The 59770-nt window shown below is 40.4% G+C and overlaps 2 long non-coding RNA genes across 2 annotated transcripts; one reads left to right on the top strand and one right to left on the bottom strand.

Annotated features, from left to right (window-relative positions):
- The first annotated feature begins 23785 nt into the window (after window positions 1–23785).
- LOC137502674 (uncharacterized) lies at window positions 23786–36835 on the top strand. The gene is made up of 3 exons (XR_011018823.1): window positions 23786–23887; window positions 25847–25953; window positions 36569–36835. It is a non-coding gene; the product is annotated as an uncharacterized lncRNA (long non-coding RNA).
- Window positions 36836–43334: 6499 nt separating this feature from the next.
- Window positions 43335–56729, bottom strand: LOC136882414 (uncharacterized). The gene is made up of 3 exons (XR_010861173.2): window positions 56609–56729; window positions 54635–54741; window positions 43335–43600 (listed from the first exon to the last, which is right to left on the bottom strand). It is a non-coding gene; the product is annotated as an uncharacterized lncRNA (long non-coding RNA).
- Window positions 56730–59770: the final 3041 nt, after the last annotated feature.

The raw sequence follows: 59770 nt of genomic DNA, 5'->3' as shown, positions 1-59770 counted from the left end.
GAGCCGTCCGCCAGCTGACTGATCTGAACAGAAACAAGAAAAATGTTTCCAAAACTTAAGTAATCTCCTTGCCTGTTAGAACGTCTGATTCCCTTCACTGGTTAACATACTAAACTCGTATCATAAACATTGCAGTTATTAAGTAACTTAAAATCTTATGTCGGTAATATATAAATTTGATTTTATAGAGTATGTTTATCCATTATTTAGTTCGCTTATACTATTACAAAGCACTTTCATATGCAACTGGCGTTTCTAAGACTCAACTTCGCATGAATATATTAGCACATACACTTAGTTCACTGCGAAGATTCACAAGTACGGAGCAGTGCCCGACACGCGTCTTAGCACGACGACTCTCTCGAAGATGACTGAAGGTTGAAGATAGGGGCTTTGAGGTGGTAGAATCACTTCTCGGCGGAAGAACACATGCTTTTGACACACAAAAATCCCCGGCGGAGCGCGTTTCTTAGTAAAGTGTTGAAGGAATGTAATGCACTTATTCTAACTATTCCATAAAATGCATGTCAATGTGTTGGTGTAGCGTGATTGCAAAATTGTTCGCAACCTTTTGTATTATACTGATAGCGTAGGTTGGACTACTTCTTCTTACGCGCTGTCAAATCAACTTCATGATGACGGGGATTACACATCTTTGTTGCTACCCAGAGATTCAGAGCGCAATTATTATTTCCCATTTCCATTAATACATTAGTTTGATCCAAAAATTACCTGCTCATTACTAATATCCTGCTGTTGTAATATCCATATTAATTATTAGCCTTGATTACAGATGAATTTAATGTTCTATCCCGATAACTTTGAAATTATTTTAATAGAGCAACCTGATTGGATCCCATATTTTCGCTGTTCACTTTTATGGACGATTCCATTCCCAATTAAGGGGATTCTGGTAGTAATGTTCGTCATTTTCTATCTCACTCTCCAATGGGATTTTCCACTATTACTGCGTAGTTACAGCTCTGACTCAACAGACCGTGTGTGGATTGTTTATCTTACAGAGATAGCGTTTTCTTCCAGAAGAGAAAAGAAGCGTGGGCTCATGCTGATTCTTTATTCATATATACTGGCCTCCTGAGAATGCCATAATTTTATAAATTTAATAATATACATGACTATTTCCATCCAATATTAAATATAATTAATTGACTTCCCCAATCAGGCTCATACGATGGGTGCAGTACAGATATACAGTTATGTATCGTTATGTGTATATACTTTGTTAATAACCGAGCTCGATAGCTGCAGTCGCTTACGTGTGGTCAGTATCCAGTAATCGGGAGATAGTGGGTTCGAGCCCCACTGTCGGGAGACCTGAAGATGATTTTCCGTGGTTTAATAGTTTCACAAAAGGCAAATGCTTTAATTGAGGCCACGCCGCTTCCTTCCACTTCGTAGGCATTTCCTATCCCATCGTCGACATATCTCTGTCGGTGCGACGTAAAGCAAAGAGCAAAATAAAACAACTTTGTTAATATTAACTGAAATTTGGTTTTACACCGGATAGGAGGAAGCGGACGTTATTACTACTCCTCGTTATGACACCATAGAAGAGCTACGGGGTTTAACAGTGGAAATGTGGTCTATGAAGGAAGAAAAGCTGGAACGATCTAGGTAACTAAATGTATGTCACGCAAATCTAGATGGTAATACTGGTTTTTTGGCTAGGCAAAAAAATGAACAGCTTAATCAAGGAAAAGTAAAATTAATCAAAAGTATGGGCTCTGAAAACAGGGGCTATTGAATCGAAGGAGTATTCCTGGAGTATGTCTATGTCATCCGTTCAGTCGAATCCGACCATCGGCGATTCTATGAATTGATCTCCAAGTTGTCTTATTCCACACTGCCTCCTTTAGTTGGTGGTGTGTGTTTTAATGGTGTTTAAACGAGTCCTCTGGCGACTTGGTCTTCTTGTATCACTGATTATTCCTAGAATGATTGCTTTTTCCAACGAATCTGATCGCATAACGTGGCCAATGTATGCTAATCTCAGCTTCATAATCATACGAAGAAATGACATAAGTGGCTTGATGCGCTCTAAACCTGCCTTATTGGTGACTTTGCACTGCCTGGTATACGTAAGAGTCTTTGCCAACACCAGAGCTCAAAAACGTCGATCATCTCCTTGTCTGCCCGTTTCAGCGTCCATACATAAACAGTAGGAATATAATCACATTGACTTATCTGTACTTGGTAGCCAAACTGATACCTCTGCTCGTCCTGATCGGAGACATAATCATCATAGCGATTCGTCCAGGCGAATTCCGTCTTTTAATTTCAGGAGAGCAATGTCCACTTTGACTGATTTTTACTCCCAAGAGGAGGATATCCTTCACCTCAATTGTAGTCATAACTTTGGTCTTTTTAAGATTGAGATAGAGGCCCTTTTTATACTTAAACATTGAGGCGGAAAATTGAAAGCATTAGCTCTTCTGTTTCATTCAGCAGGGTTGTATCATCAGCATATGTCGCATTGTTTATATTTCTTCCTCCAATCTACACACCGATGTACACTGGAGTATACTGTAGTGGAGAAATTCACAACTTTTCGGATGTAACGCAATTGTGCAACATAAAATTATTTTGGCATAGTATATTAGCATCGGCGCTGTTTGAAAAACAAGATGATTCCAAGGCAAAGGCGAGAATATGTCACCAATTCTCCCAACAAGGTTGAAGAGGCCAAGATTCTGCGTAAAACAAAACAGTAGCGAGCAGAGTGATAGGAAGCAACACTGGGGAGGGGGTGGAGGGAAGGAGAGGTTTCCGTGATAGGTACCGGAAATTAAAAAAGGACCATCAGCCGACAATTCGGATAATGGAATATATCAGACAATTACTATGTAATTACATACACAGATTATCATGGGATTTGAAAAAAGTCCAAGAGATAACATAGATGAAGTCCAGTAATACGCATTCCCACTTTCATTAAAGACCACAGAGTTCGAACAACCAAAACAAAGTAAGAAACTGCTACCCAAAATCTTCTCACAAACCTTAGAACGATTTACACATACCATAGACTCATAACATTCCTTTTTGGGATAACAAGGATAAACTTTTCAAAAAGCTACATTTTAGCATGACAACCATAATTATTATTGGCCACGATTTAAAAAAAAAATAACACTTCCAGGGTGTTACACAAAACTCTAATAACGCAAGCAAAGGAGGGACGTGAGGTAAAGGAGGAAGATAAAAAATAACAAGTATGAAAGAAAAACACTAATCCGACTGCGCAATACTTAGAGTTCTTTCACCGGCTACTGTGCTATTTAAAAGGTCCAAATTTTAAATTTTCATCTTCATTTTATATCGTGAAAATTTTAAGTCCATAGAACTTCGAAACAGATTAGACACAAAATAAGGCCTTCAATAAGCAGAATGAATAAATAGACAAGTGGCTGAAAGGGCGAATTTAGTTCTTGCAAAATTAGAAGTGAAGTGTTTGCTCACCCAGTGTCCCGAAGATACGATGTTTCCAGGTGGACGGAAAAGACTTGCGCTTGAATACAGCAAGCCGCACAAAGACAGTGGCCCCCTCCACACACACTCACTGTATATAATTCGATGCCAGGCTGTTGAGACGAACACGGCAGTGCATTATAAATACGCCAAGAACGGAAGCCCAGTAACTTCGGGAAGTTTTGGGTGACGTAGCAGATGACGTAGACCGTAGATTGTAAACACAGAATGGCAGTGAGTATGTAGTGAGACACGGGAAGGAAGAGATGGGTGAGCACCAAATATGATTAAACCATTAATTCATTGATAATAATAACAGTAGAAAGCATATAGTCCAGTAGAAATGTAGATATTGCAGAGTATATGGAGACGTAGGTGCGACGATGTTTCGAGAAGCTTGTAGAACGTAGATCGAAGGGTTATGGCAGGAGTACGTTACACGGATTTCATTCATGATTTCCGTAAAGCAGGTAGGAGAGGCACCAGATGTAAACATAGTTAGTGACTTGCTAGACGCTTGCCACCGTTTACCAAACTGCTAAATCAAAATTGTAGCGGTATCGTCGTTGCATTTGTGCAACGTTCTGATAAAGCTCAATTTATTTAACATCGTCTTGCGAAACGAAACGTTTCCTTGCGACGTAAAATGGTCTTGGCAGGGGAGACACTGAGTAGCCTACATCAATAAACGTTTGGTGTCGGCCCGATGAGGACTTTTAGCGCAAGCTAGGCACCAAAGGAGAAAATGATGAATTCTCGTGGGTGAGAAAGGGAACGATACGAATGAGGAGAACAAATTTTCTGAGTTCTATAACAATTAGTGTTGCCTAAGATGAGATCTAGAAAGGTAATGAACCGGTAGCTGACTATGTGACTTTTATAATTTGCTTTACGTCTCACCGACACTGATAGATCTTGTGGCTACAATGGGATAGTGAAGGGCTAAGCGTTGGTAGGAAGCGGTCGTGGCCTGAGTTAAGGTAGAGTCCCAATATCTTCCTGGTGTGAAAATGGGAAACCGTCATCGTTGTTACCGAGAGAGGTGTTCGAACCCACTCTCTCCCGAACGCAAAGCTCACAGCTGCACGACCCCAACCTCACGTCCAACTCAGTCCGTGTCTAGCTAACTGTAATGTCAGTGTTTCTTACGCTTAAACTAGATTTAATCAAAGAAAATACATACAGGGCAGTAGACGTAATTTTGAGCCGTAAATCTCTTACTACAAGACAGCAAAGTCACCTCCGTACAGGCTATGAAGGCCCTTGGAGGAGTGGAAGGTAAAGGATCCACCATTGTTAACCTCGGCACGTGACGGGATAGAGTGATTAGCTCTACGCCCGGCCGCCTTTGCCCCCAGGAATTAACCTGGTACTCATTTCTGGTGTAGGATGAGTGAACCTCAGTGTCATGTGCACCTCCGAAAGTGGAAATCTCGTTGTTTAAATTTTACGACTTCCTGACGGGGATTATTACAAGAAATAATATGTTAATATTGATTATCTCAATATTTAAAACACAATCCGCAAACAACTTCCACTGGATCGAATTTTTATGAAATATGATGTAAATGAAAGCAACGTACATGTGTATGTGCCAGAACTATGTTTTTATTCTTTATTTTAACTATTATTAGTACTTTTTTTTTCCTTGTGGCTTTACGTCGCACCGACACAGATAGGTCTTATGGCGACGATGGGATAGGAAAGTTCTAAGAGTTGGAAGGAAGCGTCCGTGGCCTTAATTAAGGTACAGCCCCTGCATTTGCCGGGTGTGAAAATAGGAAACCACGGAAAACAATCTTCAGGTATTCGAACCCACTATCTCCCGGATGCAAGCTCACAGCCGCACGGTATTATGAGTACCACTACTACTGAAGAGGGAGGTGGGCCTCCTATACTTTGAAGCCGTCTTCCAGGCCAGGAGATTCGTATCGGAGAAGGAGATGTGTGGGAAAGGTGAGAGGGTTGGTGGCCGTGGCCTATACTGGGATGTAGTGTTGGCTACTGAATGTATGGTTCGAAGCAGTGTACCAATTCATTCAAGTGTCCGAGTGAATCGATCCACAGGAACGGCGAGCTCACGGCACACGATTCAGCTTACTCCCAGTAGACAGTGCTGAGTGGTGCACTCACTGGACGTTGACGGGTAGCCGAGCTTCCGCTGCAGCGAGACAGTGAATCATGGCACTTCGAAAGAATCGTGAACGAGCGCGGCTCAGTGAGACACATGATACACACGTCTTCTTATCGGCCGGGGAGCCGAGCTTCTGCTGCAGCGAGACAGTGAATCATGGCACATCGAAAGAATCGTGAACGAGCGCGGCTCAGTGAGACACATGATACACATGGCTCCTTATCGGCTCACTGGACACGCGGAGAGCCGAGCTTCCGCTGCAGCGAGGCATACAGTGAGCCATGGTACACCGAAAGAATCGTGAACGAGCCGGTTCAGTGAGACACAAGATACACACGGCTCCTTATCGGCTCACTGCAGCGAGACATACAGTGAGCCATGCTACACTGAAAGAATCGTATGCTATAATGGACTCTCGAGCTCAGCTCATTTGAAAATAATACCCATTTGCATTCACTGTCCTCTTCTTACAGGGAGTTTTAAATAATAGATGGATTTATTTGCAGTGTTAAAGAGGTAGTCACAACATAATTCTGAAGTAGCTAGTCAGTAGGTAGGCTATTAGGTTATACTATTTATTAGTTTAATGAATCTTAGTATTATAACTTAGTGGACATTTGACAATTAAACTGGACTCTAGCCTGCCCTATGACTATGAGTCATGCTCATGACCACTCAAAAGTACCTGGTTTATATTGGGAAGAACGGCTCAGTATTCTCTCAGTTCATATGTCACATCGTTGCACAAGACTTCAATCATATGTGGACAAACGCAATACGTAGTAACAGTATGTTGAATCAGAAAACCAGCGGGCTACTGTACATCTCGGGTAGCCTATACAAAATATGACTATTTAAAAAAATCCTCAGCTGATAGAAAAATACATATTTTCAAAAATGACTGAGCGAGTTGTCGTGCGGTTAATATCGCGTGGCTATGCGCTTGCATTTGGGGGATGGTGGGTTTTCCGTAGTTTCCCATTTTCACACCGGATAATGCTGGGACTACCTTAATTCAGGCCATGGCTGCCACCTTCCTAATCCTAACATTTCCCACCCTGCATCGCCGGAAACCTTCGATGTATTAGAGTAACTAGCTTTTTTCTAAGAAAGGAGTTCATAGTGTGAAGACCAGATGGCAGCTGCGAGCACTGAATGCTGTTGCTGCTGTCTTACCAGCACATACTACACAGACGCAGTAGGAGCGGTGACCAATGAGCCGTGAATCGGATCACTGTATCGGTTCAGTAACGTGAACGGAATCAAATAAATCGATTCAGTAAAATGAATCGAATGTCCCATCACTACTGGGAAGTGTCCTGGCATTCGCCTTAGTGCAGGAGAAATGAAAACAACAGAAAGCCATTCTCAGGACAGCCGACGGGGGAGTAGAAACCTTCCTTTGCTCGATTGGTCGGAGTGCAGAGCTGTCGGAGCAGCCAAGGCCGAGACCCACTCCTCATTCATCGACTTATTATTAGTACTACTACTACTACTAGTAGTACGAGAGTAGTATAATTGGACAGTTCTGCCGCACCTCCGCCGCCGCACGCCTCCGCCCGCCTCCTCCTCCGCCGCCGCCGCCCGCGGGAAATTTGAATTTTGGCGGGAAATTTGAATTTTGGCGCGAGATTTGAATTTGTAAACAAAGCCACGTGCTTTTTGACAGCTGTCATCGACAACAACGCATCGCTAACCTCACTGCTGCCATCTTGACGGGCCTAAACCTCACTAGTGCCAACTTAACCTAATTAGCGTGAGGTAAACAAAGCCACGTGTTTTTTGACAGCCACGTGCTTTTTGACAGACAACAACGCATCGCTAACCTCAGTACTGCCATCTTGACGGGCCTAAACCTCAGTAGTGCCAACTTAACCTAACTAGCGCGAGGTAAACAAAGCCACGTGCTTTTTGACAGCCAGGTGCTTTTTGACAGATTTGTAAACAAAGCCACGTGCTTTTTGACAGACAACAACGCATCGCTAACCTCAGTACTGCCATCTTGACGGGCCTAAACCTCAGTAGTACCAACTTAACCTAACTAGCGTGTGGTAAACAAAGCCACGTGCTTTTTGACAGCCACGTGCTTTTTTGACAGCTGTCATCCGCCATCTTTAAACTACAGAGCACCGTGCTGCCCTCTTTCATCACCTGTCATCGGCAGTGCTGCCATCTTGACAGACCTAAACCTTAGTGCTACCAACTTAACCTCACTAGCTCGAGATAAACAAATCCACGTGCTTTTTGACAGCCACGTGCTTTTTTGATAGCTGTCATCCGCCATCTTTAATCTATAGAGCACAGTGCTGCCCTCTTTAGCTACTTACCTTTGAAATGTGGTGGCGGATAATTTGAAAAATGCTTTTCGACAAGCAGCCATCTTTAATCCAGAGAGAACAGTGCTGCCCTCTATGTGGTGGCGGCAAATTGAAAAATTCCACGTGCTCTTGTTTGGAAACAAACTCACGTGCTTTTTCGACAGCTACCATCCGCCATCTTTAATCTATAGAGCACAGTGCTGCCCTCTTTAGCTACTTACCTTTGAAATGTGGTGGCGACAAATTCCACGTGCTCTTGTTTAGTAAACAAACTCACGTGCTTTTTTGTCAGCTGTCATCCGCCATCTTTAATCTATAGAGCACAGTGCTGCCCTCTTTATCGTAGTAGATGTAAATTCGTCACAGCTGTCATCCGCAGTGCTGCCATCTTAACGGGCTTAAACCTTAGTGCTACAAACTTAACCTTACTAGCGCGAGATAAACAAATCTACGTGCTTTTTGACAGCTGTCATCCACCATCTTTAATCTATAGAGCACAGTGGTGCCCTCTTTAGCTACTTACCTTTGAAATGTGGTGGCGGATAATTTGAAAAATGCTTTTTGATAGCAGCCATCTTTGAGCACCGTGCTACCCTCTTTTGTGGTGGCAGGCAATTCCACGTGACAGCAGCCATCTTTAATCATGAGAGCACCGTGCTGCCCTCTATGTGGTGGCGGCAAATTCTACATGCTCTTGTTTGGAAACAAACTCACGTGCTTTTTTCTGACAGCTGTCATCCGCCATCTTGCATCACAAACCTCAGTGCTGCGCTCTTTAGCTAGATACCTTTGAAATGTGGTGGCGGCAATTTGAAAAAAAAATCTATGTGCTCTTGTTTAGTAAACAAAGCCACGTGCTTTTTATGACAGCTATCATCCACCATCTTTAATCAATAGAGCACGGTGCTGCTATCATGCAGGCAATTTCATCACCTGTCATCCGCCATCTTTTAATGAACAGAGCACCGTGCTGCTCTCTGTAGTAGCGGGCAATTTGAAAAGTTCTGTTAGCTGTCATCCGCCGTCTTTAATCAAGAGAGCACCGTGCTGCCATCTATGTGGTGGCGGCAAATTCTACGCGCTACGCGCAGCTGTCATCCACCATCTTACATCGCAAACCTCAGTGCTACACTCTATGTGGTGGCGGATAATTTAAAAAGAAAAATTCTACATCAGTCCTCTCTCGACGCTAATTGCACAAGATGGTGACTATACATGACTCCTTAAAGGTGCTTATGCAAGATGATCGCTATACATAGACGCCCTTGGGATGCTTGCGCAAGATGGCGGTTATACAAGGCTCCTTATGAGGGATGCTTGCGCGAGATGGTGGTTGCTCTTATGAGGCGGCTTAAGGATCCATGACTAGAGACGCCCTAAGGATGCTTGCGCAAGATGGCGGATGCAAGATGGCGGCTATACATAGCTCCTTATGAGACAGCCAGTACTCGATACAACATGTGATCAGAACATTGATTGATGTGTTCAGAACACTGTACTCGATACAACATGTGATTAAAACATTGTGTGGTGTGTTCAGAACACTACATAAGTAGAATCGAATGCTGTATTAGGGGATACCTTTGTTTAGATTGAAACATAACAAGACTAGAATTGAACACTGCACATTGATTGATTGATGTGTTCAGAACACAAAATAAGTAGAATCGAACACTGTACTCGATGTCGTTAACTTCAACATGTGATTAAAACATTGTCTGGTGTGTTCAGAACACTACATAAGTAGAATCGAACGCTGTACAACATGTTAGGGGATACCTTTGTTCTAAGAAGATCAGATTGAAACATAACAAGACTAGAATTGAACACTGCACTCGATGTCGTTACATGCGATCAGAACAATGATTGATGTGTTCAGATCACGAAACAAGTAGAACCGAACACTGTACAACATGTTAGGGGATACCTTTGTTCTAAGAAGATCAGCTTGAAACATAACAAGACTAGAATTGAACACTGCACTCGATACAACATGTAATCAGAACATTGATTGATGTGTTCAGATCACGAAACAAGTAGAACCGAACACTGTACAACATGTTAGGGGATACCTTTGTTTAGATTGAAACTAACAAGACTAACACTTCAAATGATTTGCTTAGTACGAAAATAAAAAAATATATACCGCGTAGCTAACTCGTTCATCACACTGCTAAGACGCTTAGTAATTGTGAATACACTCATACGAAAATCAAGAAAGCACACTGCGTAGCCAACTCGCTCGGCTCACTCGCTTAGTAATTGCAACACACACGGATAAGAATGTTCCGAGATACTTACATGTTTTTTAAGGGAGGGTGAAAGATCATAAATTATATGTACACATGTTGTCTCCTCCAAGTTGTAAGATGAAATAGACGCAGTACTGCGAGTTTCCGCTCTAGCTGGCGAACGGAAGTAGCATGATATCTCAGCAAAAAATAAAAATACGCGTGAGCTTGCAAGTCAGACACAATGATGGATACCGCGATTCAAATCCTGGTAACTTATGCCGTCGGGAAGGGTATCCGGCGAGCATCTAGCTGTAAATCCCCGATTCTCGATAGATTCTTAATCCCAGTTCTTTGACGTCAGGAAGGGCAACCGGTTGAAAACAATTATCGAACACGCATCGCGAAGGCAAGAGTGTGCAGCGATATGCTTGTTTAGACTTGCAGATTACGAAAGAAACATAACAAGACTTGAGTCTTAAAACAAATTCTTGCAATTTAAAATCTTAGTCAGGAAGGGCATCCAGCAGTAAAACAATAGTTCGTGATACTGCGATTTAAAATCTAGCTGTATATCCCCCGATTCTCGACAGATTCTTAATAAGAGTTCTTTGACGTCAGGAAGGGCAACCGGTCGAAAACAATTATCGAACACGCATCGTGAAGGCAAGAGTGTGCAGCGATATGCTTGTTTAGACTTGCAGATTACGAAAGAAACATAACAAGACTTGAGTCTTAAAACAAATTCTTGCGATTTAAAATGTTAGTCAGGAAGGGCATCCAGCAGTAAAACAATAGTTCGTGATACTGCGATTTAAAATCTAGCAGTAAAACCCCCGATTCTCGACAGATTCTTAATCCGAGTTCTTTGACGTCAGGAAGGGCAACCGGTTGAAAACAATTATCGAACACGCATCGCGAAGGCAAGAGTGTGCAGCGATATGCTTGTTTAGACTTGCAGATTACGAAAGAAACATAACAAGACTTGAGTCTTAAAACAAAATTCTTGCGATTTAAAATCTTAGTCAGGAAGGGCATCCGGCAGTAAAACAATAGTTCGTGATTTAAAATCTAGCTGTAAAACCCCCGATTCTCGACAGATTCTTAATCCGAGTTCTTTGACGTCAGGAAGGGCGACCGGTTGAAAACAATTATCGAACACGCATCGCGAAGGCAAGAGTGTGCAGCGATATGCTTGTTTAGACTTGCAGATTACGAAAGAAACATAACAAGACTTGAGTCTTAAAACAAATTCTTGCGATTTAAAATCTTAGTCAGGAAGGGCATCCGGTAGTAAAACAATAGTTCGTGATACTGCGATTTAAAATCTAGCAGTAAAACCCCCGATTCTCGACAGATTCTTAATCCGAGTTCTTTGACGTCAGGAAGGGCAACCGGTTGAAAACAATTATCGAACACGCATCGCGAAGGCAAGAGTGTACAGCGATATGCTTGTTTAGACTTGCAGATTACGAAAGAAACATAACAAGACTTGAGTCTTAAAACAAATTCTTGCGATTTAAAATCTTAGTCAGGAAGGGCATCCGGTAGTAAAACAATAGTTCGTGATACTGCGATTTAAAATCTAGCAGTAAAACCCCCGATTCTCGACAGATTCTTAATCCGAGTTCTTTGACGTCAGGAAGGGCAACCGGTTGAAAACAATTATCGAACACGCATCGCGAAGGCAAGAGTGTACAGCGATATGCTTGTTTAGACTTGCAGATTACGAAAGAAACATAACAAGACTTGAGTCTTAAAAAAAAATTCTTGCGATTTAAAATCTTAGTCAGGAAGGGCATCCAGCAGTAAAACAATAGTTCGTGATACTGCGATTTAAAATCTAGCTGTAAAACCCCCGATTCTCGACAGATTCTTAATCCGAGTTCTTTGACGTCAGGAAGGGCAACCGGTTGAAAACAATTATCGAACACGCATCGCGAAGGCAAGAGTTTGCAGCGATATGCTTGTTTAGACTTGCAGATTACGAAAGAAACATAACAAGACATGAGTCTTAAAACAAATTCTTGCGATTTAAAATCTTAGTCAGGAAGGGCATCCGGTAGTAAAACAATAGTTCGTGATACTGCGATTTAAAATCTAGCAGTAAAACCCCCCATTCGCGACAGATTCTTAATCCGAGTTCTTTGACGTCAGGAAGGGCAACCGGTTGAAAACAATTATCGAACACGCATCGTGAAGGCAAGAGTGTACAGCGATATGCTTGTTTAGACTTGCAGATTACGAAAGAAACATAACAAGACTTGAGTCTTAAAACAAATTCTTGCGATTTAAAATCTTAGTCAGGAAGGGCATCCAGCAGTAAAACAATAGTTCGTGATACTGCGATTTAAAATCTAGCTGTATATCCCCCGATTCTCGACAGATTCTTAATCCGAGTTCTTTGACGTCAGGAAGGGCAACCGGTTGAAAACAATTATCGAACACGCATCGCGAAGGCAAGAGTGTGCAGCGATATGCTTGTTTAGACTTGCAGATTACGAAAGAAACATAACAAGACTTGAGTCTTAAAACAAATTCTTGCGATTTAAAATCTTAGTCAGGAAGGGCATTCAGCAGTAAAACAATAGTTCGTGATTTAAAATCTAAGAAGTGCATCTAGCTGTATATCCCCCGATTCTCGACAGATTCTTAATCCGAGTTCCTTGACGTCAGGAAGGGCAACTAGTTGAAAACAATTATCGAACACGCATCGTGAAGGCAAGAGTGTGCAGCGATATGCTTGTTTAGACTTGCAGATTACGAAAGAAACATAACAAGACTTGAGTCTTAAAACAAATTCTTGCGATTTAAAATCTTAGTCAGGAAGGACATCCAGCAGTAAAACAATAGTTCGTGATACTGCGATTTAAAATCTAGCTGTAAACCCCCGATTCTCGACAGATTCTTAATCCGAGTTCTTTGACGTCAGGAAGGGCAACCGGTTGAAAACAATTATCGAATACGCATCGTGAAGGCAAGAGTGTACAGCGATATGCTTGTTTAGACTTGCAGATTACGAAAGAAACATAACAAGACTTGAGTCTTAAAACAAATTCTTGCGATTTAAAATCTTAGTCAGGAAGGGCATCCGGCAGTAAAACAATAGTTCGTGATACTGCGATTTAAAATCTAGCTGTAAAACCCCCGATTCTCGACAGATTCTTAATCCGAGTTCTTTGACGTCAGGAAGGGCAACCGGTTGAAAACAATTATCGAACACGCATCGCGAAGGCAAGAGTGTGCAGCGATATGCTTGTTTAGACTTGCAGATTACGAAAGAAACATAACAAGACTTGAGTCTTAAAACAAATTCTTGCGATTTAAAATCTTAGTCAGGAAGGGCATCCGGTAGTAAAACAATAGTTCGTGATACTGCGATTTAAAATCTAGCAGTAAAACCCCCGATTCTCGACAGATTCTTAATCCGAGTTCTTTGACGTCAGGAAGGGCAACCGGTTGAAAACAATTATCGAACACGCATCGCGAAGGCAAGAGTGTGCAGCGATATGCTTGTTTAGACTTGCAGATTACGAAAGAAACATAACAAGACTTGAGTCTTAAAACAAATTCTTGCGATTTCAAATCTTAGTCAGGAAGGGCATCCGGTAGTAAAACAATAGTTCGTGATACTGCGATTTAAAATCTAGCAGTAAAACCCCCGATTCTCGACAGATTCTTAATCCGAGTTCTTTGACGTCAGGAAGGGCAACCGGTTGAAAACAATTATCGAACACGCATCGTGAAGGCAAGAGTGTACAGCGATATGCTTGTTTAGACTTGCAGATTACGAAAGAAACATAACAAGACTTGAGTCTTAAAACAAATTCTTGCGATTTAAAATCTTAGTCAGGAAGGGCATCCAGCAGTAAAACAATAGTTCGTGATACTGCGATTTAAAATCTAGCAGTAAAACCCCCGATTCTCGACAGATTCTTAATCCGAGTTCTTTGACGTCAGGAAGGGCAACCGGTTGAAAACAATTATCGAACACGCATCGCGAAGGCAAGAGTGTGCAGCGATATGCTTGTTTAGACTTGCAGATTACGAAAGAAACATAACAAGACTTGAGTCTTAAAACAAATTCTTGCGATTTAAAATCTTAGTCAGGAAGGGCATACAGCAGTAAAACAATAGTTCGTGATTTAAAATCTAAGAAGTGCATCTAGCTGTATATCCCCCGATTCTCGACAGATTCTTAATCCGAGTTCTTTGACGTCAGGAAGGGCAACTAGTTGAAAACAATTATCGAACACGCATCGTGAAGGCAAGAGTGTGCAGCGATATGCTTGTTTAGACTTGCAGATTACGAAAGAAACATAACAAGACTTGAGTCTTAAAACAAATTCTTGCGATTTAAAATCTTAGTCAGGAAGGGCATCCAGCAGTAAAACAATAGTTCGTGATACTGCGATTTAAAATCTAGCTGTAAAACCCCCGATTCTCGACAGATTCTAAATCCGAGTTGTCAGGAAGGGCAACCGGTCGAAAACAATAGCGTATGATGTAAGAGCTTAGATACTGCCAATTTTGCATCAGGAAGGACAACTAGTCTTAAAACAAAACAGATTCTTAATCCGAGTTGTCAGGAAGGGCAACCGGTTGAAAACTATAGTGTATGAGGTTAGATACTGCTAGTTTTGTGTCAGGAATGACAACTCAACAAATTCTTGCGATTTAAACACATTTTTATTCCCAAGAGAATCGAACCCGAGACTACTGGGTGAGAGGCATGCATACTGTAGGCTATAGGTTTGTTCTACTGTCCATGAAGTCGTATCAGCGCAGAGCGAGCAGCGGAATGCGTGTGTTAGCTGAAATTGTACACGTATCTTCCGGCTCGGCCTTGAACGAGGACACTGCATGCTGATGAGCGGCTTGTAACTCGCGAACGTCTTCTTAGCTGAGTAGCATGTAAGCTCTTAAAACACAGTACCAATTAAGGTTGTAAAATATTCTGAAATAGTCCTCCTCTGCAGTGCAGTAGTTAGTGTGATTAGCTGCTACCCTCGGAGGTCCGAGTTCGATTCCCGGCTCTGCCACGGAATGTGTAGCATTTAGCCTATGTAAGTTCCTAACGTAAAATATCATGATTGTACGGAGAGGTTAAAACACACACAGTGCCTACTCCTATCGAAAGAACCTGCACGGTACCGGCATGTAGGCTTCTCCTGGTGAAGGAGCATGCACATGGTTTAACGCCTCCTATCAACAGCCCTTACTTAATGCTGGCTTTTTTGCACACCCCGCCTCACACCATAGTTTTACGACCGGCTGCCCTTCCTGACTAGGATTTTAAATCGCAAGAATTTGTTGAGTTGCCCTTCCTGACGCAAAACTGGCAGTATCTAACCTCTTACATCATACACTATAGTTTTCGACCGGTTGCCCTTCCTGACGTCAAAGAACTCGGATTAAGAATCTGTTTTGTTTTAAGACTAGTTGCCCTTCCTGACGCAAAACTGGTAGTATCTAACCTCTTACATCATACACTATTGTTTTCGACCGGTTGCCCTTCCTGACGTCAAAGAACTCGGATTAAGAATCTGTCGAGAATCGGGGGTTTTACAGCTAGATTGTAAATCGCTGTATCACTACAGCCGGATGCCCTTCCTGACCAAGATTTTAAATCGCAAGAATTTGTTGAGTTGCCCTTCCTGACGCAAAACTGGCAGTATCTAGCCTCTTACATCATACACTATAGTTTTCGACCGGTTGCCCTTCCTGACGTCAAAGAACTCGGATTAAGAATCTGTTTTGTTTTAAGACTAGTTGTCCTTCCTGACACAAAACTGGTAGTATCTAACCTCTTACATCATACACTATTGTTTTCGACCGGTTGCCCTTCCTGAAGTCAAAGAACTGGGATTAAGAATCTGTCGAGAATCGGGGATTTACAGCTAGATGCTCGCCGGATACCCTTCCCGACGGCATAAGTTACCAGGATTTGAATCGCGGTATCCATCATTGTGTCTGACTTGCAAGCTCACGCGTATTATTTTTTGCTGAGATATCATGCTACTTCCGTTCGCCAGCTAGAGCGGAAACTCGCAGTACTGCGTCTATTTCATCTTACAACTTGGAGGAGACAACATGTGTACATATACTTTATGATCTTTCACCCTCCCTTAAAAAACATGTAAGTATCTCGGAACATTCTTATCCGTGTGTGTTGCAAATACTAAGCGAGTGAGCCGAGCGAGTTGGCTACGCAGTGTGCTTTCTTGATTTTCGTATGAGTGTATTCACAATTACTAAGCGTCTTAGCAGTGTGATGAACGAGTTAGCTACGCGGTATATATTTCTTATTTTCGTACTAAGCAAATCATTTGAAGTGTTAGGTATGCGATATGTGCACAGTGTGTTTTTAGCTATGCGATATGTGCACAGTGTGTGTTAATCATTGAAGTTGTACTGAACACATCAAACAATGTTCGATTCTAGGCTTGCTATGTTTCAATCTAAACAAAGGTATCCCCTAACATGTTGTATCGGATCACATGTAACGACATCGAGTGCAGTGTTCGATTCTAGTCTTGTTAGTTTCAATCTAAACAAAGGTATCCCCTAACATGTTGTACAGTGTTCGGTTCTTAGGATAAAGGTATCCCCTAACATGTTGTATCGGATCACATGTAACGACATCGAGTGCAGTGTTCGATTCTAGTCTTGTTAGTTTCAATCTAAACAAAGGTATCCCCTAACATGTTGTACAGTGTTCGGTTCTACTTGTTTCGTGATCTGAACACATCAATCAATGTTCTGATTACATGTTGTATCGAGTGCAGTGTTCAATTCTAGTCTTGTTATGTTTCAAGCTGATCTTCTTAGAACAAAGGTATCCCCTAACATGTTGTACAGTGTTCGGTTCTACTTGTTTCGTGATCTGAACACATCAATCATTGTTCTGATCACATGTAACGACATCGAGTGCAGTGTTCAATTCTAGTCTTGTTATGTTTCAATCTGATCTTCTTAGAACAAAGGTATCCCCTAACATGTTGTACAGCGTTCGATTCTACTTATGTAGTGTTCTGAACACACCAGACAATGTTTTAATCACATGTTGAAGTTAACGACATCGAGTACAGTGTTCGATTCTACTTATTTTGTGTTCTGAACACATCAATCAATCAATGTGCAGTGTTCAATTCTAGTCTTGTTATGTTTCAATCTAAACAAAGGTATCCCCTAATACAGCGTTCGATTCTACTTATGTAGTGTTCTGAACACACCACACAATGTTTTAATCACATGTTGTATCGAGTACAGTGTTCTGAACACATCAATCAATGTTCTGATCACATGTTGTATTGAGTACTGGCTGTCTCATAAGGAGCTATGTATAACCGCCATCTTTCATCCGCCATCTTGCGCAAGCATCCTTAGGGCGTCTCTAGTCATGGATCCTTAAGCCGCCTCATAAGAGCAACCACCATCTCGCGCAAGCATCCCTCATAAGGAGCCTTGTATAACCGCCATCTTGCGCAAGCATCCCAAGGGCGTCTATGTATAGCGATCATCTTGCATAAGCACCTTTAAGGAGTCATGTATAGTCACCATCTTGTGCAATTAGCGTCGAGAGAGGACTGATGTAGAATTTTTCTTTTTAAATTATCCGCCACCACATAGAGTGTAGCACTGAGGTTTGCGATGTAAGATGGTGGATGACAGCTGCGCGTAGCACGTAGAATTTGCCGCCACCACATAGATGGCAGCACGGTGCTCTCTTGATTAAAGATGGCGGATGAGAGCTAACAGAACTTTTCAAATTGCCCGCTACTACAGAGAGCAGCACGGTGCTCTGTTCATTAAAAGATGGCGGATGACAGGTGATGAAATTGCCTGCATGATAGCAGCACCGTGCTCTATTGATTAAAGATGGTGGATGATAGCTGTCATAAAAAGCACGTGGCTTTGTTTACTAAACAAGAGCACATAGATTTTTTCAAATTGCCGCCACCACATTTCAAAGGTATCTAGCTAAAGAGCGCAGCACTGAGGTTTGTGATGCAAGATGGCGGATGACAGCTGTCAGAAAAAAGCACGTGAGTTTGTTTCCAAACAAGAGCATGTAGAATTTGCCGCCACCACATAGAGGGCAGCACGGTGCTCTCTTGATTAAAGATGGCTGCTGTCACGTGGAATTGCCTGCCACCACAAAAGAGGGTAGCACGGTGCTCAAAGATGGCTGCTATCAAAAAGCATTTTTCAAATTATCCGCCACCACATTTCAAAGGTAAGTAGCTAAAGAGGGCACCACTGTGCTCTATAGATTAAAGATGGTGGATGACAGCTGTCAAAAAGCACGTGGATTTGTTTATCTCGCGCTAGTAAGGTTAAGTTGGTAGCACTAAGGTTTAAGCCCGTTAAGATGGCAGCACTGCGGATGACAGCTGTGACGAATTTACATCTACTACGATAAAGAGGGCAGCACGGTGCTCTCTGTATTAAAGATGGCGGATGACAGCTGTCAAAAAAGCACGTGGCTATGTTTACCAAACAAGAGCACGTAGAATTTGCCGCCATCACATTTCAAACTAAAGAGGGCAGCACTATGCTCTGTTGATTAAAGATGGCGGATGGTAGCTGTCGAAAAAGCACGTGAGTTTGTTTCCAAACAAGAGCACGTGGAATTTTTCAATTTGCCGCCACCGCATTTCAAAGGTATCTAGCTAAAGATGGCAGCACGGTGCTCTCTTGATTAAAGATGGCGGATGATAGCTAACAGAACTTTTCAAATTGCCCGCTACTACGTGCTTAAGGTAGTAGCCATAAAGAGGGCAGCACGGTGTTCTGTGGATTAAAGATGGCGGATGATAGGTGATGAAATTGCCCGCATGATAGTAGCACAGTGCTCTGTTGATTAAAGATGGCGGATGACAGCTGCACGTGGCTTTGTTTCCAAACAAGAGCACGTGGAATTTACCACCACCACATTTCAAACTAAAGAGGGCAGCACTGTGCTCTATAGATTAAAGATGGCAGATGACAGCTGTCAGAAAAGCACGTGAGTTTGTTTTCAAACAAGAGCACGTGGAATTTGCCGCCACCACATAGAGGGCAGCACTGTTCTCTCTGGATTAAAGATGGCTGCTTGTCGAAAAGCATTTTTCAAATTATCCGCCACCACATTTCAAAGGTAAGTAGCTAAAGAGGGCAGCACTGTGCTCTATAGATTAAAGATGGTGGATGACAGCTATCAAAAAAGCACGCGGATTTGTTTATCTCGAGCTAGTGAGGTTAAGTTGGTAGCACTAAGGTTTAGGCCCGTCAAGATGGCAGCACTGCCGATGACAGGTGACGAAAGAGGGCAGCACGGTGCTCTGTAGTTTAAAGATGGCGGATGACAGCTGTCAAAATAGCACGTGGCTGTCAAAAAGCACGTGGCTTTGTTTATCTCGCGCTAGTTAGGTTAAGTTGGTACTACTGAGGTTTAGGCCCGTCAAGATGGCAGTACTAGGTTAGCGATGCGTTGTTGTCGATGACAGCTGTCAAAAAGCACGTGGCTTTGTTTACAAATCTGTCAAAAAGCACGTGGCTGTCAAAAAACACGTGGCTTTGTTTACCTCATGCTAGTTAGGTTAAGTTGGTACCACTAAGGTTTAGGCCCGTCAAGATGGTAGTACTGAGGTTTGCGATGCGTTGTTGTTGATGAGAGCTGTCAAAAAGCACGTGGCTTTGTTTACAAATCTGTCAAAAAGCACGTGGCTGTCAAAAAGCACGTGGCTGTCAAGAAGCACGTGGCTTTACCTCATGCTAATGAGGTTAAGTTGGCACTACTGAGGTTTAGGCCCGTCAAGATGGCAGTACTGAGGTTAGCGATGCGTTGTTGTCTGTCAAAAAGCACGTGGCTGTCAAAAAACACGTGGCTTTGTTTACCTCATGCTAGTTAGGTTAAGTTGGCACTAGTGAGGTTTAGGCCCGTCAAGATGGCAGCAGTGAGGTTAGCGATGCGTTGTTGTCGATGACAGCTGTCAAAAAGCACGTGGCTTTGTTTACAAATTCAAATCTCCCGCCAAAATTCAAATTTCCCGCGGGCGGCGGCGGCGGCGGAGGAGGCGGCGGAGGAGGAGGCGGGCGGAGGCGTGCGGCGGCGGAGGAGGAGGCGGGCGGCGGAGGATGCGGCGGAGGCGCCAGAACCATCCAATTATACTACTTACGAGTACTACTAGAACGTTTTAATTCTGTCCCTGGTGGGGACGTTGGGCCTCCCAGACAGTAACGAAACCCCTCAGGCCAGGGATATGTGATAGCGTGAAGGTGACGGTGAGAAGGTTGTGGCGTGACCTATGTATACTAGGAACTGTCCCGGCATTCGCCTATGTGCGCGAGAACGAAAATCCACGGAAGACCATGCTCAGAACAGTCGATGGTAGAGACCAGCCTCTCTCCGTCTCCCGAATACAGAGGCGTAGAGCCACGGCAGAACTGCGCCCACCTTTCCTCTGCTCGGTTGGTCGGTTTGAATGCAGAGATGGCAACACCGCGGTTCTTTTTCTGGCTAACAACAGATGTCACAACTACAGAATAACATGGAGAAGGGTAGGCGCTGTCTGGCTGAAGGTAATTGAACGAACGTCCACTATGTTTTCAGTGGTCATATAAGCAAGAGCGCACGGCTCTTGATTAACGAGAAATGTTGACATACGCATTATAGAATAAACAGTGAAAAAATAAATACATCCGAAAGATTAGAGAATTTTGAGACTCTAGAGCTGTATTTTCTGACACCTGCATGTTATCCAGTGCAAAGAGACTGAAGTTGTTAGGATTATTGTGTCGCTCTAAGTTGTAAGCGTCGCTCATCTAAAAGGGGTAGACTATTTAGATTTCCGAGAGATAAGAATAGAATGGCAAAATGGATGCAGAATTGCCGAAGTGATATGACGTAGCCAACAGAACATTCACAGATATGAGTCTAACATACACTACTATCAGAATATCAGAGGAAATGAGACAGACTTCAGGACGATTCTCCATATTACGCTCATTCCTCAGTGGGTCTGTTACTTATAATGAACAACAAGCCGCCTTTGCTAGAAAAGTGATCTTAATTCGTGCGGACTTTCGACAGTGCCTGGCAGTAATTTCTCACTGTCTCAGAGCAGCTGTTGTCCAGTCAATTTCGATATTCTAATCCTTGGCCCAAAATTAAGATGTAACTTCAGTGAATGGCTTCTAAAACTCGGCAAAGAAGAACTAGGCCAAGTACCATTATCGAGATACAACAAAACCAAATTTCATGCAATATTGTACGAGATTCCGTTAGTTCTTCTTTCCACCCAAGTGAAACTACAATATTTCTGAAGTAGCAGTATTGTTTGCCCTAGGAAGGAACAACGTAAAGTCATCAACCAACACGTTATCAGTTTTTTGATAGGAGACCAAATAGCGTAAAGCTGATTTGTCCATCGAAAAGAGGTTGATGTACTAACGTAAGGGTAAGGGTGTATTCTGCCCAGAGGCAGGTCCGAAACTCAGCAGAGGTGTGCCTGAGCTGTAGTTTACGAACGATAGGGTGGCCAGTTCCTTTCCGCTCCTTCATTCCCTTACCCCCAACCAATAGCGGGTGGCAAACCATCCAAATCTTGACAACGCCCAATGTTGCTTAACTTCGGAGATCTCACGGGATCCGATGTTTCTACACGGCTACGGCCGTTTGCATTGATGTACTGAAGCTAGACAAACATACTTTTCCTGCAGAAAAACCGACGGGTTCAGCTTCAGGAAGAAAGTGTTTTACTCTAAGAATAGATTTAGTACTTGTTAATCCGGATAGACCATTCACGGGGTTCATTAGCTCAATGGCTTAGCTGCTAGCTTCCCACCCTGAAGGCCAAGTTTCGAATCCCGGTTGACCCTCAAAAATCATGTGGTTTCAGGAGTGATATCTGACGTTAAACTCCATATAAAAACCAAAATGAGCCTAGGTAGCCCCAGCGACCCCAGAAATAGCTGGGCAACCTGGAGCAAGTCATTTACCAGAGCCCGTAAAGAAACGATACAGTACGTTCTCTAAGGAAGGCTATTTCCTCTAAATTTAATCTTCTCTGTCACCATGAAGAAGTCAACAGCACAAACTTTAATGCTGGGATAAATGTCTCCATTTCGGTGATTTCAACTCTACGAGCGAATCGAATCACAGTAATAATCACCCAATTGTGCGTCTCCGTTGTGTAACTGTTAGTGGTATTAGCTGCCGTCCTCAAAAGCGCGGATTTAATTCCTGGCACTGCCAGAGATTTCAATACCCTGTGGGTTGGGGCGATGAATTACACCCACGGTATCGCCTGCCTGTCATAAGAGGCTACTAATAGGGTCCCAAGGGGTCTGAACTTTGTAGCGTGGGTTGGCGTACACGGGGCCATTAGCTAAGTCCTGGCATACTTTTCCACTCACTTGTGCCAAGATCCTCACTTTCATCTATCCTATCCGACCTCCCTTGGTCAACTCTTGTTCTTTTCCGACCCCGACGCTATTAGGTTTTCGAGGGCTAGGGAGTCTTTCATTTTCATGCCCATCGTGGCCCTTGTCTCCCTTTGGCCGATATCTTCATTTTTCGAAGTGTCGGACCCCTTCCATTTTTTCTCTCTGATTAGTGTTATATAGAGGGTGGTTGCCCACTTGTACTTACTCTTAAAACAATAATCACCACCACCACCACTACCAGAGATTTAAGAATGCAGGAGCGCAGGGACGTGATCAAAAATGGTACAAGCAGCTCACTTCCTCTGGAGCTGACAAGAGCTGCACCTACTCGGGACGAGTCCATGCCTGGTCTTTAGTCCCGAGATCACGGGTTAGACTCCCGACCGGTTTACAGATTTTAACCTTCATTGGTTAATTCTGATGGCTTGACGTCTGGGAGTGTGTGTGTGTGCATTACAATTCATCACTAGACTCAACTTTCCAGTCCTCTACAACTCTGGCCGGACACGCAGGATGCGTAGCAGCAACAGTTTCGAAAATACGGCGTTGGCAGTTTCACCTTCCCTTGCGAATTCTTGGTCTATTACGCAACCTCTGTAGGAAAAGGCAATGAAGATTGCCGTGATCCTGTTCCTTTGGGCATGACTCATTCTGGGAAGTGGGGAACCCGGTGAACACCATGACTTTATTGACGCTTGTTGTCTGGACCTCGGTCACACGTGTCAATGAAATCTCCAGTAGTTTTCACCATTGTTTTTGTTTCCAAGCAGTGACGTAGACGAAATGAGGCTAAAATAAGCCTAGGAGTATTACTGCTCGAAGATCTGTGGTGCGTTCTTTACCACCCAACCAAAATGATTTGGGCAGATCTAAGGGTATAGGGGGGTTTAACCGATCAATACCCTTTGTTTCAGATTTTGCTCATTTATGAGTAAATAGGCGAGTCATCGGAAATGTGACGTAAAGACCACATTTTTACAATAACTGACTGATTTACCGCTAGTAAAAGTCACCGTCGCTATCTTCGTTTGCACGTGTAGTGAATGCCATCAATTTTATGTAACAACAATGGTAACAATATAATCTTATCTTTGTGAAAGATAGTGAAATTACATTATTTATCGTCCAACGCTGCAGTACAGCTATAAATGGAGTAAAAGTTTTAAACTTTACACGTAATACAACGTACGCTGCTTAGCAAGCCATACTTCTCGTCATGAGATACTTCCCTATTCTGCTCCTGCTGCTCATTGCATCGGCGATTGTCCATGTCCATGGGAAAGGTAAGTCGGCGCCGGCAATAAGGTTTCGTGGTAATTTTCATTAGCGCGGAATGGAGAAGAGTTAGGCATATCTAAGCGTTTTACGCCACATGAGGCATCAAATGTACGCCGTTGATTTACACATCTATTACCACTTTCCTGTGAATCGTGTCGACGAAATTATTAGTAAAATAAATCTAGAGATATGAAGACTACATCAATATACACTAAGTTATAATTTACTATTAAATGAAAAAAAACCTTAGCTATTTTTCTAGGATATCGAATAAATTTATCAAATCTTTACAACAATGACATTCCTCCAGTAATTGTAAACGGTTCTGCATTCAGGTATCAGGAATATGTTAAGTATTTTAGGTATTCTAATGGATAACACACTGTCCTGGACATTTCATGCCAAGCATTTGGTCAAGAAAGTGTCTGTTACATTGCATCAGTTTCGACGAAACTTGAGGTATCCTCCTTTTTCGGTAAGAAAGATGTTGATCCAAACTATGGAATATCCTATTTTAGATTACGGTGCTGTAATTTACAGCGATATCTCAGAGAAATATAATGCCAAACTCCAGCATATTCAGAATGCCTGTGTGCGATTAGTCTTCAATATTCGTGAAGACTGTCACATAACATCTTACTACAAAGGCGCAGAGTGGATAGAAACTCAGAGATAGACGACCATACTCAACTGATTGCTTACTGCTGAGTAATATCAAGTGCTCCCTCATATTTGACCAAGTCCTTTGTTCAGATGAGTCAAGTGTATGATCGGCACAATAGGTTTACAATAACAGCCTTCATGTTCCACAGCATCGTACTGTCAAGTGCAGTAAGTCGTTCATTGCCACTGCCTCATAATTATGTAATGATCTTTATATGAAATACAGCAAAGTAGTGTCTGAACTCAGAATAAAATGTGTTAAATACCGCTACCTTTCCACTCATTAAGCCATGATAGTGAATTTTCACCAAATTAATTAAATAGTACGAAATATCATAATCTCCAGAACACATTTTAGAATCTCAGTTTTATTCTTAATTCATCCTCGGTATTAAAATTCTTAGCTTTCTCTTACGCCTCCCTTTCCTTGTTAGTATGGGTAATGTTTATGAAATGGTAAAAGTAATATTGTAATCTCTTAGATGTCTAGTTTTTAATCTTATATCCTCAGTGGGAAAATGTATCTTAGTTTTTGTGTATTAACTTTATTAGATTGTGTATTTTAATTTATATATTTAAGTTTGATTGGCCGTGAGTTACATTCAAAGTGACCTCTGGTCCTACTTTTAATTAACTTTAAATAAATATATTTCTATTTCCATATCTGTATAATCTGCCTGCGGTCATTTCTTGATGGATACAGTACTTTTGCCTCCAACACTTGGCACAGGCCAGAGTAAAGTGTAGCTTCCACCGAATTCCCAGTCAACATCCATGGCTGTGACAATATGGAAGCTGCTGGGGTATGGGTAGTGCTGAGTAATGACATTCAGAGCAAGACTAGTGCATCTGAGTGTTATGAAAGATGCTGCTCATAGGATCTGTCGAGCTGCAATAGTACTTTCTGACCCAGTGAGGAAAGCAGTGGAAAACTACCTCACTCCTCATCTTGCCTAGTACGCCTCATTTTGGTGCTGCCATTGGTTATTGGGGTTTCTTTATAACCGCATAAACTTTGGTGGTGCTATTTGAGGATCCATCCAGCCTTTGGGCTGATGTCCTAAGAGACAGACAGACAGACAGACAGACAGACAGACAGACAGACAGACAGACAGACAGACAGACAGACAGACAGACAGACAGACAGACAGACAGACAGACAGACAGACAGACAGACAGACAGACAGACAGACAGACAGACATCTGTATAATATCTATAATGCTATATAGAAATATAGTATATCGTTACGTGTCTATATTTTGTAAATATTAACATGACACTTTGTTTTCACACCGAACAGGAGGAAGGAGACACCACCGCATCTCCTCATAGCGACATCGCAGAACAACTACGGGCTTTAATGGAACAAATACAGTCTATGAATGAAGGACATGAGGAACGATAAAGGTAACTAAATTTATGTCACGAGAAGCTAGATGGTAATGCCGATTCCTTGGCTAGGCAAAGCAAAACTTAATCAAAAGAAAGTAAATTTAAAATAAAATTTCAGTGCTCTAGAAACCGGGGCTATTGAATCATAGGAGTATTCCTGTAGTATGATAATGTCATCCGTTCAGTCGAATAATCCGACCATCGGCGATTCTATGAATTGGCACTCTCCAAGTAGTCCCGTTCCACACTGCTTCCTTTAGCTGCTCTAGGGTTATGGTGTTGTTTGTTTTAATGGTGTCTCACCAACGAGTCTTCTGGCGATCTGGTCTTCATGTACCACTGATCATTTCTAGCATGATTACGTCTTCTAATGAATCTGATCGCATAACATGCTAGTCTCAGCTTCATAATCATACCAACCAATCAGGCGGGTGTCTTCTCGCATCGCGCTCAATTGTTTCTCTTCCAGGCCGTCTTCTGCGTGACATCACGCGGTATGAAGTCAGCACTCATCCTCCTGCTGACGAAACACGTGTTTCTGCTGCCGAACTTTTCAGTTAGTTCTGCTTTGTGATTTAACCTGGTGTGAGCCCGTGCAGTGAAAATGATGAGTGGAAACGTTAAAAGTCGTATTTATTGTGCTGTGGTGCAGTGTCGTAATTACTGATTTAATTGTGGCGATGTTACGTATCACAGCTTTCCAAAAATGACGAGTTAAAGCGTTTGTCGCTTTCTCTCTGTAAGCGAAATGATAAGTTTAATCCGGACAATTCTCGCGTATATTCTGTTCATTCCCTTCCGAAGGATTACGAGCGATATATGAAAAAGTAAGCTTTTCGGTTTGCTCATCAAGAAAATTCTGCGCCCAGGTGTTGTACCGTCTCAGTTTATTCTCAACTGGAATGGAGGTTTTACTACCAAAGGACCTAGTAAAAGTGAAACTACGTCACAGGTATGCATTTGTTTACTTCCATATATGTCCTCCAATATAATTGATAAGCTGTTTTGTAAACTTTGACCTAATTATGTCCAAACCAGTGTTCTATGTACTGGCACTCCACAGGTCTCCACTGAATGAGACAGACGACATGAAGACAGAAGGCCACGTCTACTCTCACTACATTATCCCCTAAGAAAAAAGTCGACCAGTCAACTATTACTGACGCAACTGGACATAATAAGGATGAAGAAATAGAAAAACTTCAAAAACAAGTTGAAGAATTAAAAAGGAGGCATGCTGCTACTTTGGTGACGCTGAAAGCTTAAAGAAACGCGGTTAAAATGTAGAGGTCCACAGTATGCCATATCAGTAAAAATACGACCGTAACCACCCGAAGTGGCACAAAATATTATTTCGAAAGAGGTAGAGAAAAGTACTATCAAACTCTTTTACAACAGGACAGATACGATGTCTCGTAACTGCGGAGAAATCTGTGAAATGGTCCTCAGAAGACATTTGGAGAACTCTTTTGCACTGAGGGCACTATCTAAGAAGGATTATGCGTACCTCAGAATAAGGAACACTCCTTTAACTGCTAGATCTACATTGCAGAAGTGGATACGAAAACGGAAATGCAGACCTGGTATTTTGAAGAAAGTGATCCGTTTGCTGAAGTATCGCGCAGTAAATTTTCATGGACTGAAAAAGTATGCTGTCTTGGGTTTTGGTGAGATGAATATTGGCCCTCGTATTTGTTCCAACAAGAACGTCCTTGTAGTCATGGTTCGAGGTTTGTTTTTCAATGGAAAAAACCTGTGCATTATGACTTTGACAAGACGATGACAGCCGAACTTCTGCAGGACATTATTACAAATATTGAAGCTTGCCAACATTAATGTTGTTGCCGTAATATGCGATATGGAAGAGAAAAACGTTAAAGTTTGGAAAGAACTGAATGTAAATATGGCCAACGCTTTCTTTTATAATCCCGTGCACAAATTAATAAAATTGTGGGTTTTCTGTAATGTGCCTCTTCTTTTAAAGATCTTGAGGAACCATTTCTTAAAGAAAGGTCAATTGTTGCCCGACGGAACTGAAGTACATAGTGGTATGATACAATAATTTTTTGCACACCAATGTGGGGAACTAACCCCAACGTATCTTTTCAATGACGTTCACCTGAACGTAACTGTACGATCTCGTGAAAATTTACGATTTGCTGCACAGCTTTCTCTGGGCGTACTCGTAAGGCAGTTAAATACTTCCTGCTCAAAGACCATAAAATTGTGTTCTTCTAGCTGGTTAGTGACGTATTCGATGTATTAAATTCTAGAAACTCCAATCACCATAAAACTTCAATCAGAAGTGGCTACGGACTTTATCTTCACAGCCAAGAAAGTATTTAACGTTAAGAATTTCATATTTAGGTTCCGTATTGAAACAAGATTTACATCAAAGAAAGGACAATAAGTTCCACCTTTTCAATACAATATAATGTGTGAAAGTTTTACATTACAGTTAAAACATCACAACTTTTGTACATTCGGTACCGGTTTCGACAGATTACCTGTCATCATCAGCCGAGAATAATTAAACAAAGACCAGTATAGATCATGATTCTTATGGTGTGATTACAATGGTGGATTAAAAATATACATTATATGATTAACACGTTGAGTGCCAGACCGAATTTCATAGGATTGCCGCCTAGTGCCGTGAGCTAATAACATCGAGTTACTCCCTGGTGCCAAAGCGTTCACAGGCTCAACCAAGCAAATGATCGCTGAAATGAGGATGTATTTATGATATATTAGGTCAACTTATTATGTATATTAGGTAAAATATTGCGACCCCATATGGGGTCGTATTGGTCATTACGAATTGTACACGTACACGCGCCCCCATATGGGGTCGCACTTATACAGTAGTTACTGTCCCGACGCTCGGTCATACTTACTTCTTCCTTTGCAGGGACGCGTTATATGCTGTTGATTATGAGAGATGTGTTAGCTTGTTCATACTAGAGCCGTAAAAAGTACGATCCCCGATTTTAGGTCAGGAAATATTTGTAAATGACGATCTTCCGATTTTAGGTTAGGAAATTTTCGTATAAAATGTTGTTATATAAAGTAGTGAAAATCATGTAAATTTGGTTAATTAGGATGTAAGAGAATAGTGTTATAAGAAGAATTAGTAGTTACGGAATATTGAATAAGAATATAATTTCATTTGTATAAAATTTAATTTGAGTAAGAGAACCTAGCAGCGATGGATGTGCAACATTGGAAACCAGTGACTATATCGTTGAAGACGGTCATAATTGTTGCAACAGCTGGCTTGGAAACCCGGAATAAAGTGGGGATGTGTATGCTGAAGAATATAATTGATCAATATGGATGAACGTGCGAAATCGCTATTTGCTCTGTACTGGATTCAAAATCACTGTAACTATATACTTCGTTTACATTATTGCTCGACTTGTTCGATATATCGTCCAGACTATCTGTACTAAGTACTTTACCCCTCGATTTACTCGTAACGACTTAAAAACAACAGGAAACTCACAGCACTAAACACTTACATAAACAATCCGTGCGCGAGATAGACAATGATTTTGTCACCCTACAAAGCACTCTTGACGTACCCATATGGGGTCGCGCCAAAACAGGAATTGAGGAATGGAAGGTGGACTATCCACGTACTTAAATAGACGACCTGCAGATGGCAGGAAGATAACTTATGCAGCTTCGAATCACATACTTACTGCGCACCCAAATGGGTTCGCACAGTTCTCGATTTAGAACGAAGGTACGACCCCATATGGGGACGTGAAGTTCAAAAACTTGACTACTCTCACGTACCCATATGGGGTCGTATGGCACTCAACGTGTTAAAATAGTATATATATATATATATATATATATATATATATATATATATATATATATATATATATATACAAATTAAAGGTAAGTAAAATGGGAATGGTCATTATTCTATGAGGCGTATACCTTAATATTTCTAATTAAAAGGTTAATTTGTTAAAATAAATGTTGTTCTTGTAATATATAATTAGGGCCTATTGTGAAATTTGATTGTAGGCTTAATTTTAACTTTTTGACCAGTCAATTCACTGAAGTTATGTAGCCATGTTTGACACATTAAAAAGGTAAACAAACATTTAGTCGAATGGTGTTCCACATAAAATATGTACAAGTTAGCTAAGTATCCACGCTGGACATCTCTTACATTCATTCCATTAGTGGTTCCGTGCTGTTATGTAAACACCTTCCGGCTAGTAAGGATTATGCCGAAAAATGGCCTCAATAATACTTTGCTAACATTCTTCGCATTTATAATCACTACTGCAGACACTAACATCGTTCAAATCAATTCGCAAAACACCTAACCTAGGACTTGACTATATACAGACGGCACCCTAATCCTGTCGTCGAGCCTACGTAGTGACTACACACCCTAACAATAAATTCTATAATATAGCAGTATCATAAATCTATTGTTGAACGGAAACTGGGATGTCTACTAATTCGTATATTCATATGACACGCACAACATCCTAAATCTAACGTTGGATGTCTATACAGTCTTTACAATGTCAGGCGAAATCGTAACTTCAAACACAATAGCTGATATTTAACTTTCAACCTTGTCGAAACTCTAGCACAATGAAATGAAACTTGCAACAGAATGAACTCAAGTCTGAAAACATAACTATGACAATTCCTTCCTATAAAAACGTGAAACTGAAATCAACAACGCGCGGCTACTTTAATCTATGACTCAAACACAACCTCAACACACGCAGTGAAGTTCGGAAAATAAAGAATAAGTTCAACGCTCGTCTAACTTTACGTAAATATTGCCAAAACTGTAATCACCACCAATACGACATTCAGTGTAATCCAGGCATGAGATTTCCTAACGGCCTACCATTCTCAACATTCCAAACATTCCTATCCACGAAATGTTCAGTGAAGCGAATTTTCCATGGATCTACACAGCCAAATTTTAATACCGTCCAATATTCCATCCCACAATGTTTTCAATTAAATGATAATTTCGTTTCGTAATAAAAGAAATATACTGAATGGAATTTTGTTACAATAATTAAATAACACCACAGCCGTGTTTCAGAACGCCCTTTGTTCGTGAGGTCACTTATCATAAAATGCACTATGCTGGTTTTACATAGAATCGTCATTTGAACTTAACTGTCAAGAGCTACATTCTTATACAGAAATTGTTTATCATGGGAAAATTTCGACTTGAAATCATAATAGGAGTTACAACGCACTCACTTAGAATCCGACCACCATTAAATCAGTCAGGGGTTTCGGACATCGTATCCAGCCTGTCTCAGAGATATCACATTTTTAACATACAGCCTGTCTCAAAAATTCTCCGCCATCTACAAATACAGCCTGTGTCAAAATCCTTCTCCATAGCCTATCATCACGGCTGCATCTATAATCATAAAACACAGGCTTCCTATGCCTTCAGAGTCTTCATAACTATTCTCATAAAATTTCATTTCCAACACAATCAATTTCTTCCTGTCTAAAACTTTCAAGTACGAATATTCCCATGACGAACAACGTTACGAGAACCTTTTAACTTACTTCATGCCATCCTTCCGGCCTCAAGAACAAAGATAACATACCGTACCGTCATTTTCTGTATCACAAAATACACGGTGTTACAAATATTTAAACTTCCCAAAAAATAAATATAACATTATCAGACTTCACTGGATTTCGGTAAATACGCAAATCTCGTTCGACACTACTGTTAAATACATGTTTTAACATAGAAAAATGTATACTGATGTAATTATTATTATTATTATTATTATTATTATTCTGAACTCATATGATATTTGATTTTATCATGTTTACCACGATTATATTACCGTTATCATTATTCCTAACTTTTATCAGCTTGAACAATATTTCTTCCATTTTTAGCACGATATTTAAACTTCGCATTTTTAAAGTTTCTTAACGTGATTTTTACCGCACTGAAAAGTTTCGCACGACGACAACAACAATAAACACTTCGCCTGAACATTTTAAAATACTTATTCAACACAAGCATAGGAAAATTTTCGTGGTACAAATAAATTACATTTTATCTACAACATTAATATAAAATAGATAGACCTGTTGATGGAGTCATCTTGGAGTCCTGGTTACATATTAGCCAGCTTGCCTCAGATTCAGCCGCACATGACTGGAGAATACATTTTCTTCTTATAACCTACGTCTTATTACCAAGATTTACACTCTTTATTAATAAAAATACCACAAATGATGCACTATTCTCGCCCTTTATCACGCGAACGTATGTTAAACTGTTTGCGGGAGCTATCTTCTCACCCACAGAGTTAGGCCAAGTGTTCAAGAGATATCAAACTCGACCCTGTCTCTGGCTAGTCTCCAAACTTCCTTTGATAATTTCCAACACACCATGGAATAAATGAAACCAGCTACGTATTTTAGTTAAATATCTATGCCTTCACGGTTTTCGTCGGCGGAAGTTCAGGAAATTTTATATCATTTTCAAGTAAATTAAGTCGAGTCATCCTCATGAATTTACAACACATGTTATTCTGAGGAAACAAAATACCGCACTTTTCTCGGAGACAAGCAACGTGGGTTCCTCCGCTCAAATTTTCAGACAGAGTGTGTGTATACTGATAGGGGGTCTATTTATAAGATCTGAGATGACGCAGCCCTGGTCATGAAGTCTTGCGGTGCAATCTTCTAATTTCATAACGGCTGGACCAATCTTCCTGAAATTTATTCCAAAAATTCAAACAAAATTACAATTCACAATGGTGTTGTTTTTATATTTATCCCATTCTTGCAACGGGCGTAATTAATGAATTAATATCTGACACGTAACTTCGCGCGCTTTCTAAGGATTTGTCCTTCGCACGCGTCGCTAATCTGCCAACGCAGACGCTAAATTCCCTCCAGGCTTAATTACATTCATTTTCACCCTGTGGATTCTGTCTTCATTTAATATTTATTATTATTTTCAATTCTTTATTCCTGGATTAACTATGTTGCCAAAATCCCCCGTTGTGAAGCTTTTCTATATATTGTTAAATTAGTCAGTACTCGAAATTAGCCGAAGTGTCCCAGCATATCACGAGAGGGTGGCTCGCTCGCCACGGTGAGTTCTGTCGAACGGTCTTGGGAGGATGAGATAATCTCACAATAAAAAACATGACTGCACCAAAAGATTTTTGTAGCTGCAATATTTATCTATAATGTTTTACCATCGTAGAATTATGGGTTCAGTACCGGTACTTATCGAAACTTACTGAACCAGATTATTATTTGATGAAAAATTTCGAAGATGGTTCACAGGTGCGAGAATTGACTGGCTTGTTGTACTGCGAATGCGTACCCTACCTGCTATCGTTCATACAGCGTGACGTCATAGCGCTCCTGCCAATGAGAGTTTCAACCGCCGGAGTAGCCTACCTAGCCTAGAAGTGTAGTTACCTTCTCTAAAACTGCCTAATTGGTGATTTTTGCTGTCAATTGTATTCGTGAGGGTCTTCGAAAACACCCGAGCTCAAGTGCGTCGATCTTCCTTTTGTCTGCCAGTTCCAGCGTCCACACATCCCTACATGAACAGTAGGAATATAATTGCGTTAACTAATATGTACTTGGTAGTCAAACCGATACATCTGCTCTTCCTTATCGGGGACAAAGTCATCATAGCTATTCATTCAAGCGAAATCCGTCTTTTAATATAAGGACCGCAATCTCTACTTTAACTGACTTTGGCTCCCAAGAATATGAAATCCTCCACACTCTCTGTCTCCTCCCAATTCAGCTTTACACAAACTCTGCCACGCTCACCCTTAGTCATAATATTGTTCTTTTAAATATTGAGATAGATGCCCATTTTTTCACTTTCAACTTTCATGCGGGAAATTAAAAGCTTTAGATATTCTTCTGTTTCCACCAGCAAAGTTGTATCATCAGCATATCTCGAATTCTTTATTAGTCTCTCCTACAATCTTCACACCAATGTACACTGGAGTATACTGTAGTCTAGAAATTCATAGCTTCCAGGATTTCACTCATGATTTCAGTAAAGCAAGTAGGAGAGGCACCAGATGTAGATATAATGAGCGACTTGATAGACGCTTGCCATCGTTTACCGAAACTGCCAAGTCAAAGAGGTAGCGGGATCGTCGTTACGTTTGTGCGACGCTCTAATAAAGAGCTCCTTATGGAACATCGTCCTGCGAAACGGAACCTTTCCATGAGACATAAAATGGTCTTGGCAAGGGACAGTCGTCACTGTTGTGTACAACAATGAACGTCTGGTGTCTTCCCGACAAAGGCTTTTAGCGCAAGCAAGGCACTGAAGGAGCGAATGATGAATTCTCATTGGAGAGAAATGGAACGATAAGTATGAGGAAAAGTAACGTTCTGAGTTCTATAACAATTAATGTTGCCTAAGGCAAGACGTAGAAAAATTATAAAACGGTGGCTGACTGACTACCTGACTTATAACCTGCTTTACGTTGCACCGACACAGATAAGGCTACAATGGGATAGTGAAGGGCTAGGAGTGGATAGGAAGCGGCCGTGGCCTGAATTAAGGTGCAGCCCCAAATATTTCCTGGTGTGAAAAAGGGAAACCGTTATCAGGGCTACGACAGAGGTGTTTGAACCCAACATCTTCCGAACAGAAAGCTCACAGGTGCATGACCCCAACCTCACGTCCAACTCACTCCGTGCCTAGCTAACTGTAACGTTAGTATTTAACATCAAAACGTTAGAGGACTTACGTTTAAACTAGATTTAATCAAAGAAAATTTATATCCATGCGACAAGGATACATCGTTGTGCCGTAGGTTATTTATGATACTGAGGTATGTAATCATTGCTTCCTACTGTACAGGGTGAACGAGGCAAACGGCACGAGGTGAGATGGGGCAGAATGTACGGCAGTCGAAAGGAACAGAATGATACTGAATAGTTGGGTGACCGAACTTCACTCAGACTCTCTGCTACTAAAATATTACCAAGGGGAAAATTATGATTCCTTACCGGTGTTTATATGATATGTCTCCAGGTTCTAAAGCGGAAACCTACAAAGAATTGTTCAGGTGCCATGAGTCTCAATGTAGATCATCGAAAGCAAATAAGTCATCATCATCAAATGCAGCTAAGCAAATCGATTCGAGGGTTTAGTTTTAAAGATGGCCATGCTTTGAAGCAAAATTTCGCTCACAGTTCTTTAAATATAAAACTGAAAGCAATATTGATCAATGTTGGTGTATTTCTGACAATTCATAGTGAACTGGAATCTTCTTTGCAATTTCTATTTGAACGATATTGTCTCATAATAGAGCGACGATTAATCCCTGAAGGTAAAGTGACACACCTTGTGCTAGGGAGACCTAGGATTCATTTAATAAGAGAATAAGTAGTAATTGGTCTCTAAAACAGGATACAGTTTGTAATTCCTTTTCCTTTGTATTCTCCCTTCGTAATACTTGAGATGCATTATCAGTAGACATCATTGTCTCAGAAATAATTTTGGTATCTCCATGAATAACAAATTCCATCCTGTTCCAACGAGCACGTTGTCTGGCCCTTCTAGAAAGCTGAGTGGCATTGCTCATATCGTCTTTTTAAGTGTAATCATTTGAACTTTGTCAATATCTTCCTTCGCATAAGAAATTATTTTTCTCTTACATTTTCATTGAATGTTTCGAAAACAGTGCGAAACCTGTTTTCAAAGTCAGCTAAGTTACTTAGACAATGTTTCAATTTGCCCTGATTCTAAATATCTCTAACCACTGCGAGTCGTTTATTAAGATTGTTGTCTGGCTCCATCGCTAAATAGTTAGCAGGCTGGAATTTGGTCCAAGAGGTCCCGGGTTAGATTCGCGGCCATGTCAGGGAATTTATCTTTCATTAGTTAACTCCTATGGCTCGGAGGCATTATAATTCATCTTAGGTAAGGCCCTGTCTCCACAGACGTCAGTTCAAAAGACATGCATCATGTCTCTCCGGAGGCCAGACGTCATTGTACTCTGCTACTTCGTATTCGTAATGACACTGAATTCTCTATAGTCTTGCACGATTGTTCGTAAAGGGTTTAAAGAGCCTTTGTGGTTAATTACAAATCGCTGCTCTTTGTGTGATTTTTCACTTGGTAATAACGTGTGGCAGAAATTTGACGTACCTTACATGCACTGTTGAAGTGCTTGCAACAAGAAGCAAGGGAATTCATTAATGTTATTATTAATTAATAACTTATTATAAATAATTTCCCAGAGTATAACATTTCCTAATTACTACAAATATCGTAAAACATCTTCCGTTTTATATTTTAACCTTGAAAATCACCATTGTAAATGTATTTCCAATCAGAGTTGTACCGTAATGTTTCATTTAATTTAGTATTGGCTGATATATATTTATTTTGCTCTGATTACAACTGTACGCATGTCTTTTAGATTGATGACTTCCTTCTCCTCTAGCTGACCTGAAACTCAGCGCATATTCTGAGAAACTCTTGGCATCTGAAGACGCGCCCAGTAACACTATCTGTGACACTGTACTTTAATGTATTACGGTCCTCTTAGTCAAAATGTGATCATCTTTTAAATACGCGTTTTCATATTTACAGGATGTCAGCGAGGAAATATGACGCCATACTAAACGAAAGATGATTCTACGACTACAAACCTTCTTCCCACATGATTTATATTCAGCAAAACTACCCGATGTTGTGGACGGTGCAAACGTTCCAGGAGACATATAACATTGGACATTTGAGAAAAGACGACATTGTAATTTATAAATCTCTTACTACTGATTAAAAACTTTTTGATAATTGATCAAAATTTACAACGATCAAATTAAAATGAATAAATAAATTTATGTGAAAGGTCAATGTTTCTATTACTTCTAATTGCATAAGCGATGGATGCTTCATTTAATTATTTCGAGCGGCTGTACTTCGTATTTTTCTGTGAGATCCTTTCCAGGTAGTGGCTTGAACATAAAAACAACGAAGTGTCTCTGGGACTCTTCCACAAATGAAATGTTTAGTTTTTCCTTATTTATTAAAAGATCATTACTGGAAAACCACTCCCTCTCCCTGCCTTTTCCCCCAACATTACACTATCAGCACTAATGTTGAATAAGCGTAGTTTTACGAGTGAATGGTCCTTGCTTTTTGACAAACCAAACTCACAAAGGATTAGAATACTTCGGGGTGAGAAACCTAATGCAGGCAGTTTGACAAGAGATTAAGTGTTGTCGAAGAGAGTTCTTTAAAAAAATATGAAATGCAGGGTTTCGGTATTCCACTTTGAGATTGGGGACCTTCTATACTATTTTACACGAACATTCCACTTTTCTTGTGCAAAACTCAGGCTGCACAGCACAACAAGCTAAAACGAAGCAAAGTGAGCAATGGCTGCTGCAGAAAATGAAGGAAGCACTTTTTGTACCGGAAGATGAACAGGTGCAATACATTTTTCCACCGACGGACCGTTTCTACCAATCTGGTAAGAAACTATCTGAAGGGAACTGAAATGTTATTTATGAGTACAGTTTATTTGTAGGATGTCATTCTCTATAACGGGCCAAGAAATGGCCGTTACAGATGGTGTAAACATCAGATAATAATCCTTAAACTTCTTATTTTCTTTCCACGGAACTCAATAAATCTCCAGGCATTATTTTTAAAACAATTTTATAATCACAATCTGGACTGCTGCGTCAGCAGCAAAAAGCCTCCGTTTGAAAGACTGAATTGTTTAGAAATGAAACTGGACTATGACAGGGGAGTTTGGTGCCACCTCCTCTTTTGTGATTATGAGTAGACCAAATTGTAAAGGAGATAAAGAAATTATACGATAAGAGTGCGACGAAGTTACTGCCATTTGCAGAGGTTGTTGTTGTGGTCTGGGGAACAATGAGCAAAGACCTCGATCAACACCGCTTATCAGCCTTACATTCCAACTTGTATGTCTACGACATCGCCGTCCATCAAGGCACAACATTTGGAGTTTGCGACCCTGGTGTATAGATTGACCGCTGCGAAGCCATCGCGTCGGACCGGCCACTGCAAGCAGACATAGGAGTGAGAGCAGGACGGAACATGCTAGAGGCCATTACATAGGAAAAGTCCCAACTTCGAAGTTTCCTGGGCCTCTGCACTTACTACCGTTGATTCGTCTGGAGATTTGCCAAGAATGCCAAGCCGTTGCATCGCCTTGCAGAGAAACACCAGCGGTTCATCCGAACGGAGGAATGCCAAAAAGCATTGGACCACCTGAAGCATGCACTCTGTACAGGACCGGTATTGGAATGCCCCAGATCTGGGGCGAAATTTGTGTTCGACATGGACGCCAGCGAATTTGGCATTGGGGACGTTCTGTGGAAAACGAAATATTTCCATAACGCCTTATCTAAATCCGAAATGCGCCTCCCGGAAAGTGCTGCTGGCCATTGTGAAGAAATCGAGCATTTCCATTAGTACCTGTATTGCCAAGTATTCATCAGGACAGATCATGCATTACTCAGACTGCTTCTAAATTTCAAGAACCCGGAAGGACAGCTTGCACGATGGCTGAAGAGACTAAAGCAGTACCGGTACAGCTACAATATATGGTCGAGCACGCAAAGGTCACCTACCTTCTAACGCCGACGCTCTGTTCCGAAGGCCTTGTCCAGAAGACTGCAAATGCAGTACTTCTTTCAAAAATTCATTATTGATACCTGAAATCGCTCCTGTATGATTTTAATGCTCTCGTTATTTCCGCCCTTTTCATTCTGCATTCTTCATTGTAACATACGTCCGGCTCCATGGCTAAATGGTTAGCGTGCTGGCCTTTGGCCACAAGGGTCCCGGGTTCGATTCCCGGCAGGGTCGGGAACTTTAACCTTAATTGGTTAATTTCGCTGGCACGGGGGCTGGGTGTATGTGTCGTCTTCATCATTTCATCTTTTTCATGACGCGCAGGTCGTCTACGGACGTCAAATCGAAAGACCTGCATCTGGCGAGCCGAACTTGTCCTCGGACACTCCCGGCATTAAAAGCCATACGCAATTTCAAATTTTATTGTAACATGCAGTTTTTCTTGGCAGCCCAATCTCCTGCATTCACATCTTCTGTTCCTCTATCAATATAGTATTTTATATCAGCTATATTGTCGCATATATTTGGTTATTTTGAATCGTATGTCATATTCTTACGATAATAATTTCAAAACTTCTCCCTCTAAAGTAATCCTCAAAATTTTTGCTGAGGTCTTCCCTCCATCCGAAATTGGGCACTAATCTCCTTTTAATATTTCCTTGATTTTTCCATGCTTATCAGATGACAGTAATTGTTTGTGGTAAGTGGTCAGATTCTGCCCAGACGTTAACTATTGTACTTTTGACGAGTGGTAATGCCTCCCTTGAAGATTATACTATGTTTATTATATTTCCTCGCATTTCTGTTGAACAGTATATGTCAAGTTATCCGTTTGTTCTCGTAATCAAAATATACAATTCTCTTGAGCCACACAGATCTATTAATTTTTTGCCGTACGTGTTATACTCTTCATCATAAATTTTTAACCATTTCTTCTACTTCTTTACAATACAATGGATTACAAGCTGCAATCCTCGCACTGAAGTCACACATTAGCACAATACCTACATTTCCGTACATACCGTATTTCTTAATCTGTTTCCTTCTGTTGCCATTTCCTGGAAAGACATCTTTCTTTGCAAATGGGTAACTTTCAGGATGGCTGTAGACAAAACCAATATATCACCCTTCTGATTCGTCTGTATTTTTCTTCTTAGAGCTACTTCTATTTGTGTTTCCATGAGTTCTTTTCCTCCTATACGTTGTCCCTTATTACCATTGCCTTAGGGCGTTTGGTGACAAAAATATCAAGTTTCAAAGTTCAGTATACATTTCGTATCTAAGGTTGTTTGTGTGAAGAATGTTCGAAGAAAACGTTACGCTTGGAATTTGCTAGGAAGCGGCCGGGAGTGAACGTGTTAAGTTAGTATTCCTCCAGAATATCTTCACATGTCAGCTCTCCTTTCTCTAGTCTTGCTGTATATATTAAAGCTGTCTACCTGGACTTCACATTCTGATGCAATCCAACTCTATACAAAGGTAATAATGGCATTTCAGCAATTAATTGTTACACCTCTTCAATTCCTGTGTTGTTCACATCCTAGTTTCTATTCTAGTTACTTTTTACTTTTACCCTCTGTCAGATTTGCAGCCTTACTTCTTGTTAACCTCACTTTCTCTACTTCTACGATATTGCCTTCTGGTGAACTAATAATTTCCTTGTCCATATTGTCCTCATGTGACTTACCCTTTTTGGACCAGAAATCCTTAAAAACTTAAGGGGAGTCGGAAAGCCCTATCTTGATAATGTTAATTTGACGAAAAAGGTGTCCCGTTATCTCAGGAAGAATTAAGTTTAGAGCTTTGATATTTTTACCACTTGTATTTACACCTTTTCCTTAAGTACTGAACCAGGATGGAATGGTTGGAGCAAACGATTGTAAAGTTATGAATTTGTTTAATAAGTTCCAAATTGTTAATAAAAAATGTCATTAAAAATATATATAAATCGAAACTATATATGTGAAGTGCTTTTATCTGGTTCAATAACTGTATCATGGCACAAGGTGACTCTCTGCAAACAATGAACTGCCTATCCAGTTTTAGTTTCTGAGATAATGGGTCAAACGTGTGAGAAAAAGGCATTTTTCAGAATATGATTTCAAAGTAAAACAGAATGTTCACTCACACATTTACCATAAGAGTGACAAAAATCCAACTCCATTTAACTGAAACTATTGACATGTTAGTTATGACAGTGCCGGAAACCTCTGCATATAACATTCAGGAATAGAACAATGAAAGCCACAGCCTTCTAGATTAAAGGGTTCCACATATTTATATTTTCAAAAAGAAACATGTCTAAGTTGCCCAATTTGACACTTGTGCATTGATTTTAAAAACAATTCTCGAAACAGCAGTCAGCTAGTCTGAAAGTCCATGATTTCTCCAGATACAACTGGCTGTTCACTTCCTTTCACCAATCTTGCAGTGCGCTGAATCTCTCTGCCACCTGTAGTTTCGCAAGTTGCTGCACAATCACTATCATTATTCGTAGCAACCTTGCACGTTCCTTCATCTGTCGTATGCGCCGCACCTTGCGGTTGCTGCTGCTTCTCATCCATTTCTTTTAGCTGCATTGGTGTCCAAGCTTGACACCGATTACCATCACCAACTATTTCAAGCGCTGTCCTTGTATGTACTCCTTTGAATCCTGAATCCTTGCTCTTCATAAATGTAAATGCAGAATTCTTTGCTCCGTGACGGTACCTTTAGCTGTGTCCCTTTTCACCCGTATGCTTTTCCCGTTTTAAAATCTACTTTTTCCTTAAATCCTTCATTGCTATCAAATCTGATAATAATTTGACTTTATTTGCCCTCCTTCCCTTCACTCCCCACCCCAAACCCCCACCCCCTCACTCCGTGGAAGTCCCCTATGTCTATTTCACTGCATTTGACCTAAAATTCGGCTTTGTATAAAGTCCAGCACCTTGTTAAGTGTATCGTTTAAATTTTCATGTTAATTCTCAGGTACACAGTAGCCTAGAATAGATATTTTTTCATCCTGCATTCCTGGTTGACAAAATTTATTGCTGATTTACATGGCTTAACTTCTCCTATAACCCTACGAGGGCGGAAGCTTTTTATGTCCGTATACACATCAAAATATGCCAAATTAAAATTCATCCAGAATTATTGAAAACTAGATATAAGGATGCATATGTGCATAATATTAATTACTTACCTTAAATACTGGATGTGCTCCACCACAGAAGTTCGCAGGATATTATCAAAAATTTTCCTCGCAGTATGTTTTGCACATAAAGCGCTTATAGCAGATAGTGTTGGAAATGATCTGTCTTTGACTCTACATCTTCTAGTTCGAAGCGTTTCCTGTTCTTTCCATTCGTTTCCTCTGAATTACTGTTTCCTGGTGTATTATGTCGAAATTTCAGTAGAGATATCAAAGAAAAGTAAAATGTACTCTACAGGTTCGGTCGCCATGTCAAAATGTTAATGTAAAATTGGTCCTTGATTAATATTATACGTCAGAATTGTACAAGAAGGTCCTGGGTCTAAGTTACACACGTCAGTCCTTTCGTCAGCTGTTTCATTCTCCGGGGCAGTTGGGTCACTCTTGCACTGAGAAGACTCACTACTTGAATTTCCATTTTCGGACTCTTCATATGAAACATCACTTCCATCTACGTCCACGCAGTCCGAAACTGAAGCAATTTCTTGCTCACTGACTCTCTTCTTACTAACCATGTCGCAAAGTAGCTCTGTCAATCGGAAAAAACCGGTTTCAAAACTCACGATGCACGCTTACAGCTTGCAAAAAGCTAGCGGGGAGATAACGTAACTCTACTTGAGGATTCCCCTTTCAGCCGGACCCAAAAGTTTTGTTTCCTGCCATCTGTTGTGTTTTTGATTACTACGGGTACTGGTAAGGCAGGATCTCTGAACATTTAATATATTAAATTCCGCTCGGGGGCAACCTGTTGTGGGATTTAATATATTAAATTCCACTCCCTAAGACTATACCCTTTATTTTGGCCTTCAGGGCATCTAACTCACCAGTATTCTATACAACCTTCTCTGTTATTATTCTTTCTCTTTTAAACACTCTTTTATCTCTTTCATTTTATTACATTGTTCCCAGATAGATCTCTAGTGTGTTCCGCCTGTCAAGCCTCTCTGATTGTTTCTCTAACCTTCTCTGTCTCTTCCCAGCCAATTGATCCCACTGATCTGGGACGAGGGCTCATCTCGACATCCCCTATTACAAGTAGTATTGCCACCACTGCTGCTGCCGTCACAGATACATGCAAGCCGTATTGTTGACAGGTACTCTTCGCACAATCTGCACGCTCACACTTCATACTTCGACCTACGGTTGTCCGATAATTTTTTTCAAGAACTCTCTTCGACAACACTTAATCTCTTGTCAAACTGCCTGCATTAGGTTTCTGAGTCCGAAGTATTCTAATCCTTTTTGAGTATGGGTTGTTAAAAAGCAAGGACAAGGACATTCACTCGTAAAACTAAGCTTATTCAACATTAGTGCTGATAGTATAATGTTGGGGGAAAAGGCAGGAAGAAGGTGTGGTTTTCCAGTAATGATCTTTTAATAAATAAGGAAAAACTAAACATTTCACTTGTGGAAGAGTTCCAGAGACACTTCGTTGTTTTTATGTTCAAGCCACTACCTGGAAAGGATCTCACAGAAAAATACGAAGTACAGCCGCTCGAAATAATTAAATGAAGCATCCATCGCTTATCGCAATTAGAAGTAATAGAAACGTTGACCTTTCACATAAATTTATTTATTCATTTTAATTTGATCGTTGTAAATTTTGACCAATTATCAAAAAGATTTAATCAGTAGTAAGAGATTTATAATGTACAATGCCGTCTTTTCTCAAATGTCCAATGTTATATGTCTGCTGGAACGTTTGCACCGTCCACAGCATCGGGTAGTTTCGCTGAATATAAATCATGTGGGAAGAAGGTTTGTAGTCGTAGAATCATCTTTCGTTTAGTATGGCGTCATATTTCCTCGCTGACATCCTGTAAAAATGAAAACGCGTATTTAAAAGATGATCACATTTTGACTAAGAGGACCGTAATACATTAAAGTACAGTGTCACTGATAGTGTTACTGGGCGCGTCTTCAGATGCCAACAGTTTCTCAGAATATGCGCTCAGTTTCAGGTCAGCTAGAGGAGAAAGCATTCATCAATCTAAAAGACATGCATACAGTTGTAGTCAGAGCAAAATAAATATATTATCAGCCGATACTAAATTAAATGAAACATTACGAAACAACTCTGATTGGAAATACATTTACACTGTTGATTTGCACGGTTAAAATACAAAACGGAAGTTGTTTTACGATATTTATAGTAATTTGGAAATGTTATACTCTGGAAAATTATTTATAATAAGTTATTAATTAATAATAACATTAATGAATTCCCTTGCTTCTTGTTGCAAGCAATTCAGCAGTGCATGTAAGGTAACTCAAATTTCTGCCACACGTTATTACCAAGTGAAAAATCACACAAAGTGAAGCGATTTGTAATTAACCACAAAGGCTCTTCAAACCCTCTACGAACAATCGTGCAAGGCTATAGAGAATTCAGTGTCATTAAAGATGATTTATAATGCCTCCGAGCCATAGGAATTAACTAATGAAAGATAAAATCACTGACATGGCCGCGAATCTAACCCGGGACCTCTTGGACCATATTCCAGCATGCTAACCGTTTAGCCATGGAGACAGACAACAATCTTAATAAACGAAAGGCAGTGGTTAGAGATGTTTTGAATCAGGGCAAATTGAAACATTGTCCAAGTAACTTAGCTGACTTTGAAAACACGTTTCGCACTGTTTTCGAAACATCCAATGGAAATGTAAGAGAAAAATAATTTCTTATTCGAAGTAAGATATTGGCGAAGTTCAAATGATTACAGTTAAGAAGACTATATGTGCAATGCCATTCAACTTTCTAGAAGGGCCAGACAACGTGCTCGTCGGAACAGGATGGAATTTGTTATTCATGGAGATACCAAAATTATTTCCGAGACAATGTTATCTACTGATTATGCATCTCAAGTATTACGAAGGGAGAATACAAAGGAAAAGGAATTACAAACTGTATCCCGTCTTAGAGACCAATTACTACTTATTCTCTTATTAAATGAATCCTAGGTCTCCCTAGCCCAAGGTGTGTCACTTCACCTTCAGGGATTAATCGTCCCTCTATTATGAGACAATATTGTTCAAATAGAAATTGCAAAGTTGATGCCAGTTCACTATGATTTGCCAGAAAGTCACCCACATTGATCAATGTTGCTTTCAGTTTTATATTTTAAAGAACTGTGAGCGAAATTTTGCTTCACTAAATGGTCATCTTTAAAACTAAACCCTCGAATCGATTAGCTTACCTGCATTTGATGATGATGACTTATTTGCTTTCGATAATATACATTGAGACTCATGGCACCTGAAAAATTCTTTGTAGGTTTTCCGCTTTAGAACCTGGAGAGATATCATATAAACAGCGGTAAGGAATCATAATTTTCCCCTTGGTAATATTTTAGCAGCAGAGAGTCTGAGTGAAGGTCGGTCACCCAACTATTCAGTACCGTTCTTTTCCTTTCGACTGCCATACATTCTGCCCCACCTCACCTCGTGCCGTTAGCTTCGTTCACCCTGTACATTAGGAAGCAATGAATACAGACCTCAGTATCATAAATATCTTAGGGAAAAACGATGTATCCTTGTCGCTTGGATATAAATTTTCTTTGATTAAATCTAGTTTAAACGTAAGTTCTCTAACGTTTTGATGTTAAATACTAACGTTACAGTTAGCTAGGCACAGAGTGAGTTGGACGTGAGGATGGGGTCATGCATCTGTGCGCTTTGTATTCGGGAGATGTTGGGTTCAAACGCCTCTGTCGGTAGCCCTGATAACGGTTTCCCATTTTCCCACCAGGAAAATATTGGGGCTGCACCTTAATTCAGGCCACGGCCGCTTCCTAACCACTTCCTGCCCTTCACTATCCCCTTGTAGCCATATCTGTGTCTGTGCAACGTAAAACAAATTATAACTCAGGTAGTCAGTCAGCCACCGTTTATAATTTTTCTAGATCTTGTCTTAGGCAACATTAATTGTTATTGAACTCAGAACGTTACTTTTCCTCATACTTATCGTTCCATTTCTCACCAATGAGAATTCATCATTCGCTCCTTCGGTGCCTTGCTTGCGCTAAAAGCCTTTGTCGGGAAGACACAAAACGTTCATTGATGTACACAACAGGGGTGACTGTCCCTTGCCAAAACCATTTTATGTCGCATGGAAAGGTTCCGTTTCGCACGACGATGTTCCATAAGGAGCTCTTTATAAGAGCGTCGCACAAATGTAACGACGATCTCGCTACATTTTTTATTTGGTAGCTTCGGTAAACGATAGCAAGCGTTTATCAAGTTGCACATTATATCTACATCTGGTGCCTCTCCTACCTGCTTTACTGAAATCATGAGTGAAATTCTGAAAGCCATGAATTTCTACACTAAAGTATACTCACGTGTACATTGGTGTGAAGATTGTAGGAGAGACTAATAAAGAATTTGAGATATGCTGATGATACAACTCTGCTGGTGAAAACAGAAGAAGATCTAAAGCTTTTAATTTCCCGCCTGAAAGATGAAAGTTAAAAAATGGGCATCTATCTCAGTATTTAAAAGAATAATGTTATGACTACGGGTGAGCGTGGGAGAGTTTGTGTAAAGCTGATTTGGTAGGAGACAGAGAGTGTGGAGGAAATCAACTTCTTGGGAGCCAAAATCAGTCAAAGTAGAGATTGCGGTCCTGATATTAAAAGACGGATTTCGCTTGAATGAATCGTTATGATAACTATGTCCCCGATAAGGAAGAGCAGATGTATCGGTTTGACTATCAAGTACATATTAGTCAACGCAATTATATTCCTACTGTTCATGTAGGGATGTGTGGACGCTGAAACTGGCAGACAAGAGGAAGATCGACGCTCTTGAGCTCGGGTGTTGGCGAAAACCCTCACGAATACAATGGACAGCAAAAACCACCAATAAGGCAGTTTTAGAGCGAATAAAGACCAGTATGTCATTGGTTGGCAATGTAACTACACTTCTAGGCTAGGTAGGCTACTCCGGCGTTTGAAGCTCTCTTTGGCTGGAGCGCTATGCCGTCACGCTGTATGAACGATAGCAGGTAGGGTACGCAATCGCAGTACAACAAGCCAGTCAATTCTCGCGCCTGTGAACCATCTTCCATATCTTTCATGAAATAATAATCTAATTCAGTAAGATTCGATAAGTACCGGTATTAAACCCATAATTCTACGATGGTAAAATATTATAGATTAATATTGCAGCTACAAAAATCTATTGGTGCAGCCATGTTTTTTTATTGCGAGATTATCTCACCCTCCAAGACCGTGGGACACAACTCACCGTGGCGAACGAGCCACCCTCTCGTTATATGCTGGGACACTTCGGCTAACTCAGAGTACTGACTAATTTAACAATATATAGAAAACCTTCACAACGAGATATTTTGGCAACATAGTTAATCCAGGAATAAGGAACTGAAATTAATAATAAATATTAAATGAAAACAGAATCCACAGGGTGAAAATGAATGTAATTAAGCCTGGAGAGATGTTAGCGTCTGTATTGGCAGATTAGCGACACGTGTGAAGGACAAATCCTTAGAAAGCGCGCGAAGTTACGTGTCAGAAATTAAGTAATTAATTACGTCCGTTGCAGAATGGGATAAATATAAAAACAACACCATTGTGAATTGTAATTTTGTTTGAATTTTTGGAATAAATTTCAGGAAGATTGGTCCAGCGGTTATGAAATTAGGCGATTGCACCACAAGACTTCATGACCGGGGCAGCGTCATCTCAGATCTTATAAATAGGCCCCCTATCAGTATTCACACACTCGATTTAAAAATTTGAGCGGAGGAACCCACGTTGCCTGTCTCCGAGAAAAGTGCGGTATTTTGTTTCCTCAGAATAACTTGTGTTATACATTCATGAGGATGACTCGACTTAATTTACTTGAAAGTGATATAAAATTTCCTGAACTTCCGCCGACGAAAACCGTGAAGGCATAGATATTTAACTAAAATACGTAGCTGGTTTCATTGATTCTATTGTGTGTTGGAAATTATCAAAGGATGTTTGGAGACTAGCCAGAGACAGGGTTGTGTTTGATATCTCTTGAACACCTGGCCTAACTGGGTGGGCGAGAAGATAGCTCCCGCAAACAGTTTGCTGTCGTCCAGCAGACAGGAGATACGTTCGCGTGATAAAGGGCGAGAATAGTGCATCATTTGTGGTATTTTTATTAATAAAGAGTGTAAAATCTTTGAGATAGTAAGTAGTTTATAAGAAGAATATGTATTCTCCAGGCATGTGCGGCTGAATCTGAGGCAAGCTGGCTAATATGTAACCAGGACTCCAAGATGATTCCATCAACAGGTCTGTCTATTTGGATTAATGTTGTAGATAAAGTGTAATTTATTTGTCCCACGAAAAATTTCCAATGCCTGTGTCGAATAAGTAATGTTCAGGCGAAATGTTTATTGTTCTTGTCGGCGTGCGAAACTCTTCAGTGCGGTAAAAATCACGTTAAGAAACTTTAAAAATGGAAAATTTAAATATCGTGCTAAAAATCAAAGAAATGTTGTTCAAGCTGATAAAAGTTAGGAATAATGATGACGGTAATATAGCCGTTGTGCACATGATAAATTCAAATATCATATGAGTTCAGAACAATAATAATAATATGAATTACATCAGTATACATTTTTCTATGTTAAAACATGTATTTAACAGTAGTGTCGAATGAGATTTGCGTATTTACCGAAATCCAGTGAAGTCTGATAACGTTATATTTATTTTGGGGAAGCTTAAATATTTGTAATACCGTGTATTTTGTGATACAGAAAATCACGGTATGTTATATTTGTTCTTGAGGCCGGAAGGATGGAATGAAGTAAGATAAAAGGTTCTAGTAACGTTGTTCGTCATGGAAATATTCGAATTTGAAAGTGTTGGACAGGAAGAAATTGATTGTGTTGGAAATGAAATGTTATGAGAATAGTTATGAAGACGTTGAAGGCATAGAAAGCCTGTATTTTATGAGTATGGATGCAGCCGTGATGATAGGCTATGTAGAAAGATTTTAAGACAGGCTATATTTGTTGATGGCGAAGAATTTTTGAGACAGGCTGTATGTTAAAAATGTGATATTTCTGAGACAGGTTGTATACGATGTCCTGTTAGCAATCCGGAACAACTGACTGATTTAATGGTGGTCAGATTCTAAGTGAGCGCGTTGTAAATCCTATTATGATTTCAAGTCGAGAATTTCCCATGATAAACAATTTCTGCAGAAGATTGTACCTCTTGGCAGTTAAGTTCAAATGACGATTCTATGTAAATCCAGCATAGTGCATTTTATGATAAGTGACCTCACGAACAAATGGCATTCTGAAACACGGTTGTGGTGTTATTTAATTATTGTAACAAAATTCTATTCAGTATATTTATTTTATTACGAAACGAAATTATCATTTAATTGGAAACATTGTGGATGGAATATTGGACGTTATTAAAGTTTGGCTGTGTAGATCGAATGAAAATTCACTTCTCTGAACATTTCGTGGATAGAAATGTTTGAAATGTTGAGAATGGTAGGCCGTTAGGAAACCCATGCCTTTATTACACTGAATGTCGTAATGGTGATGATTACTGTTTTGGCAATATTTACGTAAAGTTAGACGAGCGTTTAACTTATACTTTATTTTCCAAACTTCACTGCGTGTGTTGAGGTTGTGTTTGAGTCATAGATTAAAGTAGCCGCGCGTTGTTAATTTCAGTTTCACGTTTTTATTGGAAGGAATGGACATAGTTATATTTTCAGACTTGAGTTCATTCTGTGGCAAGTTTCATTTCATTGTGCCAGAGTTCCGACAACGTTGAAAGTTAAATATCAGCGATTGTGTTTGAAGTTACGATTTCGCCTGACATTGCAGAGGATGTGTAGACATCCAACGTTAGATTTAGGATGTTGCGCGTATCATATGAATATACGAATTAGTAGACATCCCAGTTTCCGCTCAACAATAGATTTAGGATACTGCTATATTATAGAATTTATTGTTAGGGTGTGTAGTCACTACGTAGGCTCGACGACAGGATTAGGGTGCCGTCTGTATATAGTCAAGTCCTAGGTTAGGTGTTTTGCGAATTGACATGAACGATGTTAGTGTCTGCAGTAGTGATTATAAATGCGAAGAATGTTAGCAAAGTATTATTGAGGCCATTTTTCGGCATAATCCTTACTAGTCAGAAGGTGTTTATATAATAGCACAGAATCACTAATGGAATGAATGTGAGAGATGTCCAGCGTGGATACTTAGCTAAGGGAGTTTGATGACTGCTGTTTGCCACGCACGTTCGGGTTCAATGAACTTTAGTTTTTTATTTTATTTCTCGACTTATTTATTTTATAGTTCAGATGTTCGATATACCTTTATAGTGCCGTGCGTTTACACTTAGCTGATTTATGTAGGACTTGCGCTACGAATGCGGTTTCGATTCGTAAGCTGTTGATATATTTCATTTTCAAGTAACGTTCTTTCACTTTATATTAGTTGAGACATTGGTTCACCAATAACTTGTAGTTTATTGTGACAAATATCGGTAGACAGATTTGTAGTGGTAGTCGTAAATTTTGGGACTGGAAAGATTTCCTTTGACTTATTTTATCGTGTGGACTTGTAAATTTATTAAACTTAACATAACGGTTTATAACCTGAAAGTTGGTTTTATAAGAATATTTTCAAGTGACTTAACGATTTTCTTTAACTTCACTGTTTAGCATTTCTTCTAAAGCCATAATGAATAAGTGTTTCCTCCATTTCGCAGTTTTGTTCCTTCAGAACAACGTAAAGTAAGATCCTCTCGGGTCGAGTTGTTGTTGGTTCCTTCTGAGCAGATGTTTGGGAGATGCCTGTTTCAGCATCGGGGTTATTCCGTAACTTAAGCGTGTCACAAGATGACAATATATGGTGGAATTTTATTTCGAATTATGATTATTGCTGTTACTTGTAGTGAACACCGTGCTTTCCAGTAATATTTCGCAACCTATCGAAAGCAAGTGATAGTCAATTTTGTTAGATTAAGGGTCCATTCAGCGGGTGTTCCCATATCCGACAGGGAATCAGACTGGTGGATCACCTTAATTAAATGTAAATCTGGAATTCTAGTTCTTGAAGGTCAGATTTTCCACGGATCGTGTGGATTAATTGCCAGTTATCGTTTGGATCAAATGGTGCCCGATTTAAATGTTTATTAATTTTCGTTTTTGTAGTTTTCGCTGTCCACTAATTTTATGATGTTTTTTACTTTCCTCTGAAGAGAGTCTTAAACAATAATCAGAAGATAACATTCACGCATTGCAATGTGATGCGTTTAAATATTTTAAATAATTAAACTATTTGATGGATGATTTTTATAAAGATATTTTTGTATTGGCAGTTTAATAAAATTTAGTGAGCACTTATTTGCTCCACATTTAAAGTAGTTGGTCTCTCTTCTGAACCCCATAGTTTGGTCAGTATCGTGACCGAAATATACCCGCCACGAGCCCAAGATCTAAGAATTCGATATTGATCTATTGGAGCAGCTGTGGCAGTCGACCAACGACGGAACGGTTAGTTCAAGATTTCAGTACTTCCAATAGATTTACAAGCAAGATGAGTGTAAATGTTTTAAATTTCGTCACATATTTTGTGGTTTAAGTCAACTATCAAATACATGACATAGGATAAGAAATAAAATATTGCCACTCACAGCAAAACGATTAATTTGTTTAGTGATGAAGCAAAAATTTAGATCAAATGGGATAGGAAAAATGAATCATATCGAGATCTTTATGGAATTATATTAAGTATAAAAGCCTACGTGTCAGGAGACTTAATTAATTTATGAACCAGCCCAAAGCTTGGCCTTCTTACTGGCAAATTTTGGAGACAGTCTGTCCCTGAAACACACCAAATATAAGTTAGAACTGCGCTATGTTTTGTGACCACTCATTTGAAATAACCGAGCTCCAGTGATAGGTATCTCGCTACTGTGAACAGTTTTCTTTTGAGGTACCTACGAAGAGATTCAACAATCAAGCGACACTTGAAAGCAACAAAACCCGCGAGGTATTTTACGGAATCTTCCGTAACATCCTCTCCTTCTACCGATTGATATGAGCACTCTTTCCTTAACAACTCGGTTTCGACTTCCTTGAAAAATTTTCAAGTCTCTGAAGACTCGTCATTAATGCCAATGCAATGCTCGCTTGTTACAAAGTTCATTAAATTTTCTCCGGACTCGGGTTCCACAAGACTTGTCGATGGGCCATTGAAGACTTCTCCGTCCGAAGTGCTTCCAGATAAAGGAACTGAGTTTGAATTTCGTAATAAGAGCAGCCTAATTCGATTTCTTACTTCAAAGGGAGTTGGGTTGTTACAAAAAGCTCCCAACCCACGAACACGAGAGAAAAAGTTCTCCGAACAATCCTGCTTTAGTCGCGATGTTAGTATGCAAGAAATGCATAGCCTTTTCAGGTTCTGGAACAGTAATAACTTAAATGAAATTATAAATACCTTCTGAAAAGGTAGTAAAACGTTCTTTTGCCAACCCGTATTTTGTAGATAATGCCCAGAAATCATTTCAGGGTACTTTCTTGACTGTGAAGATTAAGTCCGTAGCCACTTCTGATTGAAGTTTTATGGTTATTGGAGTTTCTAGAATTTAATACATCGAATACGTCATTAACCAGCTCGAAGAACACAATTTTATGATCTTTGTACAGGAAGTATGTAACTGCCTTACGAGTACGCCGGGGAATACTGTGCAACAAAACGTAATTTTTGACGAAATCGTCCAGTTATATTCAGGTGAACATCATTGATAAGGTACGTTGGTGTTAGGTCCCCACTTCGGTGTGCTAAAAATTATTGTATCATACCACTATGTACTTCAGTTCCGTCGGGCAACACATGCCATTTCTCTAAGAAATGGTTCCTCAAGATCTTTAAAAGGTGAGGCACATTACAGAAAACCCACAATTTTATTAATTTGTGCACGGGATTATAAAAGAAAGCGTTGGCCATATTTACATGCAGCTCTTTCCAAACTCTAACATTTTTCTCTACCACATCGCATGTTGCGGCAACAACATTAATGTTGGCAAGCTTCAATGTTTGTAATAATGTCCTGCAGAAGTTCGGCTGTCATCGTCTTGTCAAAGTCATAATACACAGGCTTCTTCCATTGAGAAACAAACCTCGAACCATGACTACAAAGACGTTCTTGTTGGAGCAAATACGACGGCCAATATTCATCTCACCAAAACCCAAGACAGCATACTTTTTCAGTCCATGAAAATTTACTGCGCGATAATTCAGTAAACGGAGCACTTCCTTCAAAATACCAGGTCTGCATTTTAGTTTTCGTATCCACTTCTGCAATGTAGATCTAGCAGGTAAAGGAGTGTTTCTATTTCTGAGGTACGCATAATCCTTCTTAGAAAGTGCCCTCAGTGCAAAAGCGCTCTCGCAATGTCTTCTGAGGACCATTTCACAGTTTTCTTCGCAGTTACGAAACATCGTATCTGTCCTGTTGTAAAACATTTTGATAGTATTCTCTACCTCTTTCGAAATAATATTTTGTGCCACTTTGGTTGGTAACGGTCGTATTTTTACTGATATGGGATACTGTGGACCTCTACATTTTTAACCGCGTTTCTTGTAGGTTTCAGCGTCACCAAAGTAGAAGCATTCTTCCTTTTTAATTCTTCAACTTGTCTTTGAAGTTTTTCTATTTCTTCATTCTTATTAACTTCAATTGTGTCAGTAATAGTTGACTGGTCGACTTTCTTCTTAGGGGATAATGTAGTGAGAGTAAACGTGGCCCGTTTTCTGATATTTCGGTCTTCGTGCCGTCTATCTCATTCAGTGGATACCTGTGGGGTGCCAGTACATAGAACACTGGTTTGGATATAATTTGGCCAAAGTTTTCAAAACAGCTTAACAATTAGATTGGAGGACATATATGGAAGTAAAAAAAATGCATACCTGTGACGTAGTTTCACTTGTACTAGGTCCTTTGGTAGTAAAACCTCCATTCCAGTTGAGAATAAGTTGAGACTGTACGACACCTGGGCGTAGAATTTTTTTGATGAGCAAAGCGAAGAGCTTATTTTTCATATATCGCTCGTAATCCTTCGGAAGGAAATGAACAGAATATACGCGAGAATTGTCCGGATTAAAATTATCAGTTCGCTTACAGCGAGAAATCGACAAACGCTTTAAGTCGTCATTTTTGGAAAGCTGTGTTACGTAACACCGCCACAATTAAATCAGTAAATACGCCACTGCACCACAGCACATAAAATACGACTTTTAACTTTTCCACACATCATTTTCACTGCACGGGTTCACACCAGGGTCACAAAGCAGAACTAACTGAAAAGATCGGCAGCAGAAACACGTGTTTCGTCAGCAGGAGGACGAGTGCTGACTTCATACCGCGTGATGTCACGCAGAAGACGGCGTGGGAGAGAAACAATTGAGCGCGATGCGGGAAGACACCCTCCTGATTGGTTGGTATGATTATGAAGCTGAGACTAGCATGTTATGCGATCACATTCATTGGAAGACGTAATCATACTCGAAATGATCGGCGGTACAAGAAGACCAGATCGCCAGAGGACTCGTTGGTCAGACACCATTAAAACAAACAACACCATCACCCTAGAACAGCTAAAGGAGGCAGTGTGGAACATAATCGCCGATGGTCGGATTATTCGACTGAACTGATGACATCATCATACTCCAGGAATACTCCTAAGATTCCATAGCCCCTGTTTCTAGAGCACTGAAATTTTATTTTAAATTTGATTTTAAATTTACTTAAGTTTTGCTTTGCCTAGCCAAGGAATCGGCATTACCATCTAGCTTCCCGTGAAATAAATGTAGTTACCTTTATCGTTCCTCATGTCCTTCCTTCATAGGCTATATTTGTTCCATTAAAGCCCGTAGTTGTTCTGCGATGTCACTATGAGGAGATGCGGTGGTGTCTCCTTCCTCCTGTTCGGTGTAAAAACAAAGTGTCATGTTAATATTTACAAAATATAGACACGTAACGATATACTGTATATCTATATAGTATTATAGATATTATACAGATGTCTGTCTGTCTGTCTGTCTGTCTGTCTGTCTGTCTGTCTGTCTGTCTGTCTGTCTGTCTGTCTGTCTGTCTGTCTGTCTGTCTGTCTGTCTGTCTGTCTGTCTGTCTGTCTGTCTGTTAGATCATCAACCAAAAGGCTGTTTGGATCCTCAAATAGCACCACCAAAGTTTATGCGGTTATAAAAAAAACCCAATAACCAATGGCAGCACCAAAATGAGGCGTACTAGGGAAGATGAAGAGTGAGGTAGTGTGCCACTGCTTTCCTCACTGGGTCAGAAAGTACTAATGCAGGTCGACAGATCCTATGAGCAGCATCTTTCATAACACTCAGATGCACTAGTCGTGCTCTGAATGTCATTACTCAGCACCATCCATACCCCAGCAGCTTCCATATTGTCACAGCCATGGATGTTGACTGGGACATCGGTGGAAGCTACACTTTACTCTGGCCTGTGCCAAGAGATCGAGGCAAAAGTACTGTATCCATCAAGAAATGACAGCAGGCAGATTATACAGATATGGAAATAGAAATGTATTTATTTAAAGTTAATTACAAGTAGGACCAGAGGTCCCTTTGAATGTAATTCACGGCCAATCAAACTTAAATATATCAATTAATATACACAATCTAATAATGTTAATACATAAAAAACGTAAGATACATTTTCCTACTGAGGATATAAGGAGACTAAAAACTGAACATCTAAGAGATTACAATATTACTTTTACCATTTCATAAACATAACCTATACTAACAAGGAAGGGAAGGCATAAGAGAAAGCTAAGAATTTTAATACCGAGGATGAATTAAGAATAAAACTGAGAATAAAAAATGTATCCTGGAGATTATGATATTTCGTACTTTTTAATTACTTTGGTGAAAATTCACTTTCATGGCTTAATGAGTGGAAAGGTAGCGGTATTTAACACATTTTTTCTGAGTTCCGACACTGCTTTGCTGTGGAACATGAAGGTTGTTATTGTAAACCTGTTGTGCCGATCATGCACTTGACTCATCTGAACAAAGGACTTGGTCAAATATGAGGGAGCATTTGATATTTCTCAGCAGTAAGCAATCAGTTGTGTATGGTCGTCTATCCCTGAGTTTCTAACCACTCTGCGCCTTTGTAGTAAGATGTTATGTGACAGTCTTCACGAATATTGAAGACAAATCGCACACAAGCATTCTGAATATGCTGGAGTTTGGCATTATATTTCTCTGATATATCGCTGTAAATTACAGCGCCGTAATCTAAAATACGTTTTTTCCATAGTTTGGATCAACATCTTTCTTACAGAAAAAGGTGGATACTTAAAGCTTCGTCGAAACTGATGCAATGTGACAGACACTTTCTAGACCAATGGCTTGGCATGAAATGTCCAGGACAGTGTGTTATCCATTAGAATACCTAAAATTCTTAACACATTCCTGATACTTGAATACAGAACCGCTTACAATTACTGAAGGAATGTCATTGTTGGAAAGATTTGAAAAATTTATTCGATATCCTAGAAAAGTAGCTAAGATTTTGTTTTCATTTAATAGTAAATTATAACTTAGTGTTTATTGATATAGTCTTCATATGTCTAGATTTATTTTACTAATAATTTTGTCAACACGATTCACAGGAAAGTGGTAATAGATGTGTAAATCAACGGTGTACATTTGATGCCTCATGTGGCGTAAAACGCTTAGATATGCCTAACCCTTCTCCATTCAGCGCTAATGAAAATTACCACGAAACCTTATTGAAGGTCCGACTTACGTTTTCCATGAACATGGACAATCGCCGATGCAATGAGCAGCAGGAGCAGAATAAGGAGGTATCTCATGACGAGAGGTATGGCTTGCTAAGCTGCGTACGTTGTATTACGTGTAAAACTTTAAATTTTTCCTGCATTTATAGCTGCACTGTTGCGTTGGAAAATAAATAAGTTAATTTCGCTATATTTCACAAAGATAAGATTATATTGTTACCATTGTTGTTACATAAAATTGATGGCATTCACTACACGTGCAAACGAAGATAGCGTCGGTGACTTTTACTAGCGGTAAATCAGTCAGTTATTGTAAAAATGTGGTCTTTACGTCACATTTCCGATGACTCGCCTATTTACTCATAAATGAGCAAAATCTGAAACAATGGATTATTGATCGGTTAAACACCCTTATACCCTTCGATCTGCCCAACATATTTTGGTTGGGTGGAAATGAACGCACCACAGATCTTCGAGCAATAATACTCCCAGGCTTATTTTACGCTCATTTCGTCTACGTCACTGCTTGAAAACAAAAACAATGGTGAAAACTACTGGAGATTTCATTGACACGTGTGACCGAGGTCCAGACAACAAGCGTCAATAAAGGCATGGTGTTCACCGGGTTCCCCACTTCCCAGAATGAGTCATGTCCAAAGGAACAGGATCACGGCAATCTTCATTGCCTTTTCCTATAGAAGTTGCGTGATAGACCAAGAATTCGCAAGGGAAGGTGAAACTGCCAACGCCGCATTTTCGAAACTGTTGATACTACGCATCCTGCGTGTCCGGCAGGAGTTGTACAGGACTGCAAAGTTGAGTCTAGTGATGAATTATAATGCGCGCACACACACACACACACACACACACACTCCCAGCCGTCAAGCAATCAGAATTAAATAATGAAGGTTAAAATCTGTAACACGGTCGGGATTCTAACCCGGGATCTCCGGACTAAAGACCAGGCATGGAGCCGAACAAAATCATGACCTCGTCCCGAGTTGGTGCAGCTCTTGTCAGGTACACGTCCAACGGAAATGAGCTGCTTGTACCATTTTTGATCACGTGCCTGCGCTTCTGCATTCTTAAATCTCTGGTGGTGGTGGTGGTGGTGGTGGTGGTGGTGGTGGTGGTTATTATTGTTTTAAGTGGAAGTACAACTAGGCAACCATACTCTATATAACACTAATCAGAGAGAAAATATGGAAGGGGTCCTACACTTCGAAAAATGAAGGTATCGGCCAAAGGAAGACAAGGACCACGAAGGGCGTCAAAATGAAAGACTCCCTAGCCCTCGAAAACCAAATAGCGTCGGGGTCGGAAAAGAACAAGAGTTGACTAAGGGAGGTCGGATAGGACAGATGAAACTGAGGAGCTTGGCACAAGTAAGTGGAAGGAATGATAGGACTTAGCTAAGGGCCCCGATGTCGCCAACCCACGCTCCATAGTTCAGATCCCTGGGGCGCCTATTAGTCGCCTCTTACGACAGGCAGGGGATACCGCGGGTGTAATTTACCGCCCCTACCTACAGGGTATTTAAATCTCTGGCAGTGTCGGGAATCAAACCCGGGCCTTCGAGGACGGCAGCTAATACCACTAACTGTTACACTACGGAGGCGAACAATTGGGTGATTATTACTGTGATTCGATTCGCTCGTAGAGTTGAAAACACCGAAATGGAGACATTTATCCCAACATTAAAGTTTGTCCTGGTGACTTCTTCATTGTGACAAAGAAGATTAGATTTAGAGGAAATAGCCTCCTTTAGAGAATCGCGTCTCTACGGGCTCTGGTAAATAACTTGCTCCAGGTTGTCCCAGCTATTTCTGGGGTCGCTGGGGCTACCCAGGCTCATTTTGGTTTTTATATGGAGTTTAATGTCAGATACCACTCCTGAAGCCACGTGATTTTTGAGGATCAACCGGGATTCGAAACTTAGCCTTCAGGGTGGGAAGCTAGCATTTAAGCCATTGAGCTAATGAACCCCGTGAATGGTCTATCCGGATTAACAAGTACTAAATCTATTCTTAGAATAAAACACTTTCTTCCTGAAGCTGAACCCGTCGGTTTTTCTGCACGAGAAATATGTTTGTCTAGCTTCAGTACATCAATGCAAACGGCCGTAGCCGTGTAGAAACACCGGATCCCGTGAGATCTCCGAAGTTAAGCAACATTGGGCGTGGTCAAGATTTGAATAGGTTGCCACGCGCTATTGTTGGGGGTTAAGGGAATGGAGGAGTGGAAAAGAACTGGCCACCCTATGGTTTGTAAACTCCAGCTCAGGCACACCTCTGCAGAGGTTCAGACCTGCCTTTGGGCAAAATACACCCTTACCTTAGTACATCAACCACTTTTCGATGGACAAATCAGCTTTACGCTATTTGGTCTCCTATCAAAAAATTGATAACGTGGTGGTTGTTGACTTTACGTTGTTCCTTCCTAGGCCAAACAATACTGCTACTTCAGATATATTGTAGTTTCACTTGGGTGGAAAGAAGAACTAACGGAATCTCGTACAATATTGTTTAAATTTGGTTGTGTTGAATCTCGATAATGGCACTTGGCCTAGTTCTTCTTTGCCGAGTTTTAGAAGCCATTAACTGAAGTTACATCTTAATTTTGGGCCACAGATTAGAATATTTCGAAATTGACTGGACAACAGCTGCTCTGAGACAGTGAGAAGTACTGCCAGGAACTGCCGAAAGTCCGCACCAATTAAGGCGGTTTGTTGTTCACTATAAGTAACAGACCCACTGAAGAATGAGCGTAATGGGGAGCCTCGTCCCGAAGTCTGTCTCATTTCCTCTGATATTCTGATAGCAGTGTATGTTAGACTCATAGCTGTGAATGTTCTGTTGGCTACGTCATATCACTTCGGCAATTCTGCATCCATTTTGCCATTCTATTCTTATCTCTCGGAAATCTAAATAGTCTACCCCCTTTAGATGAGCGACGCTTACAATTTAGAGCGACACAATAATCCTTACAACTCCAGTCTCTTTGCACTGGATCACATGCAGTTGTCAGAAAATACAGCTCTAGAGTCTCATAATTCTCTAATCTTTCGGATGTATTTTATTTTTGCACCGTTTATTTCTTAATGCGTGCCGTGCCCTCGTGCTTATATGACCACTGAAAACATAGTGGACGTTCGTTCAATTACCTTCAGT

This window comes from Anabrus simplex, chromosome 1 (genome assembly GCF_040414725.1).
Source record: "Anabrus simplex isolate iqAnaSimp1 chromosome 1, ASM4041472v1, whole genome shotgun sequence".
Taxonomy (NCBI): Eukaryota; Metazoa; Arthropoda; class Insecta; order Orthoptera; family Tettigoniidae; genus Anabrus; species Anabrus simplex.
The sequence above is the reverse complement of the archived record's forward strand: the minus strand, read 5'-3'. Positions and strand labels throughout refer to the sequence as shown.